This window comes from Lactuca sativa, chromosome 1, assembly GCF_002870075.4.
Source record: "Lactuca sativa cultivar Salinas chromosome 1, Lsat_Salinas_v11, whole genome shotgun sequence".
NCBI classification, from domain to species: Eukaryota; Viridiplantae; Streptophyta; class Magnoliopsida; order Asterales; family Asteraceae; genus Lactuca; species Lactuca sativa.
In genome coordinates this window covers 1,048,623-1,120,711 of record NC_056623.2, presented here as the reverse complement: position 1 = coordinate 1,120,711, position 72,089 = coordinate 1,048,623, and the positions used below count along the sequence as shown (strand labels likewise).

The following is a 72,089-nucleotide window of genomic DNA, read 5'->3' as shown; positions in this document are numbered from 1 at the left end:
GCGAGAACGTACGTCAAACGAAGAAGTTATGAATTTATAACAAAGTTTTTCTGCCCCGGCCTACTAAAAATAATTAATAAAAAAATAAAGTCAAAATTAGCCGACGGAGTCTAAACGAAAGTTGTAGAGCGTAGTCTCACCTACGCGTGGATATAAATAACTTCGAAAACGGAGTTCGTATGAAGAAGATATGAATTTCTGAAGTTTATTAAATAATTTGTATTTAAATTTAATCTTTAATTTGGATGTATATCCGAAGGAGTCACCGATCTGATCCGAAGTACGCCCAGCGTACCGCGAAGCATGACGCACCTCGCACTCGAGTTCTTAGGATGACGCATGCCATGACAATTCGGACGCGTACGCCCCGCGTACTGCTGTACGCCCAGCGTACTCCGAGGCTCCAGCCTCCTATAAATAGGATGCGAGGGCAGCCGACTCATTTACTCTTTTTCTCTCTTCTCTCTCCCATTTTGCATCGTTTTGCATGCTAGAAGTACCCCGAAGCCCCGGTATCATTCCCGAGCCCCGAAGCAAGTCCCGAGGTCCTGAAGATCCCGAGAAATAAGATTCCCGAGCCGAAGCTCTGCCCGCGAGAAGTTCGATTTTTGTGGAGATCTTCCAGATCTACCGAAGAATACTACTTCTATAAGCCGTAGTGATGTCCGATCATCTTCTGATCAAGTGAGTGTATACTACCTTTCATAAACACGATAATAATACAAGTATGGTTTGAGTGTATTAAGTATATTGTTGTTTATATGCGTGAGTGTGTGGTTACTTTCTTCTAACGCATAATTATGAAGTATTTTATACGAAATACGTGTTATGTGTATAATTTTGTGGTTATGTGTGTGAATGTGTATTCACTTTCTTCTATCTCATAGATATGATTTATTCTCTATGAAATACGTGTTATGTGTGTGTGCCTCATCTGTTACGTGGAATATGTATTGATTAAAGCATGCTATACAGGTTTTTAAACTATGTATAAAAATGTATATTTTTATCTACTAATATGTTGGGTAGAACATGGGTAGATAGTTGGCGTGTAATAAACAGATGAGAGGCCTCGTTGTTGTTTTGATTCAGTCATCTAGCGGAGTTTAGATGACGACCACAGACCTTTCTAGACAGTCCTGTGGAACGCTAGCAGGTTCGCCACCTGTAGGTGTTAATGAACTTGGGTGTTCATTCGCTGTACTCCATCCCCCTCATGGTTGCCTTATTTGACTTATATTGCTGAGGAACCCCCGAAGCATGTGTTGTCGCCCCGATGAAATATTCTTAGACTAGGTCCCTTGTGTTAGTTATTTTAGGGACATAAAGTGAGAATAACGGGAATGGGTAATTGGGTTATTGTTGGTTGATGAAAATTAATTTAATTATTTATTGTGGGTTGAAAACCCTATATGCTCACCAGGCTCCCAAGCCTGACCCACTCAGTTTTATTTGTATTACAGGAAGTGACGCAAGGGCATAAGATGGATGAACCATCAAGTTGTTTTGTTTACAAGTCTGTATATGTATATATTTATTGAATGACTTGTAATGGTATCGTTTATGCTTTATGGTCTGTATCGGAATATGACATCCCGAGTTTTGATTATATAATGAAAATACATTTCTTTTATGAAATGCTTTGGTAAACATTGTTTTATCACGTTTTGAGTTTGGGAACAAATTCCGCAACTCTTTCAAATCAAAAGGATTTACTCTGAAATTATTAAAAGCATAAATGAAAATCGGTCTTTTCTGGCCGAGATTTTGGGGATGTCACACATGGCATGATTGTTGTTAATTCAAGCATTAAGTTGATTACTTGAAACAATACACAATGAATAAAGTCCGATTAATATGGTGATTAAATAATAAATGTTTTATTTATATTCAAAAGTTTTGAAACCATAGTTAATTGGGTTTTGCTTCGCATGTTTTACTTCCAAATAATAAGATTATTCAAGCATCCACAGTCAATCATACTTTTGGAAGTAAGTAATGAATTAAGACTGTCATGAATCTGACTATAGATTATAAAAGAGCTTATACATGAAACAAGTTTGTTGCAGTGTTCATGAGTATTCATGAAATAGGAATTTGAGTATTGGATAAACCCACGCTCGGAGAATTACTTCATGGACTTTATCACGAGTAATTTCTAAGACGATAATATCTTATATTCTTGAAACAGAGACATATGCGTTGTTGTTTACAAGTCGGTTGTGCATTGATAATACGTAAACGTATCAGTAACTTGATGTTATAAAACGTATTATTGTGTATAATTTGATGAATGAATAGTACAAGCATATGAGTCGAAGTTTATCCGTTCCTTTTACCCTAAATGGGATAAAAGCGATATATGTGGGCCCCTCGATGATTTAGTGATGACATCTGAAGCACTTAGCCAAGCATGAACTGATTTGATTTGTTCAATTAGTCAGTTGTCATAAATCGGAAAACGGGAAACAAACCTTGGACAGAGAGAATGATTATAATCCATGTATCATGTTCATACGATATCGTGTAGGACGGTAGGATATTTGATCACTTATCTAAATGACGCATCATTGATTAGATCAGAGTTCGACAACGGCTTTTGAAAGCTACAATTGCTAATCAAATTTTGAATTCATACTTGCAATAATAGTTATTAGACTTATCCAACTGGGAGACTGTTGGATTAGGTGTCTAAGCCCATAACTATAATTGGTATGTACTTGATTTGATTGTAGCATGATCATTTTGGGTTACCTTCACTCATGTAACTTGACATGCTAGCTAATGGAGAGATAGTAGAATTTATTATTTGAAATAATAAATTGGTACTAAAAATGATTTTATTAATATATTATAAGATTAATATATTATTTGGAAATCATATTATTAATTAGTATTTAATCAGAAATTAATTTGATATTAATTTTGGGATTAAAGGAACTGATTAATAATGGAGGGGCTGTTTTGCAAATCATTAATAGTTGAGAAACTGGGATATTGGACTCCTTAATTAGGAGTGGACGAAATCCTATAGGGAGGCCCTATAGATTTCGTCCAAGGCTTGCTAAATAAGAGTTCATTGGCTGCTTAATCCTTAAGTAGGAATTAGGGTTTCCTCTACAAACCCTAGCAGCCCACATCTATATAAAGAACCACATCTCATGGAATTTTTGGCCTATGCATAAGATACAGAACCCTAGCCGAAAGTTCTTGTCTCTCCTCTCATCTTGTTGCATTGGGTGTTTGTGACTCCATTAGAGGTGCAACACTTGGAGCACTAAGCTTTCAAGAGTCAAGGATCTTCAAGGATTGTCTTGTTATTACTATATAACAAGTGAGGTAATCTTCTAACCCTAATTTCATATGAATTTCGGAAATTGTATGCTAGTTTTAGGGTTATTGCTTTGGTATTCGGTTTGCATGTTCAATTAGTGAAAAACTTAGATCCAAAGAAATTAGGGTTACATGATCACATAGGAATGTAGATATGCTCAAAACCCATCATAAACTTGATATGAATATAGATTGAGCAATTACTAGTTTCTAACCCTATGAGATGTAAGTTTTCCCCTATGTATTGTTATGATATTATTTTTTATTTATTTGATCTCTTCATCTGCAGCTGATTCATCAAGTATACCGAAACAAATCTTATAGATAGCTTTGATCATTGAAGGGCCAACATCATCTTTGAATCAGTTTTTTTCGAAATTAAGAGTTAAAAGAATAGATGTGAATATACTTTATATTTCAAAATTAATATTTAAAAAAGTTTTTTTTTCTGGAAAAATGCATTTTTAATGTATATTCATATTTTTTATGTATATATACATTTTCAAAAAAATATACATATGTATATTCATATAACTTTTTTTTCAATTTTTTTTATAATTCTCTTAGAAATATGTATGTACATGCCGAAGTGAAATTTGAAATCTAAATTCATTATACATAAAAAGTTTGTTGTATCGCTCAATTTAGTTTTCTATTATATATATATATATATACACACACACACACTAGCCGTCACCCGCGCGTTGCGGCAAACGGTGAATAGTTTATGATATGTGTATTTTTATATATATTTTTATGCACTTTATCTTAATATTTTGGCCTTATTTATTCTATTTTAGAACTAAAAAGTACTCATAATACTTTGAATTATGTTTTGCAGCTATTTGTTGTCGATAAAGCACAAAAGAAAAGACTGAAGCGGGAACCGGACTTAGAAGCTAAAAGAAATCAAAAATACTGAAGAAGTGGACTTACGCCCCGCGTAAGGTAAAGGTACGCGCCGCGTACAGACTTGCTTCGGATAGACTTGATCGCGTGATTATCTTGAGTACGCGCTGCGTAATCCTAAGTACGCCCAGCGTACTTAGGTCGGCCACAAAGATTATAAATGTCGATTTTTAGCTAACCAGGAGGGGGGATTCGACTTCTAACCTAATTTAGTCGACAATTAACTTCTGTTAAGCCGTTTTGAGGGTCTAGAAGGCGGCCGGAAGGCCGTTAAGCTAACAGGAGCGGAGATCGGAAGGATTGGAGAGCGGATACATGTAGGTAATCATATGGATTGCTAACGTGACCATGTTTAGCATTCCATTGTGGTACTTTTCTGTATTTAGTTTCTGATTTGGGTGTAAAAACCTTTTACTTTGTGTTTATGATTGAATGAAGCTTTGATTATTAGACTAATTGCTATATTAAATAGTTTATTTGTGTTTAATTTATCTTGCCAAGCTTGTTTAAAGATCCTCATGTGTTAATGATGATTATTTTCTGTTAATTGTTAAGAGAATTGAGTTGCTTGAACATCTACTCGATTGCTTGTCTCTTATGATTTTTTGATGACCATCGAGATTATAAGACTAGAAATAACGAATGTGAAACTAGAATTAACTTGAGAATAAGTAAGTTAATGTGTGAGCCTTGTTTGATGACCATCAACAAGAGGTTAATTAAATGTCTACATTGATTAACTATATTTACAAGTCTTGCTTGATACGAACTGAACACTAGGAAGCATGTTAGTTTAATCAACTGATCACTGTTTGAATTGACTTGTTTGCTAAAGGATTAGTTATAGTGAACATGAATCTAATCATTTTAGGAATCGGTGAACATGAATAAATGAATTTGTGTATGCAATTGTCTATGTTTTTAAGGTGTAATTTATCTAAACCAAAGTACCTGAAGAGATTTGATTCCCTGTTAGTTTATCGAGAGTTGTTATTTGCTAGTTTGAGATTTATTAAACCATTTTCTTTATTATTTTCGTGTGATCTATAACCTATAATCAAATATATTAAATTAATCCACCGTTTCCTGTGATCGACACCCGACTTACCTAAGCTATACTGTAATCTGACTAGGTACACCGCCTATAAGTGCATAGATAGTCTAAGTTTGTTAGGTTATAAATATTAAAATTAGTGGGTACTTTTGTGCACATCAAGTTTTTGGCGCCGTTGCCGGGGAGCGGCTTGTCATTAATTTATTTTATTTGATTATTCGTTATTTGTTTTTAGTTAGTTTTTAGTTTTAGTTTGATTTTCGATGATATCATTTCACTTGTCGGGAAGGTTCTTGTTTTTATGTTGCAGGAATTTGGGATTGTACACACTGCTTGACTTTACTTTTGCATGGGTTTCGGGAATGAAAGCGATTAGGGAATTCTTGACCTGCTTAGCCTACTACTTTGTTGATTTGTCCAACTCAATCCATGAGGCGTAGTATCGCAAGGCGTATTGTGGTGGTTAAGTGGAAGACCGAGCTCTTGCTGTTCTTGACTAGTTAGGTCACTTCTTGTTCCGCTTTTAGTTAAAGGTGCAAGGAAAACAAAGGAAATATTCTAACGGGTCCCGAAAGTGGGTGTTTTCGCAAACCAATTCTTGCATGCAAAGGTTTTTGATCAACCATTGTCGTTTGATCTCGACAAAGATAAGTGGTTATGACGTCTCATTTATTTTTTATTTTTTTATCACTCATCGTGAAGTCATCATTAGCTAAGGAAATTAAAAAGAAAAAAAAATAAATAAGTTTTAAGTCCCTAGATTAAATGTTTAAAAAGAAAAGGAAATTCAATTAAAAAAAAAAAGGGGAAATTTTCATTTAAACTTACGCCCCGCGTAAGTTACATTACGCCAAGCGTAATTCAACATCTGATCGCGGATGAACATTTCAGGGGGTTGAGGTACGCCCCGCGTAACCTTGAGTTACGCCCTGCGTAAAACGGCGACCAGGTATATCTTTTGACCCTTTGACTTCTTCTTTATTCTTTTCACAACTCTTCTCTCAAACACGAACTGTGACGGCGATTTTATTCCAAGATCTACGATTTTGCTTCTTTTCTTGTCAAATTCAACACACAAGTAAGCTTTTTGGTTACTCAATATCATGTATTTGTGTTTCAATCGATGGAATAAGTTGCATTTAGCCTTTGTTCGAAATCTAAGGTTTATGGGGTTCTTGAATTTGGGCCGATTTCGCAAATGTATGAGTTGATTAGGGCTTCAATGAACCGATTTCGGTTAATAAACTAAATCCTAGGACCTAAATTGGTCTAATTTCCGTCCCACACTGCCGGTTTAAACTCGGGAACGTACGCCTAGCGTAACCCCTGTTGATTTTATTTCTTGACTGCTACACATGATTCCCTGTTAAGTGTTGTTATTAGACAAAGAGATTACGAAGGATTGATTTTTAAGGGAGGTTCCGATTTTTTCTCTACTACCTTTGGACCATGCAAGCTAAAAATTTCGATTTGCCATGTGTTTACCCTGTTGTGTGTGTTGCTTTCGGTTGGGTTATAACTTTAACACAAGCAAAGGAACTAGAATACAGAATCGCAAGCCTGGACTTACGCCCAGCGTACGCTGGATGTACGCCCAGCGTATTGCCCCTACCACAAAGGAGATTTTATTGCACCCTATCCAGCTCCATTTTTTTTAAAAATCTATTAATGCTGCCATATTTTGTTGGTTTTGTGTTTTTGTGTTAATATGTGCAAATTATGGCTCGAAGGGAACAAAGAACCAACCCTCCCGAGGATGTGACCGATCATCGTTTTTTACAATTTCCGCAAACGCTGAACGATGCTACCCGGGCGCGTTATGTTACCAACTTAAGCTTGCTTCTCACCAAGGAGATTGACATTGCACCTTCATTTGATTGGGAATTGGCTACCAGGACTGGACTTGTTGCATTGATCCAGGAATTTTTGCAATACACACACTCGGACGCGAGTGGTGTGGAATTGTTTGTGTGTCAGGGATGGGCGCGTTTGTTCAGGATCCAGGAGCCTGTGTATCGGGAGTTTTTGCTGGAGTTCTACGCTACAGTTTCCTATGATCCTAGGAAGGCACTCGATGACAGGACAGCCTTTGCTTTCAGACTAGGAGGAGTGAGCCGGGAATGCAACGTGATAGAGCTTGCTACTCGGGTGGGTATTTACACAGCCGACGAGACGAGGAGTGTCCACTTCCCGACATTCCTTGCTGATTGTCTCATGGACCGGCCGGAGGACTATAATGAGAACACATTTTGGGCCGAGATTACGGGAGGAGTTTATACACCATCTACCGCTCGAGGGGGGATGATTCGGTCCACTACATACCGAATGTTGCACCGGTTGATTTCTATATCTCTCACGCATCACAAGAATAGTGAGAGAGTGCCTTCGACGGACCTGTATTTCCTATGGGCACTAGTTACTCCAGGGAGGCACCTGAACCTTCCAGTTGCTTTAGCTGCATACTTGGGACGGAGGGCCAGGGGACTTAGGGGAGATAGCCCGATATGCGGAGGGCATTTTATCACACGGTTAGCTCGATCATACCAGTTGATGACACGTGAGATCACGAGATCGATGGTGTTGCACGACATGAGGCCGGTGAGTCTTCAGCTGTTGGAGTCGATGCGCGTATTAGAGCGGGGTGGAGATGGTGTTTTGAGGGTTCGAGCAGATGATGAGGCAGAAGAGGAGGGTGCTGTCGAGCCACAGCCGAAACGGGTCCAGCGGCGTCGACCTGCTCCCAGGGGAGCGCAGCAGGGACCTGAGCGGGAGATTGATATGCGCTACCTGGCTCAGGGCATTGACCTTCTTAGTGAGTATGTTGCACATGTGGACATGCAACAGCAGTGGTATGGGAATGCGTTGAACGCATTCTTTGCCCACCAGGGGTTTCAGTATTCGGTTCCCTTTCCACCACCATTCCAGTCACGATTTGATGGGGCCGGTACTTCTGGGACATAGCCACATGATGATGGAGATGACGAGTGATCCTTTTTTTTGTGTTATTTTTAGTTTAGTTTAGTTTTTAGTATTTGGTATGTAATTAAACTTTGATTTAGTTTGTTTTAATTTTGTTTTCCATGTTGATGCTCTTTGGTTGTTTAGATTTCTGCAGAATTTTCGCCCTTAGGAAGCTGGCAGTAAGTTCAGCAGCTAGGTCCGACTGTTGCTAGAGAGAGCGGTATGAGAGTTGAAGATTATAGTCGAGACCCACAATTTGTCATAAGTGTGGGGTGCATATTTATTTCGTGAGCGATCGTTTTGAAGATTGGCATTGTTACGATGTTTTGACTCTTATGATATGGATGAGCAGTTCCCATACCATAGAGTTTTATTTCGACGCGAGGAAGAAGTATCGTCCCGGCTGCCACGACATGGTTGACACTTTCCTATGTTATGGGGGATTTTTCATCGCGGGTAGAGGATGTCATTCTTGACGAGACGACGTGGTCGACACTTTCCCACGTCATGGTTACTATGCTTTGCATTTATTTGCAATATTTTGCTCACATTTTCGAAGATGGCGGTCTTGATTTTATTTTTAGGCAAATTCAGAAGCAGCAGTTCCAGTTTTCAGTATTTCGGCGATATTTGAAGCAACTTGTAGCAGCCCCATTCGATCTCACCATAACTACCCAGGGGAGTCTGTTCCTTTTTCTCCCTTTTTATGTTCTTAATTTGTTTTAGCATACAATGAGGGCATTGTATGAAATAAGTGTGGGGTAGGGGGTCGGTAAAAGTGAATTAAAATTAAGAAAAAAATGAAATTGCTAGAATTTAAAGAAAATTTAATACTTTGAAAAAACTTGAAATAGTAGTTTAATTTAGAAAAATCTAGTTATAATTTAAATTTTGCTAATATTGTATGAAATGATCCGATGAGAACTCAAATGTTTAGTTGAGCCAATATACGTTATAGTGCATTTGTGGCCTCCCTTATTTTAGTGAAATCATGGAACAAAAACATAACCCTGCTTGGTTTGAGGGATGCAATATGTTTAGCAGCCTAAACCTGAAATGTATCCAGGAAAACTATTATCATTGACCAATAAAGGTTGAGGTTGAGCGCCTCTGCTTAAGCATGTAGGGATTTGAGTGAAAAAAAAAGTGAGTTACATGTGAAAAAAAAAGAGAGAGAGAGAATTACGAAAAAAAAAAGTTTGAAGAATTTTGGAGCAAATAAAGTGAAGATCAAAAGATCAAAATTCTGAAGAAATCCAAAAAAGTTGAAGATACCAGAAATCAATTCAAATAAGGTGGTGAATTCAAAGAAATCAAAGATCAAATGTCAAAGAAATGAAGAATTCAAATAAAGCTCCATAGTGGTATCGGAAAATTGTAATTCTAGATTATGTATGCTTAGGTTGCTCAACTAAAAATACCTTGAGGTTAGGAGGTTTTCTGCGGATGGATTCGGAGGGTTGCATAAAATGAGCATTGTTCGGAAAAAGTGGGCGAGTGTTTATGAAGATTGTGAGTATTTAAAATATGGGGGGGTACTTTAGGAAATATTAGACACAAATGTACGCGTTGAGGTCTTGGCATAATGGCTGAGTTTTAAATGGATTGTTTAGTGCGATATTGGTAAAATAAAAGTAAATTTGCTTGGGGGCAAGCAAAGGCTAAGTGTGGGGTATTTTGATATGTGTATTTTTATATATATTTTTATGCACTTTATCTTAATATTTTGGCCTTATTTATTCTATTTTAGAACTAAAAAGTACTCATAATACTTTGAATTATGTTTTGCAGCTATTTGTTGTCGATAAAGCACAAAAGAAAAGACTGAAGCGGGAACCGGACTTAGAAGCTAAAAGAAATCAAAAATACTGAAGAAGTGGACTTACGCCCCGCGTAAGGTAAAGGTACGCGCCGCGTACAGACTTGCTTCGGATAGACTTGATCGCGTGATTATCTTGAGTACGCGCTGCGTAATCCTAAGTACGCCCAGCGTACTTAGGTCGGCCACAAAGATTATAAATGTCGATTTTTAGCTAACCAGGAGGGGGGATTCGACTTCTAACCTAATTTAGTCGACAATTAACTTCTGTTAAGCCGTTTTGAGGGTCTAGAAGGCGGCCGGAAGGCCGTTAAGCTAACAGGAGCGGAGATCGGAAGGATTGGAGAGCGGATACATGTAGGTAATCATATGGATTGCTAACGTGACCATGTTTAGCATTCCATTGTGGTACTTTTCTGTATTTAGTTTCTGATTTGGGTGTAAAAACCTTTTACTTTGTGTTTATGATTGAATGAAGCTTTGATTATTAGACTAATTGCTATATTAAATAGTTTATTTGTGTTTAATTTATCTTGCCAAGCTTGTTTAAAGATCCTCATGTGTTAATGATGATTATTTTCTGTTAATTGTTAAGAGAATTGAGTTGCTTGAACATCTACTCGATTGCTTGTCTCTTATGATTTTTTGATGACCATCGAGATTATAAGACTAGAAATAACGAATGTGAAACTAGAATTAACTTGAGAATAAGTAAGTTAATGTGTGAGCCTTGTTTGATGACCATCAACAAGAGGTTAATTAAATGTCTACATTGATTAACTATATTTACAAGTCTTGCTTGATACGAACTGAACACTAGGAAGCATGTTAGTTTAATCAACTAATCACTGTTTGAATTGACTTGTTTGCTAAAGGATTAGTTATAGTGAACATGAATCTAATCATTTTAGGAATCGGTGAACATGAATAAATGAATTTGTGTATGCAATTGTCTATGTTTTTAAGGTGTAATTTATCTAAACCAAAGTACCTGAAGAGATTTGATTCCCTGTTAGTTTATCGAGAGTTGTTATTTGCTAGTTTGAGATTTATTAAACCATTTTCTTTATTATTTTCGTGTGATCTATAACCTATAATCAAATATATTAAATTAATCCACCGTTCCCTGTGATCGACACCCGACTTACCTAAGCTATACTGTAATCTGACTAGATACACCGCCTATAAGTGCATAGATAGTCTAAGTTTGTTAGGTTATAAATATTAAAATTAGTGGGTACTTTTGTGCACATCAGTTTCTTTTAACGAATATTTCTCTTTTGGTGATTAGATTCCTTTTTGCAGTGGCAACCGGTTTCTTTTCCACAGTATCAATTGCTTTCCTTTTGTTGAGTAATTTTATTTTTATGAACAAATTTCTTTTGGAAACTTGTAATTTTCAAAATAATATGCAGTGCATTCAGAGTAGACCGGAAGAAAGATTGAATTATGTTTAAAGAAGAAAGATTGAATTATGTTTAAACCGAGTTTCAAAGTAAATTATACTATGTCCGTTACGTATTATAAGCATAAACATAATATATATACCGAAAGAATCAATAATTAATAGAAAATAACATAAATGGTTTAGCGAAATTTATAATCAATTAAATATTTAATAATAAAATAGTAAACCTTCATTTCCCATTTTTTAATAAACTACCGGTAATATACAACTTTTCATCAATTCTTAGTTTCTAATATTAATTTCAATTGCAAAATATTTTTATTGTCTACATTATATCATCAACAAAAATTATATTTTCACCCTCACCATTATAGGTGATAATTAGAGAATGAATGGTATATGTGTATTCAATGAACAAAAGAAACTATCAGGGTGCAAAACATATTTATTTTATAGATTAATAGGATGTGAGTAATAACAATCATAAAAAATGACTTTAAAATAGAATGCTACTTAAATTCTAGATTTTTTTTAAACTCTAAAAATATGAGTTACGATTATTCTTATATCATTTACTTAAGACTAACAATCATGCATATGATGCATTACCCATAATATGAACGTCAAAGGTTTAATTACGTATTATGAAAAAAAATTCATATAATATCAAACTAATTTATTGGAAACAATTTTTTTTTGCATCCAAAGCAATTAGAAAATTATAATCATATTCACTTCATCTAAATATTAAGAATCATCATGACATAGATTATTACATACAAAAACAACTATCCTCACATCCTGCAACTAATATTCCACATGTTTTTGCTTCTAATATTCTTGTTGTAGCATGAAGCTTATCAAATAATATCTTTGCATGTTTTCTGTATTTCCAGTGAAGATGCATGTTTTCAACAGTTTCCATCAAAAACCCCAAGTCAACAGATAGATTGCATTATCATTAGCGACGGGTGGAAATGGAACGGAATTGTTCATTCCATTCAAATGAAAAAACGATGGAACGATTCCCAGACATCAAGTTATAGTTTAAATGATTTAGGATAAAGAGGTCTAACTTTACCTCTAAAGTGCATGCGTCTCCACCAAAAGAAAACGATACATTTTATTCATCCATCAAGCTCTGGGCGACCAACCACACCCCAATCTTCACCTTGATAGACAAGAAAAGCAACAACCAAGAATTTTTTGAAACATATTTACAATTTGATAAGTAAAACATAACACACATAGGAAAAGATTAGAGAGCCCTGGTGCAGATATAATAAAACCCAAAATTCACAAGAATTAAAAAGGTTAAAATGGTATTCAAGTTCATAAACATACACTGAAAATATATACAAAACCAAGTTTCCATCATATTAGCAAGCTATTTTTATGACAAACTGAAAAGAAAAAAAAAGGGTCCACGCACCTGAACTGATCCATGGTTGGTTTTTCTGAAGTCTAGAATTTTGAAGAGCAACCATCACAATTACTCCTAGAGGCTAAAGCCCAATAGAATCATTCTGGTAATTTTGATGTCTTTTTCCATCGGTTACAACACACATAATATGCTGCATAAAAATGTTAACATTGAGTAAATATATGTGCAATATCAAATGACCAAAACTACAAATAAAAACAATTTTCTTACCTCTCAAGGATAAGGTGGTTCAAGACAGATCTGACCAGAATCATACTCTATACCATGACCATCTTGAATAACACTGAAGAATTTAAAATATTAATACATACTCAGTTACTCAGATAATATGATCTTTAAGGTAGAAATCCTTCATGTATTTAGGTTTCCACTTTCCAGGTCGACTTGAAGTTTTTTTGAAGAAAATATATTCATTAAAAGGTAATATACCTATAATTGAATTTGGATAAGAAATCAATCAACGAACATAAAATCAGACCTGCATCCATTAATCATTAAAATCAAAATCATATCCTTGTTAATCGACGTAAATGTCACCAAAAAAAGCATAAAAAATCCAACCTGTAAATGGTGGTGGGATAGAAAGCTGCAAATAAAACCCTGACAAAAATGATTTTATCTTCAAAAATACCCAAAAAGATAGCTATGTATTCCTATGCGGATGCATTAAAAAAACTAACTACCAAAAAACCAAAATAAAGCTTCCCACGTACTTCTTATGATCTAATTACCGACATCACCAAGGTATCCCATGGACTTTGCAGGAACATGTTTGATTGTGATGAGGCTAGGGTTTCCTGAGATTTTGACTAACAATAATACAAAACTTGAGTTGAGAAAGCATAGTATAAGAGAATAAAGAGGTTCAAGATTCTTACCTGAAAATCATAAATAAGGTGCTTCGTGGTGAATCGATGCAGGTGGTGTAGGGATCTAAATCTGGATCCATGAAATCGACATGGTGGAGAGAGAAGAAATGGCGTTTAGAAAATGAAGCATCATATTTGTTCATGTTTGTGTACTTCTTCATCCCAAATGAAACTTTCATCACTTTCAAAGAACCATCATCTATAGAAAGAAAAGAGATGAATATAAAGAATTAGATCAACATTTTTGAGAAGATCATAAAAAGGGAAAATATTAGCGATCCTAAAACAAAACCATGTTCTTAAAACCATCAAAAACGTAGAATCCCTTTAAATCTTGGCTTAAATTTCGACTTCATTAACACAGTAGTTCAAAGACCAGGTCAAGATAAGGTAGGATAAAAAGGAAAGATAGAGTCGGGTCAATGTATTGTATTAGATACTTGTATTTAATGTATTGTTTGTTGTACAATTTAATTAAAATGTGGTTAAGTTTAAATTTATAAATATTTTATTAAACATTGTTTATACTTTCAGCTTAAAGGCTTGAACGTCTTAAATCTATTTTTAGAAATAGTAAGGTTTGTATAATATATATATATATATATATATATATATATATATATATATATATATATATACTAGCCGTCTACCCGCGCAAAGCGGCGGGCGGTGAATAATTTGATCTCTTTAAAGTTAAAACCATTTTGAGTTCACTTCAAGAAATGAATATTAAATGACATCTATTTTTCAAGAGCATTACCATACCATATTAAGGGGGTGTTTGGCTAAACTTTTTTAAAACAATTTATTAGGTTCCGCATCACTATAAGTTAAAAAAGTGTTTGGATTAAAATAACTTATTCCGGTGGGGAACTTCTAATACGTCATTTTTTCATAAGTTACCCTACACTTACTTATTAACTTATAAGCTAATAAACTAATAAGCAATAAGCTTTTTTGTCAAACACCCCCTAAATGGTTATTACTTCCATTTATACATACTCAAACCACTTGTACTGTTTATCGTCCTCTTTTTTTTCGTTTTCCTTAATTCATTTATTAATTTAATGTCCTACTAAGTAAAATGCTAAAATATATAAATAATAGTTTATAAAAATAAAGCTTTAGAATATCAGGTGTTGTGATTCAAAAATCGATAAATAGGCCTTTGAGAAGGCCAAAATACTCAGGTGTCAACTTGTTTATTGTGATTTTAAACCAAGTTTGGTCACAAATTAAAACATTTTCAACGATGGTATGTAATTCAAGGATTCATATTGATTTAGGTTCTTAAAACCTTAAAATATTGAACAAAATCTATATAGAACCTTATAATAAGGACAATAATCACCGTAATCAGGAAGTCTATGTGATGAAACTTGATATTATAAGGACTAATGATGAAAAATGTTTCATTTTTAGACTAAACAAGATGAAAAATATACAAACTACCTTAATCATGTCAAATCTTGTGTTTAACCGTTCTTTATTGCAAAAGTAAGATGCCAAAATATATACAAACTAATGATAATACAATGCTCTAACTGGCCCTCTTGGTTGAGTTCTTTGAACCTGCAAAACCAACACATTAAAGAAACATAGTAAAAACCTTTTTAGGAACAAACCTGATATAATAAAGCCTTCACCTAATATATTTATAAGATAAAAATACAAAAAGTTAAAAATGATGAAATCAATTACAAGTAAGGATTAAAATAAAAACCTGTTAAGAAAGAGCCAACTGCAGGAGGGATATTTGAATCAACATGTATTTTCTGATGGTTTTAAATTTTGAATTATCTGAAATTCAGGGAAGGAGATAGAATTTGTTGAGAAATATAAGGATTCAAAACACAGGTTAAAATTTAATATTATTTTATTGATGACTACTTGTACTATTAGCTTAATGATTTGAACGTCTTAAAAAAATAATATTATTATATTCAATCTATTTTTAGAAATAGTGAGATTTCTTTTATAAGATAGTAAATATATATATATATATATATATATATATATATATATATATATATATATATATATATATATATATATATATATATATATATATATATATATATATATATATACACACGAATTAAAGAAAAAAAATTTCTTGAAATATAATTTTAAATTTTTATTCTAAAAAACCACTCATAATATTAAAACTAATCTATGTGGCTTTCATAAACATTTATCTTTTAAGTTTTATTTTTCTACGTCTATTATACAATTTAAATACTTATAACTATTTTACGAAACACTTATGTCTATTATACGATTTAAATACTTATAACTATTTTACCAAACAGTTATATGCAATTCGAAGTTACAACTTGTAGTTTTTAGTTTACATATATTACTTAGTTTTGCCAAGCAAACCATATAACTTGGAAAGTGTGTAGCACATAACAAAGTTTTTTTTTAAGAATCAATATTTGAATAAGAACTTTAAATCCAATTTTTCTTTAAAAAAATCTCTCAAAACACATTCATAGACACCTAAACACATCGTCTACACTAGTCGCACGTCAAAAATCACAGAAAAACATAAAACAAAACGATATGTTTTTTTTAATATGCATATACACTTTTATATATATATATATATATATATATATATATATATATATATATATATATATATATATATATATATATATATATATATATATACTAGGTGTAAGACTCGTCTATTACATGGGTTTATTAAAAATAAAATTTTAATATCAATATATAAATATGAAATATTTTATAATGTAATATTTTACATAACATAATGTAATCTTCTGAAAATTTGCAAAAGAAACTAAATCGTTTGAAATATTTATGAGAATTTATTACCATATTAATATGATGATTTTATTTCCTTATAAAACTCATTACAATTTTATGGAATTTTATTTTAACAAAATAGAAATCCTTAAAAAATGACAAGTGGAAAATAAAATTTCTAAAATTCTCAAAAAATGACAAATGTCAAAATGAATGAGAAGATGACATATGACAAAAACAACCTTTATTTATTAAAGAGGATATATATATATATATATATATATATATATATATATATATATATATATATATATATATATATTATTGATCACAAGGATAAAAGCAAGTTTAATTTGGTTAAATAAATATATCTGATGCATTTATTATAATAGTTTTTGGGGACATTTAGAGCTTTCAAAATAACTTGGTACTGAAATGGGCTGACATAACAAATCTGATCTATTTAAGAAGATTTTCACAAATTGTTTTTTTAGGATTTACAATAATAGGAAAAACTGTCAGATTAATTGGGTTGGTTCAATGTACAATCTTTTATTGTTGAATATGCCTTGTAATTTTATTTTGTTGTATCCAGCATTTTGCTAGTTTCTTAATAAGATTTTTTTTATTCAAAAAAAAAGTAAAAGGTATGTTTTTCTTCTTTTATTTGCTAACTGCATTTCTCACCCATCCGTAAATGTTATTTTCCTTTCTTTTTTGTTGATTCCCATATTCCGAGCTGACGAGATATGTCATGTGTGTCGCAAGGCATGTTTGGACTCTTTTGGAGAGCATGCAGTTCATTGTAAAGAACTCATCGGGTTCAAATACATGCACGATAAGGTTATGGATGTTTTGTTTGACATATTTAAGTGTGCCGGGGTTTCCGCTAAGAAAGAGGCACCTGTTAATTTCTTGACTAACCCGACAGAAGGAAGGTCAACCCTCAGACCGGCTGACATTTTGATTTTTGGATGGGTCGGAGGGAAACACGCATGTGTGGATCTTACAGGGGTATCCCCTATAGTGGGCCTAAGAGATGGGGTTTCCCGGCGGGGCATGCTACTTTAAAAGCAGCTGCAGGCAAAGTCACTAAACATGAGAAATCGTGCATGAAAAATCAACACGTGTTCATACCATTTGCATTTGATTCGTTTGGTTTCCTCGCACCGGATGCGATAGAGCTTCTTAAAAGAGTACAACGAATCATGCATAGTAATATTATATCGCCTAGATTTTCGGATGTAGTCTTTAAAAAAATTAGTTTTACCATTCAAAAAGGCTTAAAGACACAGCTTGTTGCCTGTTTGCCATCTCACTCATTGTACGATGACAATTAAAACTTTATTTAATTAATCAAAGATTATTTTGGTATGTTATCAAAAAAAAGAAAAAAAAAATATCTCTAGTCTGTCCCTATTCCTTACTATATTTTTATAGGAAATAAATAGTATTACTTCAAATATAAATATAAGTAAGTTTTTCATTTCTCTAAAAATAGAGTTTAACAAATGGTTTAAATTTTTGTTTTCATACTTCTACGTGTCCCATTTTCTTACCATAATTTTGGAGAAATAAATAATATTACTCAAAATATTGAGCAGCACTTTTCATTTCTCTAAAAACGAAGTTGATGTTTCAGTTTTCAATTTTAAAGTTTTTTATTTTATTTTATACATTTCCACTTTATTTTATCTGTTAGTTATGATTTAAAATATAATATTTAATATTTTTAATATCTTTTTATATATTAAATTATAGTAATTAATCATAAATACAAAATTTAATATTTATATATCAAATTTGTATAAAAATGATACATACTAATTTTGAAATACAATAACTTAGTTTATAAAAATATATAATTGAAATATATCTTAGAAATATAATAGCTCATATTATTAGTATTATTATGAAAAAGTAATAGAATATAAATGTGTTAAAAGTTAATTATTAAAAATGATTTGTTTGACAATTTATATAAGTTACAAGAATAAAATATATAAAAATATATTTTTTGAGTAAAAAAATAGAATTGGTTTAGAGATTAAACAATATTTTATCTGATTTTTGCTTTTTTCTATTTGAGATGGTCTCTTGTATGGCTAAGGCCTGTGATTGTTTAGATTTAGTGTTGTATTGAATTGACTTTTTTTTTTATTTGAAATTGAATTGAATGTATGAACGAGAGTAAATAATCATTTTATTTTTTTGTTTATAAAAATAAAAGTGATAAATTAGCCAAAACTATTATAAACCAATACTAAGTAATAAAAGTTAAATTATTAAGTTGTTTTAAAAATAGCAATTGATTTTCCGAAAACATTTGAATATAAAAAAATTGATTTTCTGAAAACATTTGAATATAAAAAGGATGCGTTGGGAGATAAGGTGAGTTTGGCATCATGAACTTATTTAAGAGTGGAATAAGTCGAGGACGAGTTTATCCGAATTTAAGTTCGACTCATTTAAACTAATGAGCTCTAAGCCTCTAACTTTGACTCGTTGTGAGCCAAATTTTCAAAGCGTGAGATCAACTTGTGAAGAATTTAATAGGCTCTACTTTAGTTCCGACTCAACTTCTTTGTCAAGGTAGATTCAGCTGAGACTCGACGTGTTAAGAAGCTCATTTAATATTTATCAATCACTTAATATATAAAATTATTTGATATTATTATATATTAATTACCTTTGATATAGAGAAAATGATAGCCTTGACCAGGTGATCTTTTGGCGGATAGGAGGTCATCATCTCATCATGACTATTTCATATCAACACTCCCAAAAAAAAAAAAAAAAAAAAAAATCAATTAACTATGATTACTGTATTGGACAGTATCATATTGCTCACAATGTGAAAACTCCTAAAAATCAACCTTGTGAAAATTCGTGGCAAGAATTAGACTCTGAGGTGCAAAATAGTATTAACAAATGTGTTGGTGATGACTTGTTCAAAGTATTCCACAATCAGCCCAACGACTTATGATTATCATTTTTTAAGTAATTGTCAACTTTCCCACCTAATTCTCATCATTTTATTAGTAAATGACCGAATAATTAATTTTAAATCATCAGTTCATTTTTTTATTAATTAGAATAAAAATTTCTAATTAATATAAAAAAAATACCAAAGTTCAACGGTATCAAGTGTTTCCTCCTTTTTTGACGTTGGGGGTTCAAGTCCCGTCGTTGACAAGTAATTTAGGAGTAGATTAAATTTGTTGTTAAAGAATAAATAGAATAAAAATATTATTTAACGAAAACTAAAACTATCACTTTATAAAAACCAATTATTAGATTATTTTAACTTCAACATCTTTAAACACTATATCTTACGATATATTATTATATATAACAATTACCGTCCCGGCTTATGAACATGTAAACGTTTGAGCCGGTTTGATTTTGGAGCTCCATAGATTTGGTTTATGTGTTTATCTCACTTACCCAGTCACTCTCTAGAGTGCCTTGGAGCAGTAACATGACATGATCCTTAGTAAGGAATCAATACTTTTCAGGTGAGTAACGTCGACATTCTTATTTTTTATTTGGATAACCGCTTGCGGTTCTCCCTTGTAAATTACACTCTCTGCAACCTACACTCTGTTAAGCTTTGAAAAAAAAAACCTTAAAGTGCGAACATTAACACAATTGTCTGACAACACGGAACCACCAACGCTCTAACGGACCACAAACGCTCTATAATCGTACCACCACTTCAACACCAAAAGCCCTACCCTTAGCATCACACTACAAACCCACAACTAGATCTATACATAGACACCCACAAACTGTGTTGTTGATGTATGTTGTCATAGAAGTCATGCATGAACTTTTCATACAAATCGTCCATGGCTTGCAAAAACCAAGATTTTCATATTAACCATAAAATATACGCATGCATGTAAAGAAGATTCTTATACCAATATGATGAAAATATGGTGTTCAAGATCTATTTTTAAAACATGAAATATCGATTTTGCAACGGAAGACTTTACATGTACATACAAAAACTCTTTCGAAAAAAATACATGTACATGCAAAAAATTTAATGTAAACAACCAGAAGGGATTTAAGTATTACAACTTTTGATGCCTTTGGATCCTCTCGGGAAGTTGATCGTTGATGAAGTTTGCTAGAACTCAAAGTAGAATCCCTTTAAAGACAGTCCACCAATAAGCTTGGATTACACCTATTTGGATGCTAGTTCTCCTATTCTAATCTTCAACAACATAAATTCCACAACAAAAATCACTTTACATGTACATAAAAAAACTCTTTCGAAAAAAAATACATGTACATGCAAAAATTTCAATGTAAACAACCATAAGGGATCTAAGTTGTAACACCCATAAAATTTGAGCCAAATTAAAACATTTTATTTCATTCAAAAACCATTAACTTCATACAACTTGTTTTCAAAATAGTTTAAACATCAGAGTATCCCCCAGAACCATATCACATAGATCATAAAACATGAGGAGCGGTACGATCACGCCTTCGCCTTGCCACGATCTCCTAAAGTACCTGAAACAATACACTGAACTGTAAGCCTGAAATCTTAGTGAGTTGCCCCCAAAATACCAACCACACATAAACATACTCATAACATATCACAAATAGAACAGCCATGCACATCGGGTCTACTGTGTGACTGGTCTGCCCGCACCGGGCCTTCAGTCCAGCTGGTCCACCCTCCGAGTCTAGCCATGTACATCGAGTCTACAGTGTGATTCGTCCGCCCGCACCTAGCCTTCAATACACCTGGTCCACTCTCTGAGTCTACAGTACGACTGGTCCGCCCACACCGGGCCTTTAGTCGGCCTGGTCCACTCTCCGAGCCTCGGCACGTCTGGTCCACCCTCTTGGGGCCTTCAGCCTATCCGAACCGCTCGCTAGGCCTTCGGGATATCCGGTCCGCCCTAGGTATGTTGTCCTATAGCACAAAGCAGGACCCGCCTCAACCCAACCCCCGTCAAACAACCATGTGCACATAAAACAATTAATCACATAACAAATCCTTAACCAGACAAACAGTCTAACATAGCACATAGCATATCAACATCCTAACCAGGATTCCGACCTAACCGGTCACTAGCATAACATTACCCTATATACCGGGTACCGACCTTAACTAGGTCACTAACATAACACCATCCTAAATACCAGGATGCAGTTCTAGCAAAACAATAACATAACAAACAATATCCGGATTTCCATCCGACAAAGGGTCGGCCTTGGTGCCGTAGACCATGTCGATATAGTGAGGATAACTCATCTTGCAATTGCCGACTGAAGAGATTAGACCAAGCTGCTCTGACCACCGACACGAATTTCACCACAGAACACTACCAACGAACCAATTCCATAAGTACCAATATTACCAAAATACCCTTGGAAGTCAAACTTGTCAACTCTTGGTCAAAGTCAAAGTCCTCAATCAAAGTCAACCTTCCTGGTTGACTCTACTCGCCGAGTCAACCCGTCGACTCGTCGAGTTCTTATACTCAAAAAACTCCCATTACACGACTCAACTCGCCAAGTCGCCCCAAGACTCGTTGAGTTCAACGATCTCGGAATTCCATCTTGTCGAACTCACTGAGTCGCCAACCGACTCACTGATCCGAGGTTTAACCACAAGAGGTTGGGGTTCTGCTACCTGAACTGTCGAGTCCAAGAACAGACTCGCCGAGTCCAAGTTAATCTTCAACAGACTCGCCGGGTTGTTCTTCCAACTCGCCGAGTCCATGCTTATGTTCATACAACTCGTCGAGTACACCTATGTGACTCGCCGAGTTTCTGCAGCTCTCAATCCATATATTGGCTTTTCGAGCCATGCAGGGGCTCCAATCCATAGATCCACTCTTCTACAGCCTAACCCTCACATAAAATTGCAAACTTTACGTGAAACCAAGGAGATATAGGTCCAAAACACCCTAGGGCTAGGATTTTGGACTAGGGGGCTTCACCAACAACTCTTAGACAGGAGATTTATGACATTTTGGACCATCACAAGCCTACATCTGAGGTAACAACCTCAGATCTAAGCCTCTAACTTGAAATAGCTCTCAATCATACCAAAAATGCCCCAAATCTCAAATGATAATAGATCTAGATGCAAAAGAGCCCAAGCAACAGATTATTACCTCCAATATAAGCTCTAACTGAAGTAGATCCTAGATCTACACCACTCCTTTGCAACAAGCCTCTTGATCTTCAAGCCCCTTTCCATGATTTTCTCCCCCAAAGCTCTATTCTCTCTATTAATGGAGGCTCACTCGATTCTAGGGTTTTTGGATCTCCAAAGGGTAGCAAAGAGGCTGAGGGTGGGTTATAATGTGCTTAATATAGGGCACAACCCCCGGGATTAGGGTTTTCTCATTCCAGCACCAACTCGTTGAGTACAACTTCCGACTCGGTGAGTTGGCCACTTAACCCGCGATCAAATCCCGCTTCGACTTGACTAGTAGATTCCTTAATTTACACTTAGCACCCTTCAACTTCTTGCTTCTGAACTTGGGATGTTACAATTCTCCCCCACTTAAATTAGGCTTCGTCCTCGAAGCCTGCGGCAACACAAACTTCCGGATGATACTCCCACAATGCATCCACTGATCTCAAACCGGCCCAGATTCCTTTAAACACTGCTATTGAATCCCTAAAATCCATATCTTCTCTTGCAGGGTCCTGATAACTGCTTCAAGCCGGCCACCGACTTCTTTTCTCTGATGACAACACTCATCAACTAAGTGCCACCTGAAGACACTACCTTACTTCCGTCTTACGCATTCATTCACCTCCTACGAAAACTGGATACCATTCTAAACCACCGGGTCTTGACCCAGCATTAACCCGCTATCTTTCGCCCTACTGGCGCTACTTCTATTAACTTGCACCGATGGAAACTCATCCCGTTTCCTCCCTGAATAAAATCCCTTACCACGCTGACATGATGGAACATTTCATAGCTTTAGAGCAACCCTCCTGAACACCCATCTATAACGTTCATACACATCCTACCTCGCCCAAACAGCCTCGGGCTGGAAAACCAGGCACGCCTACGATGGTCCAGCCATCCCTAGGATGAAACACCACTATATACATAGCTCATGACCACAACCATAATTCGGGACCCAAGGATCTACCCTTGCATCACCTCCGAGCTCCTATGACTCGACATCCGTGCTAACCATTCCACAACCTCAACGGGCATCTAACTGATGGGTTTTGAGCATTCTAACACTTCCTAAGTGTACATGCAACCCTAATAACCTTGGATCTATGTTTGTCTAATTATCATGCAAAGTTGAATTCCAAGGTTATATTCCTATCTAGCATACATGGGGAACAATTTTAACTTGAATCATAGATAGAATAACTTACCTTGTTGTTGCTTGTGTTCCTTGAAATCTTGTGAGCCTAGCACCCCAAGTGTGATGCCTCAAATGCTTCACACAACACCAAATGCTCTTGGAAAGACTCTTGAGATAACGCACACTTCTCAAAATCGGCCAAGCCCTCTAGTTTCTTAGTGTATAACCGATTTTGGTGGAGAATATGATTCTTATATAGTGTTGACACATCTAGGGTTACACCATGTAAACCCTAATGTGTCATGACTCTTCATTTCCATGACCCATGGGTTTGTAACTCCCATGGAGCATCCATGGAGCATCCTATGGGTAGAACCCAACTTGATAATCCATGGAGCCTCTTAGCCCACTATACAAGATATGGATGATTTACATAATCAACCCATATATTTAATTAGTTATCCTTTGATCACTTAATTAATTCCAAATTAATTCTTTAATCAACTAATCAAATAATATTATTAATATATTAGAACTTATAATATATTAATAATCTCCAAGTGTTATTTCTCTCATTTAGTCTATCCAATTGCATGGTGCCATGCAACCCAAATGGACCATGCCGGGTCGGGTCAAGTACAAGTTCGAAATAGTTATGAACTTAGACACCTTATCCAACAGTCTCCCACTTGGATAAGTCTAATAACTATATCTCTAGTACTTCAGGAACTGACCGGCAATCGTAGCTCTTTCAAGGTCTCTCGGAACTGAGAAGATGATGGTACGCCATTTAAGATAAGTGATCATATAATCCTCCGTTCTAGATATCAGCTGGACAAATACATGGAACAATTTCTTACTTATTTTCCAGCAGTTTGTTTCCCGATTTCCGATTTGTTTGACATAGAACTTAATTGAACACATCAACTTAGTTCTGACCGGGCCCGGTACATGGGTCAAAACAAAATCATCGAGGGGCCCAGATATCAGCTTCTAATCCAAGAAGGAACAGATAAACTTCGACTCATATGTTTGTTCTACCACTCATTGAATTACACACAAAAGTACGTTTTATAACATCGAGTTACCAATGCGGTTTCGTACAGTCAATGCATAACCAACTTGTAAGTAACAAATCATATCTCTAGGTTTGAAGACTTATATGATATTACCGTCTCACGATCACTCGAGATAGAGTTCCATGAAGTGATTCCAGTGAGCGTGGGTTGAGTCCAATACTCAGAGCTTATGAGCACTCATGATTGTTGTAGCCTTGTCCAAGACCTCTACAACCAAACATGACAGTCTTGATTCATATCTACTTCCAACATATGACCGACTGTGGAGGTTTGAATAATATGTTATACCAAACAAAATTATTCTGGAAGTCAAAACATGCAAAAGAAATATAGTAAACGATCGACAAGAGATAGCAACACTTTACTCATAAATAAAACACTTTTATTCATCATCAAATGTCAATTACACTTTACAAATTTCGAGATTATCTAACTACTAAATCTAATATCATCCTTCAGCCCTATGATCCGAGCATGCTGAAGATGCTTAACCCGAGTCAGTCCCTTTGTGAGGGGATCTGCCGGATTCTCATCTGATGATACCCTCTTTGCCACGAGGTGTCCTTCTTCGATCCGATGTCTAATGAAATGGTATTTTCTGTCGATGTGCCTGGATCTCCCATGATCCCTTGGTTCCTTGGCTAAGGCAACAGCACTTTCATTATCACAAAAAATTTCCATTGGCTCTTTAATAGCTGGTACAACTCCAAGGTCTCCAATGAAGTTCTTCAGCCATATCGCCTCATTTGCTGCCTCGCTAGCTGCAATATACTCTGATTCACAAGTAGAATCTGCCACTGTCTCTTGCTTGGAACTCTTCCAAGAAATTGCTCCTCCGTTTAGGGTAAAGACCCAGCCCGACTGAGAGCGGAAATTATCCCTATCAGTCTGGAAGCTAGCATCACTATACCCTACAACTCTCAAGTCATCACTCCCACCGAGGGTAAGAACCCAGTCCTTAGTCCTCCGTAGGTACTTGAGGATATTCTTTACCGCAGTCCAGTGTGCCTTGCCAGGGTTCGCCTGATACCTGCTAACCATGCTCAAGGCAAAAGCTACATCGGGTCGAGTACACGTCATAGCATACATGATCGATCCTACAGCCGAAGCATAAGGTGTTCGACTCATTTCTGCTATCTCAGCCTCAGTGCTAGGGCTTTGTGTCTTACTCAATCTGGTGTTACTCTGGATGGGTAACTCTCCTTTCTTGGAATCCTGCATGCTGAATCTCTTCAGCACCTTATCCAAGTAGGTACTCTGACTAAGTCCAATTAGTCTTTTACTCCGATCTCTCAAGATCCTTATCCCTAAAATATAGGCAGCTTCACCAAGGTCCTTCATAGCGAAACACTTCCCAAGCCAGGACTTTACTTCCTGCAGGGTTGGAATGTCGTTTCCTATGAGTAGTATGTCATCCACATACAATACCAAAAAGCTAACTATACTCCCACTAGCCTTGACATACACACAAGATTCATCTTCACTCCTAGAAAAGCCAAATTCCTTGACCTTTTCATCAAAGCAAAGATTCCATCTGTGAGGTGCTTGCTTCAATCCATAAATGGATTTCTCAAGCTAACACACTCTATTAGGGTACTCGTTGCTGACAAAACCCTCTGGCTGACTCATGTAAACATCTTCAGCCAACTTTCCATTAAGGAAAGCGGTTTTGACATCCATCTGCCATATTTCATAATCATGAAATGCAGCTATGGCTAACAGAACCCGAATAGACTTAATCTTGGCTACTGGAGAAAAGGTCTCATCATAATCCACTCCAGGAATTTGAGAGAAGCCCTTTGCAACCAGTCTAGCCTTATAAGTGTGTACTTTACCATCCATGTCGGTCTTCTTCTTGAAGACCCATTTGCACCCTACTGTCTTACGACCTGGTACATTTTCAACCAAGTTCCAAACTTGATTGTCATACATGGATTGTATCTCGCTATCCATAGCCTCTTTCCATTTAGCAGACTCGGGGCCTGCCATGGCTTCCTCGTAGCTGTTAGGGTCATCTTGACTTACTAGTGTCCCATCACTAATAAGTGTCTCACCTTCTGCAGTAATATGGAATCCATAGTAATGCTCAGGTGCACTCCTAACTCTCGTGGAACGTCTCAGAGGTACAGATTTGTCAATTGGCTCAACAGGAGTTTCCTCCTCAAGTTGAGGGCTAGAGTTTGAAGTTCCTTCACCGCTTGATTCTTGAATTTCTTCAAGATCAATTTGCCTCCCACTGTCTCCTTGGCTTATAAATTCTCTCTCTCGAAAGACTCCTCTTCTTGCTACAAAGACCACATTGTCACTAGGTCTGTAGAAGAGGTAACCAAAGGATCGTTGTGGGTAACCGATGAAAATACACCTCTCGCTTCGAGGTTCGAGCTTATCATGAGTCTCGCGTCTCACGAAAGCCTCACAACCCCAAATCTTGATGTGGTCTAGTTTAGGTACTTTACCAGTCCACATCTCGTGAGGAGTTTTGGCAACTTTCTTTGTAGGGACTAGATTAAGAATATGGGCGGCAGTCTCTAAGGCATACCCCCAGAATGAGATTGGTAGCGAAGCTCGACTCATCATGGAACGAACCATATCTAACAAGGTTCGATTACGCCTCTCAGCCACACCATTCAACTGTGGTGTCCTGGGAGGTGTCAATTGTGAGACTATCCCACATTCCCTTAGATAGTCGAGGAACTCTGAACTAAGATACTCACCACCACGATCGGATCGAAGCATCTTAATGTTCCTGCCCAATTGATTCTCGACTTCCTGTTTAAATTCCTTAAACCTCTCGAAAGTCTCTGACTTATGCTTGATCAAGTAGACATATCCATATCTACTATAATCATCAGTAAAAGTCAAATAATAACGATTAGCATCCCTTGTGGCATGTTTGAATGGTCCACACACATCCGTGTGTATAAGGTCCAACAAACCTTCACCCCTCTCACACGAACCTGTGAAGGGTGACTTTGTTATTTTTCCAAGTAAGCATGATTCGCAACTATCATCTGACTTTAGGTCAAACGACTCCAAGACTCCATCCTTTTGGAGTTGGCCTATGCGTTTCTTGCTTATATGTCCAAGACGACAATGCCATAAAGATGCTTTATCCAAGTTATTATTAGTAGTAGAATCAATACACAAAACATTATTTCCTAAGTTATCTACAACAGATACAGCTTCATACACACCATCACAAGGTAATGCTTTAAAATAAAGAACATTATTAAAGAAAGCATCAATAGAACCAACTTCATTATTAAATGAAAAGGTAAACCCTTGTTTGTACAAAGCATGAAAGGAAATAATATTTCTTGCCATTCCTGGCGAGTAACAACACTTATTCAAATCTAAACTAAACCCACTACTTAGCGATAAAGTATAAACTCCAATCTTGGTAACAGGTAAAGCTTTCCTATTCCCCATGATCAAGTTTATCCTTCCTTGCTCCACATCCTCACTTCTTCTTAGTCCCTGCAAGTCACAACAAATATGAATACCACACCCGGTATCAAGGACCCAAGAATTAGAATGGGGTGAGTTATTAGAAATGATAGTGTAAATACCTGCATGGTTGGGTTTAACTTTCCCATCCTTCACATCTTGCTGGTATTTTGGGCAGTTCCGCTTCCAATGAGATTTTTCATGGCAATAGAAGCATTCAGTCTCTTTTGGGTCAGAAGAAGGAGTAATGAAACCTTTCTTGGTTCCACTTGAAGAAGAGCCATCAAGGGTCCGAGCCTTGGTACCCTTAGAAGAGCTCTTTCTCTTCCTCCCTCGACTTTTCCCGATTGCCAAAACCGGAGTAGAGTTTTGAGTAGGAGTGATAGCAACCGACTTCCCCTTAAGACCTGATTCTGCGGTCTTGAGAAGTCCCTGAAGTTTGCTGAGGGTGACTTCTTCCTTGTTCATGTGATATGTCATGCGGAATTGATCATAGCACGATGGTAAGGAATGCAAAATAATATCTATTGCAAGATCCTCCGGGAAGTTCACATTAAGCTTCAGCAAACGATCCACATACCTTTGCATTTTCTGCATGTGGCTCGTGACGGATTCCCCGTCCTTCATCATGGTTGTTATCATGGAGCAGATGATTTCATACCTCTCTTGTCGTGCACTTTGATGGTATCTTTCCATCAAATCTTGGTGCATTTCATAAGGGTAGAAATCCTCATAAGACTTTTGGAGTTCCGCTGTCATCGTGGCCATCATGATGCAAGCCACTTTCGTAGCATCCCTTTCATGTGCCCGAAATTCAGCGATCTCCTGAGGAGTTGCAGTGGACTCATCAATCTCCTTAAGCTCCTTGTCAAGGACATATTCTTTGTCCTCGTAGCGGGTAATCATCCTGATGTTTCTGATCCATTCATTGAAGTTGGATCCATCAAAGGTGACTTTCCCACACAAGTTCATAAGGGTAAAGGAGCCATTAGGATTAGAGCCAGAAGCATTGTTGAAAGACATCTGAAGAAAAGAGAACAAGATTAGTTTAGATATAAGAGAGTCCTTAATAAAACACCCAAATGTAATATTAAGGCTAGGATCCAATCACAATATAATATAACTTAGAAGAGGTATGCCGTAATCTAAGCTATATCATATTTGAAAGGTAGGTGAATGACGATTCACTAATTTCCACCACGAAAACCGCAATATTTTAGTATTTAGGTTTTTGAATGGTTCTCAAAAATTCCTAGATTCTTTGAGATTCAATGAACTTTTCAAAGGCATGTTTCAATCTCGAGTGTGCCCTCCAAGTTTTGTGATTGGGATATCGAGGATCACAAAACGAGGTGTGAAGTAACCATGCAAATCACTTGGTACCCTTAAAGTTTATCACTCAATCGATGTGCCGGTTAACCACACACGCTCCATCGATACTATAATAAACCCTAAGTCACCCTTTACCTACCTTGTTAAGTCCAAGTTAGTGTGCCGGTTAACCACACACGCTCCACCAACGACTTAATCAAAGTGTAAAGTGTAATTTCATGGAATAGCACCTTATTCACATTTTTCCTAAAGTAACTAAGATTGGGAATTTAATAAAACATTTAGTTACTTTATAATATTCATCATACTTTGAATGAGAATTTATAAGTCCTTGTCTTACCCGTTCGGCTAACGACCCTCCACCGATCAAGCAAGCGGTGGGTGAGAGTGGACACCCATTAAGTCACCATTTTATAGGCAACAACCTTATACCCACCTTATAGACCGGCTTCGTGAATGAGGCGTACTAGCGGTAAGACGACTTTGTTCTTATACATATATATATATATATATATATATATATATATATATATATATATATAATTATTAAATCATAATAATATAAGTATAAGGGTTGAATTTTAACTTTTAAAATTCTAGGGGTTGGAACTAAAGTTTTAACTTAACTTTACTTGTTCCAAAACTTGAGGGCAAGTTTTGTAAACTTTCAAAACTTTTCATTTCTTGTAACTTATGAGTTTAATAGAGTAATAAAATGAGGACTTTTCATTTTTCCTAACTCTTGTGTTCTTTTAATGGTTTTTTTAATCCAAGAGACTTTTGGTTTTTCCATAACTTGAGGACAAGTTATGGACTCCATTAAAACACATTATGATCATGAATTAATCTACCGCATAGGTTACAAATAATTCCTATGATCATCTAAACATCATAAGAACAAGAATATGAATATGAGCACTTTCAAGAATCAAAATCACATTTAATCTTTGTAATTTTGATAACTAGTTGTTGTAAATGAGTTAGAAAAGACATTACACCTTCAAAAACAAGTTTTCAAGTACCAAAACATTTTAGGGTAATGATTCTAATCCATTTCCAGCAACTCAAGTCGAAATTCTGCACTCTGTCGACCCTACTCGCCGAGTGCATAAACCTACTCGCCAAGTAGGTTGAAGATACACATGAACTCGACGAGTCCTCCCCATGGACTCGCCGAGTCCATCAGTCAGACAGCAGAATTTTCGACTTTCTTCAACTTTTAAGCACAAATAACAAACAAACAAGCCTAGGCTTTGATACCACTGATGGGTTTTGAGCATTCTAACACTTCCTAAGTGTACATGCAACCCTAATAACCTTGGATCTATGTTTGTCTAATTATCATGCAAAGTTGAATTCCAAGGTTATATTCCTATCTAGCATACATGGGGAACAATTTTAACTTGAATCATAGATAGAATAACTTACCTTGTTGTTGCTTGTGTTCCTTGAAACCTTGTGAGCCTAGCACCCCAAGTGTGATGCCTCAAATGCTTCACACAACACCAAATGCTCTTGGAAAGACTCTTGAGATAACACACACTTCTCAAAATCGGCCAAGCCCTCTAGTTTCTTAGTGTATAACCGATTTTGGTGGAGAATATGATTCTTATATAGTGTTGACACATCTAGGGTTACACCATGTAAACCCTAATGTGTCATGACTCTTCATTTCCATGACCCATGGGTTTGTAACTCCCATGGAGCATCCATGGAGCATCCTATGGGTAGAACCCAACTTGATAATCCATGGAGCCTCTTAGCCCACTATACAAGATATGGATGATTTACGTAATCAACCCATATATTTAATTAGTTATCCTTTGATCACTTAATTAATTCCAAATTAATTCTTTGATCAACTAATCAAATAATATTATTAATATATTAGAACTTATAATATATTAATAATCTCCAAGTGTTATTTCTCTCATTTAGTCTATCCAATTGCATGGTGCCATGCAACCCAAATGGACCATGCCGGGTCGGGTCAAGTACAAGCCCGAAATAGTTATGAACTTAGACACCTTATCCAACACTAACCTGCATGTGCTTCCATATATCTGGTACAATCCCAGTGCTTACCACTAATAACTGAAGCACTTTCGATCATCCATTTACTCTAATGTCTCCCTGTCATATGACCCACACTCCCTTTCGGAGCTACATACCTATCCTTTCCAGGAAGTGTGCTCAATAACCCTTATCACGCCTATAAGTGCCACCGAGCCAAACTCCACTCTACACTATCCATGTAGAGCAACTGCCATTCTCGAACTCCCATATACTCCGAATCCGATCACATAACTAACAAGGCTCATGCATGGTCTCCAGCCAACTCCATCATTATGATCAATACTTGGGGACAAACCATATCGATTGCTATTGCATGGCGACATAATCAGCCATTCTCCGCATACATATCCACTAACACATACAGAGTCTTCAACATGACTGGACCGCCTTTCCAGGCCTTCAGCCTATCTGGACCACTCTCAGAACCTTCAACATGTCTGGACCGCCTTCCTGGGCCTTCAGCCTGTCTGGAATGTTCTCCGAGCCTTCGGCCTGACTGGTACGCCTTCCGACCTTCATTCTATCTGGATCGCTCAAAACTGTCGTACATCACACTGAACCATTCTTTCCGGGAATATCTCTCCCATGCAGTCTCTTCTAGCCCTCTTGGGGTTCCGAACTCCCGATCTGTTCCCGGAATCTTTTCCAAGCCTAAACCCAGGCCTCACATTGACCAACTACCTTACCTGAAACCATGGTCTGTTCCCTGCCCCCACTTGTCTATCACTTTCTCCAAACATACCACACCCTCGGCTAATGACACCGATGAATCCAAACAGCTAACCAACCCTAGATACTTGTTGTCTTACCAGAGAATTTTCCAATTCTCCCCACTTAGTGTACCAACTACTAACTACCGCTGACAAACCGACATAACTCGATCGACCTTACTTAATAAAGTTCCCCCTTCTCCAGGAACTAATTCCCTCCAGAGTGAGCAATCTCCACAGAACGCTCTCCCGGCATCGCACATCCCGAACTCCAAGGAAGTTCGAATCTCAACTTAACATTTCTTGCATCGCAGCTGCTATTCCTAGCAACGAGATCGTATACCTTATATTTCGACCAAGAGTCCTCCTGAACGCTAACCAACTACAACTCCTAACTACTAAGATCCTCAATCATACTAAGACTCATGTGGAACAAGGTAGATAGATTTACAATACCACACAAATAACAAGATAACAAGATGCAAGCATACCCGCAGCTTCATCTGGCTCTGCCCCGACCTCCTCTGCAATAAGCTGGAAAACACGACCCTGAGCCCTCAGAGGCTCCGCTCCCCCCTGACCTCCACCCGTAATCCTCAAAGTGGCCGGTGCCGGGGCCTGCACCGGTCTTGCAACAAGTTGTGGACAGTTGACCTTCAAGTGTCCAACCTGATGACACTGATAACAGATCCTCATATCCTGAGTCGGAACCAACTAACGGCAATCCCTCACATAATGCCCCTCTTTCCCACACTTGCGACACGCACCACTGGACCTACAAACTCCGGCATGACCCTTCCCACACTTCTCACAAGTGTGGTTGCTCTGACCTCCAACCCTAGAGTCAACGGTTTTGGACCATTTCGGCGCCGGCTGCGACTGCACCGGGGCCTGCCTCTGCTAATCTGTTAAATACTTATAAATGACGAAAATACCCTTTGTTCTTTGTCCACAAATGGTCCTTCTCTCTCTCTCTCTCTCTCTCTCTCTCTCCTTTGCTCGGGCATCGATGGTAGATCCACTAAAGATCCAACAACATAAACGATGGGGAAATGTTCCCCGTTTATTGTCTGATCGGAGAAGCAAAAAGAGAAACACAAATGGAAAGCAGTGATCGGGAAGCTCCGGTGGTCAAGCAGATTGCGAGGAGGAGCAGCCGACCTCCGACGACCATCTGTGGTGAATCTGTTAGCAGAGTTAGTCATAAGAGCCTTTTGTGTGCAAGGTTTGCTCCGTAGGGACCATTTTAGGGAAAAAAGTTTCGTAGGGACCATATCAGGAAAAAACTGAAAAGCTCAAGGACCATCCGTGTAATTTGTTCTTATACTTTTTTTATACTTACGGGCTTGATGGGAAAATGATTCAAAACGATACATTTAATTAAAAAAAAAAAAAAAAAAAAAAAAAAAAAAAAAAAAAACATTTGTGTTATATTATAAGTATGTTCTTTTTATTTTGAATTTTGAGGTATTTATGTAAATATGTATCATTGTGTTTATTAATGGATAATTTATTTCAAAAATGAAGTTATATTATTTTGTTGGAGTTTTGGATGAGAATTTTCTTATTGATATATAATATCTAGTATGATAATCGTTATATATTTTGTTTTTCATTTTTAGATTGGATCTAAAGTTTTAAATTAATATTTACTTCTACGCAACGCACAAGTATATGCATAGTTTTTATAAAATAAAGACGTAGATTGAGGTTTTTAGATATTTACTTTGCGGGATACGTATTTTTCGCAGATGACATCTATGAAAAAATAACTATTTAGGTGATTTGACAAATTTTGTGATTATATAAAATTAGATTTTTTTCTTCTGTGACATATGGTATTTTGGTAATCATGCCTCACAAATTGACAAGGGAGAAAGTTACGGGTTCCATTTCGTGATCATTTAGAAAAAAACAATTTATGGATTCCATTTTGTAATAACTTGAAAAGCACGGCTCCTTTTTTATTTTGCTATTTTTAGAGATAACTTAAAAGAAATTTTATATTTTAGAAAAAGCACAACACATATTTATCTTTATGGGTTCCGTTATATGATCATTGACGTGAGATACAAATAACGTGTTCTTCCTTATTAAATTATACATGAGATCCAACGTGAATATTTATTACATATTATAATGTCATTTGACTTTCACCCGTATAAGGAATTAGAGTAATTTACAGTTATAGTCCCTGTGGTTTACTTCAATATGTATTTATAGTCAAAGTTTTGATATTTTGACACGACTCGTTATTGTTTCTATGGTCTCGTTTGATAGTTCCTGACTGAGAAAAAGCTGACTGGGAAATGTCTGTCTGGGTAAGAAATCCTGAATGAGTAAGAAACCATGTTGTTTGATTGTACATCTGACTTAATGTTCTGACTGATGAAAAATAACCATTTTACCCTTCTACTCTATACAACAATGGATGAAGTTATTGAAAAATTATAAAGATGCACTAAAGATAATCAAATTCAATTGCTCTACTCATTTAAAATATTTTTCTTCAATCTTCTTGCCTTATATCATTTATCAAGATAAACATTAAAAACAAAATAAATTCCGAAAAAACACAATTCTCATTTCAATATGATCCAATTATGATATAATAGCCATAGCCTATTTCTTGTTGGGTTTCTTCTTTGAAACCAAAGTCACAGCCACATGTGGTTTTGGATGCTTTTCAGCTTCACTTGGATCCAACCACTTGAGAGGATGTTTGTTAAAAAAGGGCCAATTAGGAATTGTAATCAAAGCTGTCAAAATCACCCCCCCCCCCAGCATACACTATCAACATCAGTTGAAATGAACCACCAACATAACCTGTTATAAATGTTGCAACTGCAAATACCACCATCAATATCTACATCAATTGCTCTGCTACATTCTTTCCTTGCCAATCCATCTATTTAGCCGAGAGTACTATCGGAATTAAAAAATATATAAGGTGTAATCAGAGTCAATCAGCTACCTTCAACAGTAAATAGATGGATTTAGGGCAAGGAGTAAGCAATTGCTCTGCTACCTTCAACAGTAAATTCGTTTTTATCAGTTTTGTACATGTAATTGAAATCAGAGTCAATCGGATAGAAAGGAGTAATCAAAAGGACAATCATAAGGTGAAATCGAACATAGTGAGCATTTAGGGCAAGGAGCTTTGATCGGCTGGAGAAGAAAAGAACAGCAGAAGCATACCTGATAGACGAGGAAGGAGCTTCGACCGATGATTGGAAGAGGAAGAAATAGGTCGATGTTGCTTGCTGGAGAAGAGGAATCGCTGAAAGGGGAGAAGAAAGGGCACCGATGGAAACTTTTCTCCTCTTCTCAGTCAGCTGATTTCCAACTTCTTTCTCAATCAGCTATAGATTTCTGAATCAGACACGCATAAACTGTTTATCAAACACAAATAGCTGAGCGAGTCAGCCAAAATGGTCTGAGCCGACTCAGTCAGACCAATATCAAACACAGCCTAAATCTTGCACCAGAGATCCCTATGACTGTTACTGTTTAAAATGTTTCGTTAAATGCCTATAAAAGACACTTTTTCCCTCAAACTAAAATTGATATATATATATATATATATATATATATATATATATATATATATATATATATCATTTTTGAAATTGTTTGTGTGACAACCGTCAAATTTTGGTCAAGTCAAAGTCAACTAAAGTCAACAAGTCAAACCGGTCAACTCAACTAACCCTTGTGTACGAGGGCTTACGTTATGTGTTTACTAGACAACTCGCTATTCTAACGAGAGATCATAAATCGAAAAGTGCGTAAATCTAGATCTCCTTAACCTAAAACTGTGGTACGTGGCGAGCCAAACCGATAAAACAATGTTGCATACTCATCGAGAGTATGCAAGATCCTTAAACAAGGCTTAACGGGGTTTACGGACCTTGCATTGCGAAGCCGGACACTCACATTCGTCACACACGAAACCGCTCTCAATCGTTTTCACTCTATCTCTTCTTATCGAGAATCTCTCCCAAATCTCTCTAAGTATGTGAAATCTCTCCCAAATATCTCTTTGTATGAGAAATCTCTCCAAGAATGTCAAATCTCTCCCAAATCTCTCTAAATATGTGAAATCTCTCCCAAATATCTCTTTGTATGAGAAATCTCTCCAAGAATGTCAAATCTCTCCCAAATCTCTCTAAGTAGGTGAAATCTCTCCCAAATATCTCTTTGTATGAGAAATCTCTCCAAGAATGTCAAATCTCTCCCAAATCTCTCTAAGTATGTGAAATCTCTCCCAAATATCTCTTTGTATGAGAAATCTCTCCAAGAATGTCAAATCTCTCCCAAATCTCTCTAAGTATGTGGAATCTCTCTCAAATCTCTCTCAACTTTCTATAATCACTCGGGGCATCGCGACCCTCGAATTTGGCGAAAACAGCCCAAAAACAGAAGTCTACGCGAAAAACGGACTTAAGGAGCCGAAACCCCTCTTAGGACCCGAAAGTCCTCTTAGGACCCGAACCCTTCTGAGCTGAAGGCTGCTGAACCAAACCTCACTCAAAGAACCGAACCCGAAGGCTCCTGGAACCGAACCTCGCACATCACCCGAACCCGAACCTTCGGTACATTTCGGGTCTGATCACCTTCGCTTCTGAGACCGAGCCTTCGCTTCTGAGACTACCGAGCCTTCGCCTTCGCTTCGCGCCTAGCATCATTATGGACCGAACTTCGGCCTAGGGACCGAACCTCGGCCTAGGACCGAGAGGTCTCGCTGGAAGTCCTTTTTCTCCCGGTTTTCGACTACGACTTCATTTTAACTTCGTTTTTCATCATTTTAATGCGGGATTTTCACCCAAAACTTTATTTTAACATATAAGGACCCATAATTATTAAATTATCACATTTTTTAAGGATAAAACCTTATCCAAAAGAGTGGGTGAAGTACAAGAGGTGGAGTGTTGACTTTCCTTTATTTTATGACACAAGCAACCTCCCATACCCACTCCATGTCACTATTCCCCATCAGCCCTTATCTAGTCACTTCATTGTACTTTTCCCACCTTTTACCAACCACACAATTGGTCAAAGGCTAGAAAAGTCTCCTCTCTCCTCACTTCTCTCATTTTCTCTCTTTTCACCAAAAAGATCAAACTCTTTTCTCTCTCACTTCCTCTCTCTAGAATTCGAGATTCAAGGGCTGATCTTGGGTTTTTCCTCCACATTTGGTAAGCAAAATCCATTCTCCTTATGATTATTTCACTTCTTTCTACTAAAATCATAGATATCTTACACAAACTTCATCATAATTGTGTTAGATCTTCGAATCTTCAAGTGTTCTTGGGTTGAACACTTCTCTTCTTCAACACTCATCTTATGAAATCACTCAAGGTGAGTTCATACCCCTGCATTTTCATGTTTTCTCAAGTTTTTAGGGGGGGAATACAAGTTAAAACACCAAGAACATAACTAAACTTTTCTAACAGCCTTCATCAGAAAAGTTCAACTCCATTCACGGACTGTTTCGGACAACTTAAATATTTCAGTTTTCAAAACTGTTTTAGGTGCAAGTAGTTCCACTTCTTAGCTTTAAAATGACTACTTGCACATCTCCACATGATTTTTCTACAATTTATGGTGATTTTTATAAAACAGCCTGTCTTTTCAAACACAAATCCGGACCAGTCTGTGAATATGAGAATTTTAATACAAGTTAAAGGCTTCCAAAAATCTTGATAAAAATTATGAGTAAACTAGACACAATTTAGGAACTCTCAGAATTTACGGATCTAGTTTTTGACTTCGTATGATTTTTCTATGATTTTTCTAAAACAGTGTAGAAAGGTTAAGAGTTAGTTAACAGCTTCTAACTTTCAAAACACTTTGTAACATGTTGAGCAAAGTGTTAAATCTTTGATGACTTCATATATTACATGTATTTTTTGTAATGGTATAGTTATATAATAGGAATTATTCACTGAATTTATGAGAATCTTCCATCATAACCATTAGTACAAAACAAAGCAAGATAAACATAACTATATTGTACTACACTTTTGACTTACATAGAAAGGGTTCTTGTACACCACAAATAAACATACTAAAATATAACTAGTATAGTTAGGTTGCATATACATTTCAAACATTTTGATAAACTATAATAGGTATAGTTTATGATCATTTACATTATAAAAGGTTTTCACACGAATGGGGTACATTCCAAAGTACCGTGTTTTCATATAAGGGGGTACATTCCAAAGTACCGGGTTTTCATATAAGGGGGTACATTCCAAAGTACCGGGTTTTCATATAAATGGAGTACATTCCAAAGTACCGGGTTTTCATATAAGGGGGTACATTCCAAAGTACCGGGTTTTCATATAAATGGGGTACATTCCAAAGTACCGGGTTTTCATATAAATGGGGTACATTCCAAAGTACCAGGTTCACATAAAATAGTTGTTATGATATTAAAACTATATTTCATCTAGAATTATTAGACTTCAACTATAATCGTTGAGCGTATATGCTTGAGTCATATAAGAATTTAGTCTTGATTGGCTTAGAATTGGTGGTGCCCGCCTCATCTCCTGTTCCTCGTTGGGTTGTGGACCTAGGGCAGACCCATTATATTCAACGTTTTATCTAACTTAAATCTTATATAACTTATATACGCTGGACGATTATAGGGGAAATCTACGGGTCATTCTAGGGTTCATTAACACATCATATAGAAATATTATGTTCATACTTAACTGGGAAAATATTGGATTTTCTGGAAATCAAACTCTATCGATTTTATAAGGAAAATGGTTTCTACTTCAAACAAAACTCTTATGAACTCACCAACCTAATTGTTGACACTTTTTCAAAACTACTTGTATTCTCAGGAAATCAGTGAAACAGGAAAAACTTCAGCGCCTTGAGGATGGGACGTTAAACCGTCAACAATTTACTTTTGTCATCATAATGTAATTGATTTTGAAACATGTAAACATATACTTTGGTGTAACTTTTTCAATTATATTTATGATGGTTGTATCTACTTTGAGCACTATTATACTCGTTGTTGTGATACTGTACATGAAGTCCTCCACCCCCGGACGTTTCCGCCATCCTTGGTTTGGGGGTGTGACAGTTTGTAAAGCCACCTTAAATCTTATCTAAAAGTTGTGGACTTCTCTACTCTCTACGTATCTCCATCGACTTCTTTGTATCTCCAACACTCTTAAAAGGCTATCAGTCGGCATCTTCGACGCCTCTAGCTCTTGTAGACTTCCTCTCGGCGACTTAATTAGGAAGTTCGATCATAGGAACATGTGGGAGCCCGTTGTGGCTAACATAAGAGGATATCAGAGACGGGTATCAATGATCGGAGCCTGACGTGTTTTTTGGAATGCACCGTGATAGAGCTCCTCACCTGAAATCCAGCTTGGCAAGATAGGTGAGTAGACATCCTCCGTTAATCAAGTACTCTAAAGAGATACTGAAGATTACCATTCCATTACCAAAATACAACATCCTCACACTTACCCCTTCCTCTTCTTTCTTTCCTATTATTATTATGGGTTTTAGATAGTTTTAGAGTTAGATTTATAGAGAAGAGACAACTTTTCATTATATTTTTCAATCTTTGATTTTGAATTTGTTTATGATAAATTTAGGAAGAAATTAGAGGTAATGTATGATTTTGGTTTGGTGGTTATGTTTGTGAATTTCTTAAGTTTAAAGTTTTGATTTTGATTTTGTTTCAATTTTGTGATGTAGTTTCTTTGTAGGTTTGGCGAGGTTAGTGGTGGTTATTGGTGATGATAATTGATAACGGTGGTGTTGGTGGTTGGTGTTGGTGATGGTGATGATTATTGTGGGGATGATAGTAATTGATAACGATGGTGATGGTGATTAGTATTGGTGAAGGTGGTGATTGTGTTGGTGATGGTGGTGATTAGTGATGGTGGAATAATAAAAAGGAATGATGTAGTTTTGGTCCTCACTAGGGTGGGGGTGACGTAGGGGTAAAAATTGTCATATTTGAAAAAGTTACATCCAAGGTGTTAGTTATAACGGGCCAAGAACCTCTGGTACAAGATCTAAAAACCACGATGAACAACCATGAGAAAAAAAAATCACTACTTTGACTGAAAATACAGATTGAGGCAACCCACCAAGACCAAAACTACAATTTACTCGAGGAATTATAACATTGATATGTATATTGATCATCCTTGTTTCTCGAAATTCTAAAGCTTGAATTTTCTCATTGAAACAAAGATTCTAATTGCTCTCACTAGCTTTGATAAACATTTATGGTTGGTCTTCATTTCCTAAGATTCAAACTCTCGAATTCTCTTTTCGAAACAAAAAATTACAATTACGAGATGTTTATTTCTGTCCATAAATAAATTTTATAAGCTTATACATCTTTTACAACCTATTTTGGTTTGAATATCTGTTTATTCATTTCAATGCTTGTATCTTCTTGAAGACCCACTTCCTCTTAATGGTTAAGCCAATGTGTTTGATCAACCAAGTTTTAACATACATAGACTGAATCTCATTATAAATGTCATCCTTCCATCTTGCAGCCTTTAGGGTCCGTCATAGCTTCTAATGACTGGTATACTCTGATTGCTATGTACCGGTGACTCATTTACCTTAATAATATAAGATTTATATAACTAGGTACATGACGTCCACTATTAAATCTATAAGAAAATGTGCATGTATGTCAGTTTCCTCAATAGCTCTTTCAACCTCAAATTAAATGTTATGACCAACTTTACGTTCTTCATCGTTTGACTCTTGAATCTTATCGTTGATCGGTATAGCTCCTACTATCAATTTCGGATATCAACTCATTCTCTTGGAAGACTATCCTTCGAGCAATAAATATTTTGTTCTTAGAGTTACGTAATATGTAAAATATCTTCTATTCTAATAAATGAAGGTTTTTTTTGCCACATGTCTTCTTCTCCTTTATTTTGACACATGTCATTTTGTAGGAGTTTTAGAATTATTATTTTCCACTTGTCATTTTCTAGGAATTTGATTTTTTTTTTAAAATAAAATTCCATAAAATTCTAAAGAGTTTTATAAGGAAAGAGAATCATTATATTAATTTGATAATAAAGTCTCATAAATGCTTCAAAGAATATTTGATTTTTTTTATAAATGTTCCAAAAGATTACATTATCTTATATAAAAGTATTATTTTATAAAATATTTAATATTTAAATATTGATATTAAATTTTTATTTTTAATAAACTCGTCTAATGCACGGGTCTTACACCTAATTTGGATAATATCCGTAACTTTTTAACATGAAAGGGAATAAAACTTGTGATACTTTAAAAAATAGTATAAATGTTGAGATGGTTGAAAAAAAAGGAGCATGGAAGGCCGGAGGGGGCTGGTTAAACGTGTTTGATATTAAATGCTACTAGAATATTATACTATTTTAGTTATACGTAGAAGTTAGTATCTTTTTGTTTTATATATTTATATATGTCAAATTTGCATTTGCATATGTATTGACATACAATATATCTAGTGGGTTAGTTTTTCACTTTTTTTTGGTTGAAGGTAATAGAACGCATAAGTTTCAAATTAGTTAAAAAGGCCAACGTTGCAATTAGTTACGGAACATTTTTTTTTAATTTTTTAATTTTTAATTTTTAGAAAAATAAACTAACGAAATGTTTCCCCATTTTCTTTAATTGCTTTCTTTTGTACTCTTGTTATTGCCCTTGTTTAACTACTTGTTTGCGAATGATATAACTTTAATTGTTTTACTACTTGTTTGTGAATGGTATAAACACGTGTTAGATTTTTCATGTACATATTGTTGTGCTTGTGACCTTAAATGATACAACTTTTGATGAGTTAGACCCACATCGACACCTCCACTCATCCAATTTGAGAGTAAAAACACATATAAGATTTCATATATGTGTTTTCTTCCAACTCATCTAAAAATTAAAACGTTAATAGGTCTTAATGTTGATCTTTATTCTAACGGGTCTGTCAAAGAATTCACATGCATTTCGTTATTTATGAAAACCCCGACACACGGTATATTTGTGTCCTATCATTATACACAAATTTTAAAATTATATTGAAATTTTATTTTATAAATAAACTAAAACCGGCCTACAAGGATACACTCCCGCAACCATGTTCTCTCTCCGAAAACAAAATATAATCATATATCAAATTCCAACCGTCTGAAAAGGATATACAGTATCTTATTTCTATCAAGTTTTACTCTACCTTTTATTTATAAAAATGTTTATATGTTTTGTTATTGTCAATGGTATTTTCAATAATCTAACAATAAAAAAGTAAAGGGAAATTGAAACTACATGACAACTTGGTCCAGAACATAGAGCTGCATCTGACCTTCACGTCCCTATAAATTCCAACGTATTTCCAACGAAACCTTCTCCATCCCCCTCCTATTCTCCTATTCTCCGCTTCCTATATCTGAATATCTCCTCCTCTTTTTAATTTCCGTTCCGTTCACCGTATTTATTTATTTCCGGCTACCATGATCAGAAACACCCCACGCCTTCGCGGTTTAATCCAGTCTTCCTTATCAAAGGTCTTGTCTTAATTCGTTTTTGTTTCTTTTTTAATTAATTAAGCTCTTTGTTTCCCTATTTTAATGGCGGTCATTTTAATAGATTTTCATGTAAACTTAGGACAATTAAGGTTTCTGTTCTTATCAAAACAAACGATCGTTTATAACAAAACAAACAAAACAAGCTGCTGTTTGATAATACATATGAATTCTGTGTATGAGATGAACTACCTCACCATCTTGCCGTTGCGCATCTCGGCAAAGCCAAAACCACCTCTTTATATATGAATATGATTTTAGATATCCTCTATGTAATTTTTATTCCAGTTACATTCATTATTTGTCGTTGGATTAATTTCAACAATTTTTGTTTTTCCGATAATTAAAAGTTTGGTGGTTAGCGAGATCCAAAGTTCTCAACGGTTGATTAAATAATAATTCACAAAGAGTGTGGAAATGATTTAGATGGATAAAGTAAATGAACAAGTCAGAAGAGAGCAACTGGGAATTAATATATAGTATTATTATTAATTAGGGCTGCTGGTCAATGGGAGATTTTAGGAAGAAATTGCACTTTTTCAAACTTGATAAAACGACGGCGTAACATAGGTAGCAAAATTTCATTTAGCGTCCGTATGTTACAAAGATATAAATTTGTAGCCAAAACAAGACTATTGTGTTATTTGCATTAAAAATTTAAAATATATCGTCATTTTGAAGGTTGGTGCAAGATGCTTAACGGCACAGGCTGCAACTGCGCTTCGAGAAAGTGAACCTATGTTCAGGTTAACATTTATAAATATAATTACAACAGTATCATATTTTCTTTCAAAATGTATTATTAATCAATACTTATCAGATATATTTATGTTTTAGATACGAGGAATATGCTGATATTGACTGGAATAACCTCGGATTTGGTCTTACACGAACCGATTACATGTATACGGCTAAATGCAAAGAAAACGAAAGTTTTCAACAGGGCCAATTACGCGATTATGGCAACGTAGAGTTAAGCCCAGCTGCTGGAGTTCTAAACTATGGCCAGGTACAACACGTACATACTAATTTAACTTTTTTTTTAATAGGAAAGTTAACTTTTTTATCACCTAAATTAGGACAAGGCTAAATGTGGATCATCTAAACTGTATAATTGTATGTCTGATGCCAAATAGTCATATCCATATTGATAATTTTCTAATTAAGTAAGTATATATACAGGGACTTTTTGAAGGTACAAAAGCTTATAGGGGAGAGAATGGTCGAGTTTTCTTATTTCGGCCAGATCAAAATGCTATTCGTATGCAAATGGGAGCCGAGAGAATGTGCATGCGCTCCCCATCTGTACAACAATTTGTAGATGCGGTGAAACAGACAGCTTTTGCTAACAAACGTTGGGTATATATCCTTTTCAAATTTTAATAGCTTGTCATTTTCATCATGTAACAACAAATTAATAAAGATGAAAACCCATATATGATATATGATCATAATTCTTGATATTTTTCCCATCACATCCCCGTGGGACATATTCTTAATTTTCACCGTCATATGTTATAGAAACTAGACCCACAAAATAAAAATGATTCTTTTTTGTTTCTTCATTTCTTCATCCTTTTTAACTTATGTTGGCTTTGCTTTTGTGTAGATTCCTCCCCCAGGAAAAGGATCTCTTTACATTAGGCCTTTGCTCATTGGAACTGGGCCTATATTGGGCTTATCTCCTTCTCCCGAGTATACGTTCTTAGTATATGCTTCCCCTGTTGGCAATTATTTTAAGGTTTGATTCTTTTTTTTACTTATATATATATATATATATATATATATATATATATATATATATATATATATATATATATATATATATATATATAATCGTGTTGATTTTTGAGTGTTATATCTTTATAATATGGTCTGTAATTATGAAATACAGGAGGGTACAGCACCATTGAACTTATATGTTAATGACGAGTTTCATCGTGCAACTCGGGGTGGAGCAGGAGGTGTCAAGAGTATTACAAATTATGCCCCGGTAAAAAGATGCATATATATACAACATATATATTAATCGATTAAATATGATGATTAATTAATCCTCCATGATACAAAATATTAAAACATTAATGTGACTCATGCATGTATGTTGTGTATGAAGGTACTACAAGCGATATCAAAAGCAAAGGCACAAGGGTTTTCGGATGTAATATACCTTGATTCAGTCCACAAAAAATATGTTGAGGAGGCCAGTTCTTGTAATATGTTCCTCGTCAAGGTACTTAATTACTTTTATTAACTGATATCAAAGTGTGTGTGTGAGATTAATAGGTACATGATTTTAATTCGTATTTTTGTATATGTTTAATTAGGGAAATGTTATTTCAACTCCTGCAACCGTTGGTACTATTCTCGAAGGAATCACAAGAAAAAGCATCATTGATATTGCACGTGACTCTGGATACAAGGTAAACTATTGTGTTAATATCATTTCTAACTCTACAGTTCTACTCTACAGTCTACACTTCAAAAGTTTTGTTGTTCTCTTAATTTGAAATTAGTTTTGTGTGTTTTAATTAGAGTAATTTTATATAGACAAAACTTCAAAAATGGTCTCTGTGGTTTTCGAAAATATCAAGTTTAGTCCCTAAGTTCAAAAAACCTCACGGATCATCCCTGTGGTTTCAAAACTTTTAACATTTGGTCATTCCGGCTAACTCCGTTACCATTTAGCCGTTAAGTCAGGGGCATTTTTGTCATTTCACTACATAGGGACCATTTATGAGGTTTTTAATTACTTTTTTTTTAAATAAATAAATAAATAATATTTAATATGGAAGGGGTCCCACCCCATCTCTCTCTCTCTCTCTCTCTCTCTCTCTCTCTCTCTCTCTCTCTCTCTCTCTCTCTCTCTCTCTCTCTCTCTCTCTCTCTCTCTCTCTCTCTCTCTCTCTCTCCGACGAGCCTCGTCTTTATCTATCTTTTTCAGCCTTCGTCTATCTCCATATTTCTCCCTCGCACCTGAAGTCCAACGCAGACCAATGATTTGGCGAATTAGGGAAACCCCAATCGATTTGGCGGCGACGTTCTATAGATGACGAAGGGCAGCGATGATTTCATGGGTTTAGAGTATTGATCCACATAAAAAGGTCGTGTTTATAAAAGGGTGTTCATAGGTTATGTGCGATTGATTTCATGGGTTTAGAGTAAAGGGTGTCAAATTAAATGGGAAAGCTTCATCAAAACAATTTGGGATCGATTGTTCTAGACCATCACCCCCACCACCGCTGGAGTGGGTGGTGGGAATTTGAAGTTTTGGTCGTCATGTCGTCGTAGAATCTGTTATGTCTCCGGTGATGGAGAAGCCGAAGGAGGAGAGTAAGAGATCCGAATGCAGATCGATTGTTTGTTAATCTCCTCAATTTCATATCTTCATAAAGCAATCATTATCGACATCAACAGACACAAACTCAGCTAAGGATTTCAACGATCTACAAACTGGGGACAACAAAATAACCAAATTTGAGCGGACATCGACGGGATCATAGTGAATTTTACCTGGAATATTCTCAATATCGAACTCCCAGCCATAGTCGCGAGCGAGCTGAAGCAAAGAGTTGGCTATATGTGAAGCATTTGAAGGGGAATACGTCAATTTGGTAGAAGAGATGGAATTAAGGGTGTGGGAGAGAGAATCTAGGGTTTGCGAAGGAGAATTGAAGGATACAGAAGCATAAGAATAACTGGGAACCAGATGGCGGAGCGTAGAGACGGAATCGAGAGATAAGAGAGAAGAGAAGAATAGCTTGAAGGAGAAAAGAGAAGATGAAAGAGGGGGAAAAGAACTATACGCTGTGTTTTTGAGAAATCAATGGCGTCCGCCATTCAAGCTTGATATTTTAAGACTTTCAGGGAGAGCACAGAGATACGGGGTTCTCGCTGTAGAAGTAGAAGAGCAGATATGCTTATTGCAAATCCAGGATGCGAACTTGCGTCGCACCAACATGGAGAGAGAGAGAGAGAGAGAGGGTGGGACCCCTTGCATATTAAATATTATATATATATATATATATATATATATATATATATATATATATATTTTAAAAAAAGTAATTAAAAACCTCATAAATGGTCCCTGTGTAGTGAAATGACAAAATTGCCCCTGACTTAACGGCTAAATGGTAACAGAGTTAGCCGGAAGGACCAAATGTTAAAAGTTTTGAAACCACAGGGACGATTCGTGAGGTTTTTTGAACTTATGAACTAAACTTGATATTTTCGAAAACCACAGGGACCATTTTTGAAGTTTTGTCTTTTATATATTCTTAAATACATCATGATCGACCTTCTCCGTTATTATGATTTAATGCCTAAATGTGTTTATGGGAAATCACATGAGTATGTATTTTACTCTTGATTTATTTTATTACTAAGCGTGAGATCCATGTATTACATGAGTTTATTTAAAAGAAAAACTAAATACAAATTCTAAACAATTGAGAAGTATGAATTTATAAGAAAAGTGAGAAAATATTGAATTATAAAAATTAAAATATTTTTTTCTCTTGTATATTGAAACAAATAATTTAGATAAATAAATAAAAAAAAATCAATGAATCTTTAATTTAGTAATTTTGAAATTAGAAGGAAAGTATATTAATGAAATTGATATGCATTTATTATTACATTTAAATGTTATCTAGAATTTAATAAAATGAAAAACTCATAAAATGATATGTGAAATAAAAATTAATTTAAAATAACCACAAAATTACATGTGACAAAATAAATAAGAATGTGACATGTGTCAAAAATATCTTTATTTATTAAGAAATATTTTTTCAAACCAGTAAAATAATTTCATCGAACTTTCTACCGTTGCAAAATATATATATATATATATATATATATATATATATATATATATATATATATATATATATATATATATATATATATATATATATATATATACACACATTTACGTATTGGGTAAATGAGATATATATTCTTCGGTTAATGTGTATTTACTTGATTTTCTGAAAATCGTCTAAAAATGTTTTCAATTGTTATACATAGGTCGAGGAACGTTTAGTCACAGTAGACGAATTGATGGAAGCCGATGAAGTTTTCACTACGGGAACAGCTGTTAGTATTGCTGCCGTTGGTAGTATTACATACAATGGTCAAAGGTAAAAAAAAAAAACACTAGTTACAACTCATCTCAAACTATTTTCCACTCATTCTTTTATATATATATATATATATATATATATATATATATATATATATATATATATATATATATATATATATATATATATATATATATATATATATATATATATATATATATATATATATATATATATATATATATATAAAAGTAACACTCCAATCTAATACAAGTTGCAAATTGGTATTTATGTATCAATTTTCACTTGACAAACGACAACCTTCTTTTTGTAGGGGTTTCTCTTCGTTTCTTCTTATAACGATATCATTCTTTGTAACTGAACTTTGTTAATAGTTTTCTTGTGTATTATTAATTCTTTAGTGTTAATCTATTGATATTTGATTCTACAAATGATTGTGATTGTAGAAAGGAGTATAAAACTGGCGATGGACTCGTGAGCAAAGACTTATATAAAACACTAGTAGGGATTCAACTTGGAAAGATCGAAGACAAACATAACTGGGTTGTTCAGCTAGATTAATTATCCATTAAAATTTTTATTTGTGTAAACTGGAAAGAAATATTCAACAAGAAATATAAAAATCAAAGGGGAAGTAACTGATATACCCTTATACATATATCATTTTCTATGCCTGTAAAAAAAAGTTTTCATTTTGTGATGTAATTTACATTAACCAAATTTTCATTAATCTTTTCCGACCATAATTGAAAAAATATTTGCAAGCAATGATATCTAAGAATTTATAATTGAAACATCTTAAAGGATAACTAATAATATTATACATAAAAATGACATATATTCATTTTCATGTTTAAATACACAACGTATTCATACATTAATATCTACCCTGCATAATAAAAGAGTAATATTTTTATGCCACGTGGCGATTTAATAGTCATTTTGACACGTGTCGTTTCCTTAATAATTTTGTCACGGCTATATCTTCTGCACCTTATATAAAACCTGTAAATGTAAATAAGTCTGATCCCCAAAATCTCGGCAACTATCAGTTTGCATGAATTAAGAATAATAAGAGGGCTTATTTCAAATTTCGAATTATGAATTCACATTCGCCTCCGATCAAAATTGTGATCATCTTTACCTCTCGAGGGTTCTAACAGTGGTTTTTGTTATTTTGATGAACATTGTCTCACCGATGAATACTACATGTAATGGTTTATTTCCCTTCTCAGGTTTGATATTTGATTATTGATTATCATATTTAGTTCTTAAAATTTTTTGATTTCCAAATCTCTTGGCGTTAGAGGTTAATTTGATCTCCATTTCGAAAGACAGACGACGAGGAGAAAAGGGTATGTTTCAAACCCTAAAACAATTTGAAGGTGTCACACCCCGAACCAAACGGCGGAAACGCTTGGGGGCTTGTGCGTGACTTCATCTTGAAATATCATTACAGTAAATATAAACGAAACATAACATCATCATCACCGTGCATAGTATAATACAACTGTCATTGTTTACATCAAGTACAATCTTTTAAATTACATGACCAAAACATTCAGTGTATGATGTTTAACAGGACACAAAACAAAATCCTATATTCTTGTTGATTCTTCCGCTTAACGAGTCCTTGAGAATACAAGTTATTTTGAAAACGTCAACATATATAATGTTGGTGAGTTCATAAGCATGTCTGATTAAAAAGTTTTGTATGGTTCGTAAAACACCAGAAAATCTGATATTTTCTGTTAAGTAGTTTGAAAATAATGTGTCAAAATCAAGTATTAATGCATGTGTGTTTGTTGCTTTTGGAATGTATAAATAACCAAAAATGTAATCCAGATAAAAACCCTGTATTTTCTGTTGCAAGTAGAAGGTAATGTATAAATGTATCTATCCCATAAAATCCGATATTTTCTGCTTTTAAAAGTATCGTGATCATAAAATTTCCAAGACCGAGTATCGTTGTACATATGTTTTTAGTATCATCTAGATTTGTATAAATATACCGAAATCTTTGATGAAGTTAGTCTCTAAGTGAGCCGTTACAACCATGCTTGATAATGTGACTAATTCGCCTGTCTTGACATTTTCAGGCACCGATTTTGATGTAGGTAAGGTTTGTCGCCCTAGACTGGCCTAGTCTAGCTGTAGCGAAAAGCAAAGGCGTGGGGGGTCACCTCGTATAGATCTATACACAAACTCCTGCTCTTCCTCCAAGAAACTCTAATTATAACTACGGACTACGATCGTACACTCAAAGGTGCCAACCGACAAGTCTCACTAGGTCCTCAACTTTTCACGATTGTTATGTTTTTCACCATGTTTAATGTTTACGTGTATGTTGTAAGTTTTCAAATCTGAAGGTATGTATATGAATATATATGAAGTTCAATAATTATGTTGAGGTATAACTAAAATCCACTAAGCAGGTGATTTTCAGTCCAAGCCCAATTAGTATGTAAATGGACCACTAAGGCCCAATAAACATGTAAAAGGGTAATTTAGACCCAATAGGCATGTAAATGGGCCACTAAGGCCAAATAAACATGTGATCCATAGTTCAGGCCCAAATTAACATGTAAAGAGGCCGCAAGGCCCAATAAACATGTCATGGAAAATGTTAGGCCCAAATTAACATGTAATTGGCCATGTAACGAGAGTATTAGGCCAAATAATAATTGTAATCGATGTATTTCATTCATTCGTTATTATTTCGTTGTTTGTTTTAGCTCGAGGTTTACCAAGACAACAATAATATGTAATTTTTGTAATAGTGACATTTTTGGCCCACTAGACCGAAAATATACATTTTTGTTACATTTTTGGAAAATTGGACACTTTAGATCCCTTAAGACTAAACGTCTTCAATTTATGGGCATAATTCAAATATAATGACCGTTTGTGGCCCATTTTGGTTAAAATTTTACTTTCGGCCCAAAATTCATAAATATTTACAATTTCGGCCCAACTAAATATAATTTAACATTTTCGACCCAAATACATCTAAATGAATATTTTTGGCCCAATATATATATATATATATATATATATATATATATATATATATATATATATATATATATATTGCTGTTTTCAACCCATTTCTACAAAAAATTAAATTTTCAACCCATTTTTCATAAAATTGACAGTTTCGGCCCAATTTTATAAGATTAACATTTTTGGCCCAATTTTGAAATAAGTGTCATTTTCAACCCCTAAATTTGTAAGTTTTCATTTTTTACTCAAGTTATGATCAAATAACATTTTAGTCCATGAAAATTTATACTTTTTCAATTTGGGCCCAAAAAGTCATAAGGCCCATAACGCAAAATATTACACTTTTGGTCCTTTAGAAGGTGTAGTTATTAGAAAAACTCATTTTTATACAAATGTGAGCCTTTTGACCCTTACAAAACCGTAAGTGACAAAATTTTCCCAGATCTTTTGTTTACTTGTAAAAAATAATCCTTATACAAGATCTTTGTTTTATTTTTCACATCTTAGGTATGTATAACACTTTTATCCTTGTAGTATGATGTTTAGAGTGTTTAATTTATGAATCTTGCCCATTTTTGTTAGAGTATTCAAGATTCATCAAGATTTATCACATAATCACAACATAAACCAAGAAAATCACACATAACATGCATAAATACATAGATTTACACATAAACACTTGTATTCTCCCCCAAAAACATGTAAAAACCGAAATAAGGGGTATGAACTCACATTGGGGTTTGGATCGGTTTTGATGAAGAGATGAAGGAAGTTTGAAGGTGTTTTCGGCCTTGATTGCTTCTTTGAAGAAGTTTTCGATCTTGAATGTTTCTAGGAAACATGATCACGAAATGAAGCTTTGTGAGAGAGTGTTCTTAGCTTAAGGATGAAAATCAAAGACTTAAATATGATGCAACTTACCAAATAGATGATGATTGTTGGTGAAAACCTTCTTGAAACAACACTGATTCTCGAAAGTTTGAGGAAGATGAGAAGATGTTCTTGAGAGATTTGAGAGAGTTTGCAAGTGAAAATAAGAGTGGTGAGGGTAGGGTCTCGGTCGAGAGAAGAAGAAGAGGGAGGAGATAGGTTAAGATGAGCTAGTTGTCTTGAAACATGGGATTGATTAATTACATGGAGGGTAATTAACATGGAAGACCACAAGGTAAACTTGAGGTGGCACCATTTAACTCTATGCACAATCTCTTTTTTGTTTATCTATGGACCAAGAATTGGGCTAGGAGAAAGGAGTTGAATAGTTTAGGCCATTAATTATCTTAGATCGAAATCATAAGGCCCAAATTATTACTTTTCGGCCCATTGGGCTAATTAATTCATTTATGGCTCAATAAGGCCCATTAGAGATAGAATGGATCCTTCTAGGCCCAAATGGCCCAAAATGTTATAGTTTCAAGAATTGGGTCCAATTAGAGCCCAATTAGGGTTCCTAGGCCCAAAGTAGTCGAGTGGGAGGTTTATTGGTCCATTAGGCCCAATAAGAGAATCCTAGTTCATATTAAAATGGAATCGGGATTTCTAGGGTTTTCAGCCCTTAGTTGAACATATGAGATGTATTTGAATGAGCATGGAGTATGATATTCGCTTATAGTACAAGTTATTACACTAGGTGAATGATTACATGAGAGTAGAATTTCCTAGCAAAAATGCTAGTTGTGACACCTTGGTAACTCCAATTGCTAGATCTAGTTTATGGCTTTATTTTGGTGTTTTTTTTGGCCCTATAAGTCTTCCTTATGAGTAAGAGTCACTCTAGGAGTTGGAAATGATAGATCTTAGCCTCTTTAATGTTCCTTATGCATAAAAATGCAATCTTGATGAGTTATATTGGACAATGCATGAGTTTGGGTGCTTATTATGGATTTTATTGAGTATTGGGTCCTATTAAGACATGCAATGGAGCAAAGTTGCCAACTTTACATGTTATGACATCATTTAGGAACAGATCTGAGAATTGGACATAGTGACTTAACTGATTAAGCACTTAATGGTGAGTTGGGTTAGCTGTGGAGTATGTGGGGGAGTACCCAGCTCGTTCGCAGCGCCTACTGGCCAAAGGAGGCGTACGTAGTGCGTAAGTCTGAGTATGCATGGCGTACTCAGTTGCCGTTAACTTTTGTTGACTTTTGAAATTTGGGCCATATTTGGACTATTAGGGTTTTAGGACTTGTTGGGCTAATAGTCTTTCTGACTTTGGGTCATTGTTAGGCTTTGGGCCTTCTTGGATTTGGACCCATAAAGGGCTTCGGGTGTAATTTAGGAATTTGGACCATATTTGGCTTTTGGAGCCAAGTGAGGAAAGGGTAAAATGGTATTTTACCTTGGGAGGTGGACACATGAATCAGATTCCTAGTTATGGTTTATGGAGAAATTATTAATTGGGGTTTTAGTCGATTGATTAGCACGGGGATTATCCAGATCAACAGTACGATCATTTATCTGATTTTCAGCGGTTTTGAGGTGAGTCTCCTCACTATACTTGGCGGGTCAAAGGCGCCAATGTCGGCCCATGAGTTATTATGATTAGGATACTAGTTGTCTGTGTGACTCTTGCATGTATTCTGTGTCACAATTAGTATTTTTTTTATAGGAGCTTCTATTCTCATATAAACATCATCTATTGTAAAACTTGTACACTAAGTGAATATCATGTTATATGCTAAACATGAAATCATCCATTTAAATCCAAACTCTTGAATGTAGGTCAAAACCTAATACAACACCCCTCATATGTTCAACTATGGGTTGAAAACCCTAAAAACCCCGGTTCAAGATCATTATGGACTAGGATTCTCCTATTAGGGCTAATGGACCAATAAACTTTCAATTTAACTACTTTGGGCCTAGGAACCTTATCTGGGCTCTAACTGGACCCACATTCATAAAACTTTAATATTTTGGGCCAAGCAGGCCTAAAATGGTTTATTTTATCTCTAATGGGCCTTGTTGGGACATAAATGATTTCATTTACCCTAATGGTCCGTAAACCCTTTAAAGTGGACTTCATCGGGCCGTGAACATCCATAGGGACCCAATAGGCCGAAAAATATTATTGGGCTTCTTAACATTTGAGCAAAGCCAAGGATGGGCCCAAACCACTTCATCCTCATTTATTTTAGCCCAATCTCGGCCCAACATGTAAAAAAAGCATAGAAAAGATTGTGCATGGAGTTAAATGGTGCCAACTCAAATTTACCTTGTGTTCCTCCATGCTAATTACCCTCCATGTAATTAACCAATCCCATGTCTCAAGGCAACTAGCTTATCTTAACCTATCCCTTCTCTCTTCTTTCACTCTCGGCCGAACCATCCTCCCTCACCATCTCAATTTCATTCAAAAATCTCTCAAGAACTCCTCTTTCCTCCTCTAAAATTTTGATATTTTGTGTGTGTCTTTAAGAGGTTTTCATCTAGATCATCATCCTTGGTAAGCTGTCATCATATTTAAGTCATTAATTTCCATACTTAAGCTAAGAACACTCCATTACATGGCTTCATTTCGTGATCATGCTTCCTAGAAACATATAAGTTTCGAAAACTTCTTCCAAGGAAGCATTCAAGGCTGAAAACCACCTCATCTCCTCATTTCTTCACTCAGAAACCGAATCCAAACCTCAGGGTGAGTTCATACCCCCTTGTTTTTGGTCTTTACATATTTTTGGGTGAGAATACAAGTGTTTATGTGATAGATCTAAGTATTGTGCATGTTATGTGTGTTTCTCTTGTGAAAATATGGCTATACATACTAGATCTCGAAAGTTATAGCAAAAATAGTTGAGATTGGTAAACTAAAACACTCTTAACAACATACTTTATGGATGAAAGTGTTAAACATACATGCTTGTTGAATAAACTAACAAAAACCATGTTTAAGGACTATATTTGTCAAATAAACAAAAATATTGGGACTTTTTATGACATATACGGTTTTCATAAGGACAAAAAGGGTCACTATATTTCAAAAATGAACTTTTATGATATTTTGTTATTAGAGGGACCATAAATGCAAATTTTTGCATAATGAGCCTTTAAATGGGCTTTACGGTTTTCTTGGGCCTAAAGAGAAAAATATTGATTTTGATGGACCAAAATGTCATTATATGTAAATTTGAGTCTAAAAAGAAAAACCCACGGTTTTTGGGCTAAAAATGATAATTATTTCAAAGTTGGGCCTAAAATGTCAATTTTATGGAAAACTGGCCGAAAATGCCATTTTTATCCAGTTAAGGGCCAAAAATGTAAATTTCTGCAAAAATAGGCTGACAATGTCATTTTTCTTAAATAAGGGCTGAAACTGTCATTTTTATTAAGTAAGGGCCGAAAATGAAATTTTTATCAAATGAGGGCCAAAAAGGTTATTTTTATCCAATTAGGGGTTGAAAATGTAAAATCCTTTAAAAATGGGTTGAAAACATCAACATAAGTATTTTTGGGCCAAATTTGTCAATTATTAGATAAATGGGCCGAAAATACAATTTTTTTATAAATTAATGGGTTAAAATGTTATTTTTAACCAAAATTGGCCAAAAATGCCATTTATGAGAGATAAGTCCCTAAACATATGTTTTATGTCTTAAGGGACCTAAAGTGTAAGTTTTACTAGAATAAGCCCAAATTATTAAGTTATGATGTAATAGATTAAGAATATCATGATAATAAAATGTTGGGCTATTTACATTATTTTCGGTAAACACATCAACTAAAACGAATCATGTTATAACAAACAAACAGAATTACAATAACGGTACAACTATTAGGCATAATACTCACTAAACATGCTTATTGGGCCTTTATGATCCATTTTCATGTTTATAGGGCCCAATTCATTCATTACATATCTATTAGGCCTTAGTGACCCATATACATGCTTAATCGGCCGAAATTATCCTTTACATGTTTATTGGGCCTTAGTGGTCCATTTACGTGTTAAGTGGGCCTGGACTATTCATTATATGCTTAATGGGCTTTAAGTGTCCTTTTGCATACTTAACGAGCCTGGAAATAACTTACATGTCTAATGGACCACAGTTGTCCTTATACATGTTGGTTGGGCTTCGTCCTTGTGCAAGAATCTAAATTCATATACATTATATATTGTGCGAAATCAAATAATCATGTATTAACAATTGGGATTTAGCAAGACATGTCGGTTGACACCACTGGGTGTATGATCGTAGTCTGTAGTTATAATTAGAGTCTCCTGGAGGGAGAGCGAGAGTTTGTGTATAGATCTATACGGGGGTGACTCCCCCACACCTGAGTTGTTCGCTACAGTTAGACTAGGCCAGTCTAGGATGACAAACCTTAACTTCAATAAATCGGCGTTTGGAAAATGCCAAGACGGGCGAATTAGTCCCTATCAAGCATGGTTATAACGACTCACGTAGAGATATTTATCATCATAACATTACGGAAATCATAATACAAATCATACAATACATCAATACATGTTCTTAGGGTTTAAGACCACAATACTTTTATAATCAGAAAATATCGGATTTTCTGGGGAAACACTATTATTTAATTTCCAATGGAATTCACACATGCATTTATACTTGACTATTACATCACTTTTCAGACTTTTTACAGAAAATATCGGATTTTATGGGTTTTACAAATAATACGAAATCTTTCATTCAAACATTGTAACGCCCCATTCCTAAGAGTACTTAATTGTGAGTCCCCGGGATTTAAGAAGAAGGGTATTTTGGTCCTTTTGTGGGAAAAGTGGAAAAGGAGGGCCAAATATGAAATTTGGGGACACGCCGAGTACGCCCAACGTAAGCTGGGTTACGCCCAGCGTAATAGAGTAAGTGGACGCGGGTGCAAGGTTAAATACGCCCAGCGTACTAGAGGTACGCCCAGCATACTCTCAGAGTTCTAAAACCCTAAAATTAGGGTCAGCCACTATATAAGGAACATGTTGGTTCATACCCTAGCCTCCATAAGCTCTCTCTTAACCTCAGAAACCCTAGATAGTCGTTCCACCTCCATTGTTGGATGTGTTTGGCCTTGGAAAGCTTATTTTGGCAAAGGAGAGGCTAGAAGAAGAAAGAGGAAGTTGTCAAAGAAGGAGTTGAGTGGCTGGAGCTTATAGATCTGGAAAGATATCATCCTTTAGAGCCTATCTGAGGTATAAAGCTTCTTGCTTGTCATTTATATTGCATAGATCTAAGTGATGTGAAGTTTTGACATCCTTCTTGTCCCAAAAGTCCTCATCTTGATGCATGTCTTGAGTTGGTCAAGATTATCTGTCCTTTCAGACCCTTGGAGAGGTCTTGAGTGAGAAAAATGAGGTCCTAAGGGCTGTGGTTGTTCCATGTGTGAGATATGTGGGTCTTAATGGATTAAGACCTTGGATTAAGAGCTTAATGGATGTCCCAAGTGATAAAGTTTGAGACTTTATGAATCTTAGGCATATTTGGCCTAAGGATCTGAAGTTTGGGCTTAAGAGCTTAAGCCATTAAGAAGTTATGTGGACTTAATGAGCAGCAAAGTTACGCCCCGCGTAACTTAGGAGTACGCCCCGCGTAACGGGTCAGTGCCCCGATCCCCAGTTGTGAGTCAGCGTGTACGCCCCGTGTACCAAGGAGGGTACGCCCAGCGTACACCCTCTGTTGGGTTTTTCATTTTGGGCCTTAGAGATTGGGCTGTTATTGGGATGCTGGATTTTGGGTCGTGACTGGACATTATGGATAGAGTATTGTGGACCCATTAGTTGTTATGGACCATGGGTCTAGGCCCATTTGGTGAGGTGGGCCCAATTTAGTAAATTGGGCCAATAGTGGGCTTTGCTTCGGACTTTTAGACTTTGGGCCATTAGTGGGCTTGAGAGCTTATCTAGTGTTGGGCCGGAATGAGTTAAGGGTAAATTGGTCAATTTATCCTTGGAAGGGTATTGTGCTTAGCCTAATGATTATCTGTGCTATGATGGCTAGCTCGGGATTTTCGGTGAGGCGGTGATTCGGGAATCTGCTTCTTCAGTTCAGAGCTTCGGCAGTGCGAGGTGAGTTATCCTCACTATATCAACAGGGTCTAAGGCACCAAGGCTGGCCCTTTAACGGATTGAGATCCGGGTATTTGTTGTTATGTTATTGCTTTGATATGTTTGCATCCTGGTAGCTAGGATGGTATATGTTAGAGACCTGGTTAAGGTCGGTATCCTGTTATGTAGAGTGGTGCTATGCTAGTAACCGGTTAGGTCGGTATCCTGGTTAGGATGATGATATGTTATGTGATATGCTAGATTGGCTTGTTGACTGTGAATTGTTATATGATTGTATATTTATGTGCACACGGTTATTGGACTGGGGTTGGGTTGAGGCGGGTCCTGCTTTGTGCTGTAGGCCAAAATACCCAGGGCGGACCGGTTGTCCTGAAGGCCCAGCAAGCGGTCCGGATATGAAGAGGGTGGACCAGAAGTGCCGAGGCTCGGAGAGTGGACCAGGCCGACTGAAGGCCCGGTGCGGGCGGACCAATCATACTGTAGACTCAGAGAGTGGACCAGGTGGATTGAAGGCCCGGAGCGGGCGGACCAATCACACTGCAGACTCGATGTATATGGTTAGACTCGGAGGGTGGACCAGGTGGACTGTTGGCCGGTGCGACGGACCAGTCACACAGTAGACTCGAAGTGCATGGCTGTTCTGTGATCGGATATGATATGGCATGTTTTGCGTGTATGGTATTTGTGGTTGGTATTTTGGGGTTATCTCACTAAGCTTTCGGGCTTACAGTTGTGGTTTAATGTTTTTCTGGTTCTTCAGGAGACTGTGGTAAGGCGAAGGCGTGATCGTACCGCTCCTCAAGTTATGTTGTGATGTGATTATGGGAATACTCTAAATTAATTGTATTGAAAACCTTTTTGTAATAATTTAATGAAATCGGGTTGTTTTTGAAAAGTTTAAATTGGTTGGAATTTTCGATCGTTACAAGTTGGTATCAGAGCCTTGGTTTGAGTGAATTGGAGGAACACTCGTGTGACTCCAGTCTCAAATCGAGGAGGGTTTTCAAAAGAGAATTTAAAATGGTTTTCAAAATGGGTAAAGGAGGACGCGGAGGTACGATCAGCTGAAGCCAGTAAGTAACCCCAAAATACCATACATGATATTTGTTTTTGAGCTTTGATAGAACAGCATGCTAGTGCTAGGCTAGGGATCTTCAGGATTTCATGATAATGTTGCCTGATTTATGATGCCTGTTAGCCTAGGGTTTCCTCGTGGGAGATTTCCAGTGTTGTGAAGGTTGAGCGTTTGTTATGTATGTTTTCACTAGGGTGTTGTGGTAGTACTTCATACAAATATGGGTAGGTGTGGAAGGTAGTATGGGCCCGTACTACTGAAAGCACAGGACCCATACGCGTATCAGGGAAACCATGACCTCTAGGGTTGGACTGAGAGTTGGTTCCCAGGATAGTGGGAAGAATCTGAGATCTTGTGGTGTTTTTCAGTATGGAGATTCCGAGACATGCTGGGAGTGGATCAAAGTCAGGATCGGGAGCAGGAGAGGGAGTTCCGGGCGGGTCAGTACCGCCCGAGGTTGTGGGTCAGATGAGCACAGGCGAGTTGGATGCTAGGATTCGTGAGATCTTGCATGATGAGGTTGCTGCGTTGTTCCGGGCCAAGCTGTCAAAACTGTTTGGGTCGAATAAGACCGCCATGGTTGAGTATTTTGATGAGCGTTATGTGGCTCTCACTGAGACGGCTACCGCGGCGGCTACAGCGGCTATAGCAGCAGCAGGGGGAGGAGTCGGTCGAGGTTTTCAGTATCGGGACTTCGATAATACGAATCCTCCTACCTTTGATGGGGTTCAGGACCCGATTATTGCTATGAGGTGGTTGTCAGATGTGGAGGGGTGTTTCTTCACGTGTTCATGCCCTGCTGATCAGAGGGTGAGATGTGCTCTGAACCTGTTGAGGCTCGGGGCGAAGGATTGGTGGAGATTGACCATGGGGTCATATTCGGATGTGCAGAGGGTTGCGGTTTCATGGGATCAGTTCAGAGAAATGTTCAGCAGTCGTTATGTTCCGTGGGTTGAGAGGGAGAGATTGGCTCAAGAGTTCCTTGAGTTGAAGCAGGGTTCGGAATCGGTGACGGAGATCACCAGGATGTTCACTGAGAGGGCGATGTTTTGCCCTGAGTTCGCTTCAGAGCAGGCTCAGATGTCCCGATATCTGAGTATGCTCAAGAGAGATATCAGACAGTTTGTGTCTACGCGGATGTGCGAGAACTTGTTGGAGTTGCAGGAGGCCTCCAGGCGGCGTGAGTTGGAGATTGAGTTGCAGTTGCGTAAGCTGAGGCAGGCTCCGGTGCAGTCGCAGCCGGCGCCGAAACGGTCCAAGATCGTTGATTCTAGGGTGGGAGATCAGAGCACCCACGCTTGTGGGAAGTGTGGGAAGGGTCACACCGGAGTTTGTAGGTCCGGTGGTGCATGCCGCAAGTGCGGAAAGGAGGGGCACTATGCAAGGGATTGTTGGCAGTCAGCGCCGGTTCGGGATTTGAGGATTTGTTATCATTGTCATCAGGTTGGACATTTGAGGATCAATTGTCCACAGCTTGCTGCAGGACCAATGCAGGCTCCAGCACCGGCCACTGTGAGGATCACAGGTGGAGGTCAGGGTGGAGCGGAGCCCCCAAGGGCTCAGGGTCGTGCTTTTCAGCTTACAACAGAGGAGGTCAGGGCAGTGCCGGATGCAGCTGCGGGTATGTTTCTTTCTTGATGTCTTGTTAACTTATGCTTATTGTGGAGTATTGTATATCTACTAGTTTTGTTGTGTGATTTCTGGTATTGTGTTCGTTGTTCCTTGCGGGTTATGGTGTGGTTAAGGGTTTGGTGTTGGGAATTTCATTGGTTATCGTTCATGAGGGTTCTAGTGGGAATTTGGCTTTTTGTCCGAATGTCGGGTATTCTCTGCAATCTGAGGAGTGGTTGCTAGAGATCGAGTTTCTTTTGAGCCGAGATGTTTTGTGTTGTTTTGTGATTTTGTGAAGGTTGCTAGTGCTAGTGGGAATCAGTTCGCGTGTTCGTGTTTATGTTGTGTAGGGTCGTTGAGGGAGGTCGGTGATGGTGACCAGTGGTTGATAGTCAGTGCTATAAGTGGGGGAGAATTGGAAAATTCTCCGGAAGATCGATGAGCATGTGAGGTTGTTTAGCTGCTTGGGATTCAACAGTGTTTCTGTCAGCTAAGAGCATAGGCTGGTATGAGTAAGTGGCAGGCATGTGGGGCAGGATACAAACCAAGGGTATTTGATTGTAGAGGGCCTGGGATCAGGACGGGATTGAGTATGTATGATGGAGATGGAGATAGAGTTCGGAACCCATAGAGGGCTAGAACAGTATGCATGGGAGGATTTCCCGGAGAGATAACTCGGGAGGATGAATGCTAGTTGAGCGGTCCGGGTAGACTGAAGGCCGGTAGGCATACCAATCAGGTCGAAGGCTCGGAGAACGGTCTAGCCAGGCTAAAGGCCCTGGAGGGCGGTCCAGATTGGCTAAAGGTTCTGAGAGTGGTCCAGATTGGCTGAAGGCCTGGTAAGGCGGTCCAGTCATGCTGAAGACTCTGCAGGTATTGTTAGATCAGTTCGAGGAAAATGGATTGAGTAAGTCGCAATATGTTGGCATTAGAAGGTCTGGCCCCGGGTATTGATCTCGATTAGAGGAGATAGTGCATGGACTCGAGAGTCCTTGCGAGTGGATTCATAGCATGTGTGTTGCATGGATAGCGGTTATGCTATAGGGAGTGGTGTAGCGTTGAGCGAGCACCGTGGCACTTGTCGCAGTGACAAGGCGGCCAAGTGGATTTCCTTGGTAAGGAAAGAGAGAGAAATGTAGCTCCGAGAGGGAGTGTAAATTCACAGAAGTGAAAGCGGCAGTGCAGAGTTATGATTGGAATGATCCAATTATGGTCATTGAGTAGCGTGTTTGCGGCAATGGTATGGAATCACATCCGGATGGGATGTCTGCTGAGGTTGCGGAAGGATTTCCGCGGGGGTAGAGCCAAGAGGCTCGGAAGAGATGTAGGGATGGAGTCTTGGATTCCCAGTTTGATTCCGATCAAGGAATTGTGTATGTAGTGGTGATTCATCCTGGGGGAATGTTTGGAGGTGTCGTCAGTGTGACGGGGTTTCCCAACCCGAGGGTGCTAGAGCTAGTTCAGCATGTGCATGCGATTGCAACAGGAGAACTCATGGGAGTTGCTCTGGGGCTGAAGAATGCGTCATTAAGTCAGCATGGAGGGGATAGAGTTGGACTCGGATCAGGAACCCGGTGGTTCAGGGTTATATCTAGCTCGTAAGAGTCAAGTGATTGTTGTGATCAATATAGAGAAAAGTGCCATGGAGTGGTACTCGGTTGATAAGCGTGGATTCTGATAGGTGTGGTTATCAGAGGGTGAAGCCGGTGGCCGGCTTGAGGCGGTGGTCAGGACACCGCAAGAGAGGAGAAAGTGAGTTTCGGGTTTCGATGGTTGTGTCTTCAGGAACCTGGATTGGTTAATGCCAGGTGGTGAGTTACGGGAGAAGTTCTGGAGTCAGGCTTCGAGGGCGAAGCCTAATTTAAGCGGGGGAGAACTGTAACGCCCCGTTCCTAAGAGTACTTAATTGTGAGTCCCCGGGATTTAAGAAAAAGGGTATTTTGGTCCTTTTGTGGGAAAAGTGGAAAAGGAGGGCCAAATATGAAATTTGGGGACACGCCGAGTACGCCCAGCGTAATAGAGTAAGTGGACGCGGGTGCAAGGTTGAGTACGCCCAACGTACTAGAGGTACACCCAGCGTACTCTCAGAGTTCTAAAACCCTAAAATTAGGGCCAGCCACTATATAAGGAACATGTTGGTTCATACCCTAGCTTCCATAAGCTCTCTCTTAACCTCAGAAACCCTAGATAGTCGTTCCACCTCCATTGTTGGATGTGTTTGGCCTTGGAAAGCTTATTTTGGAAAAGGAGAGGCTAGAAGAAGAAAGAGGAAGTTGTCAAAGAATGAGTTGAGTGGCTGGAGCTTATAGATCTGGAAAGATATCATCCTTTAGAGCCTATCTGAGGTATAAAGCTTCTTGCTTGTCATTTATATTGCATAGATCTAAGTGATGTGAAGTTTTGACATCCTTCTTGTCCCAAAAGTCCTCATCTTGATGCATGTTTTGAGTTGGTCGAGATTATTTGTCCTTTCAGACCCTTGGAGAGGTCTTGAGTGAGAAAAATGAGGTCCCAAGGGCTGTGGTTGTTCCATGTGTGAGATATGTGGGTCTTAATGGATTAAGACCTTGGATTAAGAGCTTAATGGACATCCCAAGTGATAAAGTTTGAGACTTTATGAATCTTAGGCATACTTGGCCTAAGGATCTGAAGTTTGGGCTTAAGAGCTTAAGCCAATAAGAAGTTATGTGGACTTAATGAGCAGCGAAGTTACGCCCCGCGTAACGGGTCAGTGCCCCGATCCCCAGTTGCGAGTCAGCGTGTACCCCCCGCGTACCAAGGAGGGTACGCCCAGCGTACTCCCTCTGTTGGGTTTTTCATTTTGGGCCTTAGAGATTGGGCTGTTATTGGGCTGCTGGATTTTGGGCCGTGACTGGACATTATGGATAGAGTATTGTGGACCCATTAGTTGTTATGGACCATGGGTCTGAGTCCATTTGGTGAGGTGGGCCCAATTTAGTAAATTGGGCCAATAGTGGGCTTTGCTTCGGACTTTTAGACTTTGGGCCATTAGTGGGCTTGAGAGCTTATCTAGTGTTGGGCCGGAATGAGTTAAGGGTAAATTGGTCAATTTACCCTTGGAAGGGTATTGTGCTTAGCCTAATGATTATCTGTGCTATGATGGCTAGTTCGGGATTTTCAGTGAGGCGGTGATTCGGGAATCTGCTTCTTCAGTTCAGAGTTTCGGCAGTGCGAGGTGAGTTATCCTCACTATATCAACAGGGTCTAAGGCACCAAGGCCGACCCTTTATCGGATTAAGATCTGGGTATTTGTTGTTATGTTATTGTTTTGATATGTTTGCATCCTGGTAGCTAGGATGGTTTATGTTAGAGACCTGGTTAAGGTCGATATCCTGTTATGTAGAGTGGTGCTATGCTAGTGACCGGTTAGGTCGGTATCCTGGTTAGGATGATGATATGTTATGTAATCTGCTAGATTAGCTTGTTGACTGTGAATTGTTATATGATTGTATGTTTATGTGCACATGGTTATTGGACTGGGGTTGGGTTGAGGCGGGTCCTGCTTTGTGCTGTAGGCCAAGATACCCAGGGCGGACCGGTTGTCTCGAAGGCCCAACGAGTGGTCCGGATATGCTGTAGGCCCCAAGAGGGCGGACCAGACGTGCCGAGGCTTGGAGAGTGGACCAGGCCGACTGAAGGCCCGGTGCGGGCGGACCAGTCATACTGTAGACTCAGAGAGTGGACCAGGTGGATTGAAGGCCCGGAGCGGGCGGACCAATCACACTGCAGACTCAATGTATATGGCTAGACTCGGAGGGTGGACCAGGTGGACTGTTGGCCGGTGCGGCGGACCAGTCACACAGTAGACTCGAAGTGCATGGCTGTTCTGTGATCAGATATGATATGACATGTTATGCGTGTATGGTATTTGTGGTTGGTATTTTGGGGTTATCTCACTAAGCTTTCGGGCTTACAGTTGTGGTTTAATGTTTTTCTGGTTCTTCAGGAGACCGTGGCAAGGCGAAGGCGTGATCGTACCGCTTCTCATGTTATGTTGTGATGTGATTCTGGGAATACTCTAAATTAATTGTATTGAAAACCTTTTTGTAATAATTTAATGAAATCGGGTTGTTTTTGAAAAGTTTAAATTGGTTGGAATTTTCGGTCGTTACAAACTCACCAACATCATATATGTTGACCATCTTCAAAATAACTTGTATTCTCAGGGAATCCTTAAGCAGAGGAATCTTCAAGTGTAGGGATTTATTTTTGTGTAATGTCAATCATCATACAATTAATATTTTGGGATATGTAATCTAAGACAAACTACTTGATGTGAACAATATCAGTTGTAATATGTAATGTTTGGTGAGGATTGTGTTATGTTTCATGTATATTAATTGTGATGATATTTCAACTTATATTCACACGAGCCCTCAGACGTTTCCGCCATCTGGTTCGAGGGTGTGACAAGTTGGTATCAGAGCATTGTTTATAGTGAACTGACATATCTAAATCATACAAGATATGCAACTATAAATACAATACGACTAAACTACTCTGAACAAAAAAAATAAAATGCATACCTATGTGTGCAAATAGGGTAACGACACAATAAGAACAGTAAAAGTCTTTGGAGGATTTGAACATCGCAGTTAAACCCAGGCAGTTATGTAGTCGTATTGGGGGTGAATGTAGCCTGATCAACTACATTCATTCAAAATACGACCAACATGTGTTCGAGTGTATTCGTGATGGTCAATGAATAAAAAACTTACCCTTTTTAATACACAAAAAGGTTAGAGGAACCAAACTTAAACAAAATAACTACTGTAGGAGTATTTTAAGAATACCATCCTTACACACCTATGCACACAAGCGATATGGCATAAATGCAGCAAGACGAACCTTACTATCAATCCCTAGTAGCCTTCGGGGAGATTGAGGTGGGTCTAGAATAGGATCCAGAAGAAATCTGTGGGGGAGACCGTAAGAGTATGTAGTAGCTAATTACGAATATGACAAATCTGACCAAGAGTTAGATGAAGGGAAGGACGTTAAGGAGACACCTAGTGAACTCCACCTATTGGAAGCCCTATCAAATCCACACACGAATAAGAAGAGTGACACAGACCATATACGCTCTCTTGAGGAAAAAATAACCAATCTCAAGCGTCAACTCTTTGCAGCCGAAGCTAGGGTCGTTCGAGCCGAGCAAAGGGTAGAGGTAATCACTCAAGAGGTGAATGAACTGGCTAAACTTCTGATGCGCCATCTCGATGATTGAGTGTCATCGTCATCTCTACTGATGGAACTTTCTCTTCTGTTTACTATTATAAGTACTACAATATGTAGAACCAACCGTATCTCCCGCAAGTATCGTGTTTCATCTAAGTGTACTACTCTACATACTATCAACCTTATGTTTAAGTGATTACACTACTCATAAGGTCGTCATGCTGTCGGATCATACATTTTCCTATGTGTTGTATGCCTTTTTTGGCAAATTTTCATGTATTAAAATGGTTATTACTAGTGGAAATGCTATGTGTTTTAATATGGGTTCACTTATATAACAAACCATCGAAACCGCTGAATATTTAAGGATCTCGCAAACCAAAATAATCTATGTACACTATGGATAGACTTAGCATTCATACAAAACTTGTTACTACTTACCACCATGACTATATCATATAGATGTAGATCATACGTGTAACACCCAATTCCTGGTATGCCTTTAATTCATGTATTTCTTATGTTTTTCTCTGGGACTCGACGAGTTAGGCCCAACTCATCGAGTAGAGTTGTGATCCGCAGGAAGTTTAAGTAGTCTACTTGACGAGTCGGGAGACCGACTTGGCGAATAGGCGTTGTTTGATTGAAACCATAAATTGAGGGTTTGCACCCTATTTAAACACATTATAACCCCTCAACTCAGCCCCCATCATCCAGAGCAAACCCTAACTCAAAACCCTAGCCATTTTTAGTGTGTTCTTGAGCCTTGTGGTGTTACTTTGTGTGATTGAAGCTTGAAGAAGAGAAGGAGGCTTGTGAGATCAAGGGGGAACAAGAAGATCCAGATTTTTGAGCATATTTCCAGCTTATTAGAGGTATAAAGCTGGAAACCTTGTATATTCATTATGTAGATCTTGATTTTTGACCTTTTTCTACAACTTTCTAAGCCATAGAGAGGTTGTATTCGGGATTGAGTATTGGAAGTCATTTTATGCTTCAGATATGGCGTTATTGGGGGTCTTTATGGCATAAAGGTGCCCACCTTGTTGCCATAAACACCCCATGCATCTTGTAGACCATATTTTATGGCTTTTTGAGCCAAAGGTCCCATGCATGTGCACCAAGCTTGAGGCTTTACGTGTAAAATGGACATTAGGAGGCCTGATCTATGGTCTTGACGTGTTAAGACCCATTTTAATCAACTGTATAGCAATGGTCAAGGATGGACTCGGCGAATCGTTCTTAGGACTCGGCGAGTCGGGGTGTAATGACCACCAAATCCTTTCTGTCGATGGACTAGATGATATTGTGGAAGGTCCCTCAGTTGTTTAGGATCATAAGGGACCTATGAATTATGGGACTCGACGAGTCCAAGGCGATCTCCCAATCTTTGAAGATGGACTCGACGAGTTGTCCTTACAACTCGGCGAGTCATAGACTGGACGCATTCTTATGAGGGAGATGAACTCGACGAGTTCAAGGATGAACTCGGCGAGTCGGAAGAAGATGATTCCGATGGTATGATTGAAGGAGAACCCATCGAGTTCTTGCTAGACTCGACGAGTGGAGTTGGGGATTGGTTTGGGTTAGAGGAGTATGGACTCGACGAGTTGGTAGGCCAACTCGGCGAGTCTGGTCAACTGGAGGTCGACTTTGACCAATGTTGACTTTGTCTGAATTGAGTTGACCCTGATTAGGGTTGCATATTCAAATTGATAACTTAGAAGGTTTGTCGTGTAGGGATTGAGGAGTCGAGGAGAGTCGATTTGCACGCCGAGGACAATTCAGACACTACACGACAACGAGGTGAGTTTCCTTCCAGTAGAAGTGGGTCTAAGACACCAAGGTCGGCCCACTAGTAGATGTTTAGTTGAGATGATTGTATTTGTGATAACTATTTGGTTTGCTATTGCTTGTCATGTGGGTATGCTAATATGCTATGTTGTGTGAGATAGTATCAGTAGGAGGGGACTAGTCCCCGATTCGGTCGCAAGGACCAATGGGTAGGTCGGACACCCCAGATATGTCTGACAACATGATTATGATATGATATTATATGCTAGCGGTAGGGGTGAAATAGTCACCGTGTTCGGTTGAGGTAGACCGGAGGGTAGGTTGGCACCTATAAGTCCCCAAAATTGCTTGAGTATCAATCAGATCCAAGTGATGGTGCGGAATCCTAATCAATTGGATGATGGCAGATCAATTAGAAGAGAAGGAGAAGAAAAATTAAGATGAATCTATGATGTATTGAATGAATATGATTGATGCTCCTTACAATAGATTCTCTCTCACACACACTTCCTCTCTCTAACTTTCTCTCTCTTCTCTAGCCTCTTCTTTCTTTAGCCGTACACTCCCACATGCATTCCTCTATTTATATGGACCTCCAGCCATACACATGTGTACAGCCGCACACCCTGTGTACGGCCGTACACACGTGTACGACCGTACACACAAACCGCAAACACATACAGCATTACATAAAAATATATTTTCCTAGAAAAGCAAAGTATAAACCATATTTTTGACCCAACAATCTCCCATTTGGTTTATAGCTTTCTTTTCTAAATGACCCAACAAGCTCCTCCTAAAAAGTAGCTGGCTTTTCTTGTCAATCGTCAATGGGAGCTTTGGCTTCAGCTTTAATCTTCAAATTTCTTCACAACTTCAAGATGAACTTGATGAATCTTCATGAATGACTTCATCTCTAGCGGTTGGGCTTTTCTTCAAGATTTGACTCTGAACGTACATTGGGTGAGGAGGCTTGATGAAAAGATTCTTGAAAGATAGCACTTTCAGCTTGAGAATCTTCAGAGAGAACAATAGAGAGAAATAATCTTCTGGATCACTTCAGCAGGTACAAGATAGCAGCAAATTGATTGAGGAGACTTCAATGCAATCTGTCACATAATCTTCAAGTACAGCTTGACCTTGCTTCTAGGGTTGAAAGATTGAATGTCGAAAGAATAATCTTCATTTCTTGCTCCTTCGAATGCGAATTCTTCGATGCTCACGAATGAAGCCTTGGCTTAGAAGATCTTCAATACAGTCTCCACGAGTCTCATCTACGCCTGAAATCACTTTTCAAGACAAAACTAAACTAAAAGAAAAATTAGCACACAAAAAAAAATTGGATTTTTGATATTTTCTGGAAAAATAAAAACAGAAACAAAAATATTTTTGGATTTTCTAAACAAGAAATAACACTATTTTTGGATTTTTAATTTTCTGATTTTTGTTTGATTTTTGAATTATTTTTAATTCTCCCCCTAAAATTTGTGCATAAATTTATCAAAAATAAAATGATATTTAACTTTAAGAATGATTTGGGATCAAAGTTTTTAGACAGCCTTTATCCGCTTGTCGGTACCTTTCATATTCACATCTTTGTCTGGTCGATCGTCGGTATTGTTGTCCACTTAAACACGAAAAATTGTGACAAAATTGGGACATACTATAAGTGACAAGACAATGTGATCGTAAATTCCTAGATATTATTTCTAAACCTAAGTTTCTAGATACTATATCTTAAGGACCATTCAGCTGACGACGACCAGGGATATTGTTGTCCACCTAAATTGACCAGCGAGATCTGTAGACAATCTGTATGTGTTCAATTTTTAAGTGTACTAGAACGTGTTTCCCGCTTCCTGATATGCCCCAGCGATCAAGAACTTCCAGAGTACTCCTTACACAGGGTGAGCAGACAACCATTCAGAGAGAGGATAGATTCAGAATTCTATTACTTATTACTTCAAAGGGGTTGAGAAGTAGAAGGTTGCATATGCTGTGTACCAGGTCGGATTAGAAATCACGCAAAGGAGACAACATATGGCTAACAGATAAGAAGTATTTCACATATATAACATGCAAAGAAATAGAGTTGCATATGTTGTGTACCAGGTCGGATTAGAAGTCACGCAAAGGAGACAACATATGACTAACAAAAGGAAAGAAAGAAAATGATATTCTACAGACTTAATTTATCGGAATTTACCAGTCGCCCCATCCAACCGGAATTAAGGACAGAATCCGCACATCGAGGAAAAGTTAAACCACGGTTCCAAGTACGGGTTCAATTAATGCGACAAGTAGATTCCCATATATATCTCCCTGCTCAACCTATCCAAGCGTCGTATTGTCAGGCTAAACGAAACTATCTAGGTCAAGATTTGTCAAGTCTATAGATTCTTTAAGTTCATATGCACCTAGTCATGTCCATTTATAATCTTTCGTGCCTACCGACGCATCAAACCAGAGCATAGACCCTTCAACTTTGGGTACGTTATGCAGACTTAGATTTCCTGTTATCACTTGATAATATCATTTACCAAAACATCTCCCTCAAGCACATTCCATAACCAACATATTATTATTTTGATTTTCTAATTTTTTTTTTAAATTTCTAATTTTTGTGTAACATACACGTTTTGAAATCGTGTTTTAAGTAAATAATATTATGAAATATTATGTGAATTTGAATGTTGAGTTCTAACAGATAGCTTTTACTAGAAATGAAGTAAAACTATGTTTAGAATCACTCATAAAATATTGGAAGTCTTATGAGATTCCAATTAAAAGCCAAATAGTGAAATATAGCGAAAATATAAAATTTGGAATAAGTAAAATTTTATTATTGAAAGTTGTAGATAATCTCGTTAGAAACATTGTAGGCGAAAATCTCATCGAAATCCGAGTTATAACAAAGAACTTATGACCAAACGAAGATCCGTGATAAATCCGGAAAATACTTTGTCGCGTAAAAATTTAGTTTTCGATAAACTAATTTTTAGCCTTAGTGATGTAAATGAAAGTTGTAGAACTCGTGAAAATAATCAACTTTCATATAAAGACCGTTTGAATCTGACTTCGTATGAGGAAGTTATGATTTTTCGAAGTTTCAGCTTAGCAGTAGACAACTAAAAACTCGAATTTTAGATCGAGTGATTTTTAGCTGACACAACCTAAACGAGAATTGAAGGTCTCGTCATTAGTAGTGCAACGGTAAAAAGTCTGACGAAAACGGACGTCGGATGAAGAAGTTATGAATTTTTAACGGATTTACCTGTCCCGGTCTGTTAAAATAATAATATTAAAATTAAAGTCAAAATTAGCCGACGAAGTCTAAACGAAAGTTGTAGAGCATAATTTTAGCTACGCGTGCATATAAAGAACGTCAAAAACGGAGCTCGTATGTGAAAGTTATGGATTTTAGAAGTTTTTGCACAAAAACCGAGAAATCTCGCATACGTGGACTTCGGCCACGTCACCCTCGCTTAAAACATGCCACGTATCCGAAATTGGTGAGTCACTGAAGCCACCTGGCGAGACGTGTCGCCTGCCCTCGCATCCGAAGTCCGGTCCGCTAAGAATCCGACGCGTGCCCTTTATCACGTGTGCGAGCCTCGCAGGGGTGCCACGTCCGAAGCCTCGGACTAGACCTTGGTCCAATCAGAAGCCGACACCGAGCCCCTCGCATGTGCAACCCACGTGCGAGCCACCTGCGCACCCTCGCCCTGCTGATGCCGCGTGTCCTCGTTGCTGACTCCCCTTCCTTAGCCGACTTCGGACCTCCCTATAAATACAAGGGGCTGCGAGACCTCTCGGGTAATTTTGGAAAATTGCCACTTTCACCCCCCTTTTTGATATTTTTACTATTCCGACTTCCCCCGAAGCCCCAGTACTGATTCCAAAGCCCGAAACACGCCCCGAGACTCCTGAGAAACCCGAAAATTTTATCTTTTCAGTTTCGAAGCTCTACCTTCGCAGAGCCCGGTTTTCAAGAAAACTTCCGGTTTTCAACGACGAAAGTCATATTTAGAGCCGAAGTACTGCCCAAATTAATATTTTAGCCCCCGGTTATTTCACGGTGAGTTTAATATATAGAAATAATTGTATGTTATGTGTTATATGTGCTACGTGCTTTTCAGTGTTATTATTCCGGG

At 37.1% G+C, this 72,089-nt stretch overlaps 1 protein-coding gene and 1 pseudogene across 1 annotated transcript; one reads left to right on the top strand and one right to left on the bottom strand.

Annotated features, from left to right (window-relative positions):
- Positions 1-35,149: 35,149 nt before the first annotated feature.
- LOC111894754 (signal peptidase complex subunit 1-like) lies at positions 35,150-35,437 on the bottom strand (annotated as a pseudogene).
- A 7,507-nt stretch (positions 35,438-42,944) lies between these two features.
- On the top strand, positions 42,945-48,959 carry LOC111894747 (branched-chain-amino-acid aminotransferase 2, chloroplastic). Its single transcript, XM_052768090.1, has 10 exons — positions 42,945-43,100; positions 43,800-43,864; positions 43,956-44,127; positions 44,301-44,477; positions 44,728-44,859; positions 45,013-45,111; positions 45,235-45,351; positions 45,446-45,541; positions 48,153-48,265; positions 48,676-48,959. Exons 1-10 carry the CDS (start codon positions 43,047-43,049, stop codon positions 48,788-48,790), a joined length of 1,140 nt encoding a protein of 379 aa, XP_052624050.1. The 5' UTR covers positions 42,945-43,046; the 3' UTR covers positions 48,791-48,959.
- Positions 48,960-72,089: the final 23,130 nt, after the last annotated feature.

Excerpts from the sequence above, each read along its gene's own strand:
- LOC111894747 (XM_052768090.1), top strand. The coding sequence starts at position 43,047 with ATGATCAGAAACACCCCACGCCTTCGCGGTTTAATCCAGTCTTCCTTA. Across the intron at positions 44,478-44,727 it reads CTTTTGCTAACAAACGTTGG|ATTCCTCCCCCAGGAAAAGG; the intron begins GTATATATCCTT and ends GCTTTTGTGTAG. Across the intron at positions 45,112-45,234 it reads GTATTACAAATTATGCCCCG|GTACTACAAGCGATATCAAA; the intron begins GTAAAAAGATGC and ends TTGTGTATGAAG.